Raw genomic sequence first — 72,089 nt, forward strand, 5'->3', positions numbered from 1 at the left:
GGTTCAAAATATAAAAACAAAAAATTTATGTTAAATAAAAATTCAATAGGAAAGAATGACAAAACCTGATTAATTGAACGTAGATTCTCACAGTGTATAATTCAGGGATATAAGTAAACATCTCAGTAACACCTACAAGGCCCCATGATTATCGGTTATGATGATTAGCACTACAACCTCAAAGCAAAAACTACACACTTGAATTTATATTACAATCTCCGTCTTTAGAATATTTGAATGATTTAGATGAGAACAGGCCATCCAGCCCATCAAAGCTTACCAGTCCTATCACTCAATTCTACCAAAGTAACATTAAGTCAAGTTTTGAAAGTCCCTTAAGTCTTACTGTCTACCACACTTCTTGGTAGCTTATTCCACGTGTCTATGGTTCTCTGTGTAAAGAAAAACTTCCTAATGTTTGTGAAAAATTTACCCTTAACAAGTTTCCAACTGTGTCCCGGTGTTCTTGTTATTAGAACGATGGAGTCTTTGTGGAGATTGGACAGCATTTTGTTGTGTTTGGTCTCCAGTGATGACTTGGCCCGTTATGAATGAGTATACACTTGGACTATCTGTCACACCTTCCAGAGTTGGTTCCTGCTTTGCACCTGATGCCGTTCTGCAAGACCATTACATGGAGTAAATTTATTTGACAATTGATGGATATCTCTTTTAAGTAGCATGAACATATTTTTTACACCATTTTACTGAAGACACTTTTAATAAAGTCATGCCCTCACCTGTTCCCAAGAGACTTTGCATTCCGTGCTTTTGGTTTATGTGCAGCGTGTGTACTTGTTTATTTTTTTTAATTGTTTGTTGCTTTGAATAAAATACAAAATACTGGAATTCACCAGTCTCTCAGCTCCAGTCATCTGACCGTGACTCCTACGCTCGGCTTTCTGTTGGCTATACCCTGTGAATTACCACATTTTCCAGAGGTTTCTGAAAATCCCTCTTTTACAAGTCTTTTTTGGAGTTTCCTCTTGTTATAAATGTTTTTTTCCCTGTTGCTTGTACTGATTTTCAGTCTTGTGGTCTTTGTTTGCTCATTAAATGCTAGTTATTTCAGACAGGCACTCACATCTGCCTATGAAGATCCAGCTGAATTTGTTTCCCATTTGGGTGCCACCGTCTTAGATTTCTGTTTCTGCCGCCACTTTGGAGATTTTTTTGTATAATTTCCCGGAGTGTGCTCATTTGTGATGTCATTTTCGTGATGATACAAAGGTCACCCCAGGCATTTTTGGGATATCTGAGCTTGACGTTGTGAAGAACAGCCGGTGTCCTTACCTGCCCAGGACGCCTTCATAATGAAAGGACTGGGAGAGAGAGAGTGTGCACAGATCCCTAGATGACAGCCCTCATGGGTTCCAGAGGTGCCTCATATTCCCACAGGGCTCACTGGGGGTTGGAGTTTGCACACTGTTGGGTTCCATGGGTGCCGCCAGGGGGTGCTGCAGGGACTGCAGAGCCCTACTTTATTTTTGTGCTTCTGGACCACACTAATGGGTCACTGGAAGTACTCCTGGGTGCAACATAAAAGAAGCCTGCTGCCTTCATTCAGGGAGCCAGAGTCGGGAGGAAGGTGAAAAAGCTTGTGAGGAGGAGTGGAGGGGGCAGTGACCAGTGGCAGAGAGAGGAAGATGACAAAGAGTTGCTGAGTGCTTTAGTATTGTGTGCTTTGGAAATGTGTTTTTAGTGTGAGAAACAGTTGCCAGTAGGAGATTCCCATGAGTAAAATCCTCTTGTTTAGTAGACTGATGTCCTAACCTGTGTGTGTCAGGTGTTTGGGGAGCTGGAGCGCCCCCTGTCATCCACAACATATAAAGCTTGCATTAAAAGATCATCATTTAGTCCAGCGTTTCTCAACCTTTAAGTATTTGCGACCCGAGTTTTCATAACAGTTTTAATCGCGGCCCACCCTAAGGTTTTTTTGAAAGCAGCCCACTAATACCAATTTGTTCTATTTTAATTAATGATATATCATAGATGCATATTTTATTATACCTACTTAACTTTTATCGACATTTATCTAATTCTGTATTTATTTTTCTAGTATCAGAATGTAGTTTAAGTTAATTTGTTTTGGTTTCAATAGATGTATTTTTCATATTTTTGATTCTTGTTTTCTTTTTTTCACATCTTCACGCCTCCCTTTTTGTTACTTCGCGCCCACCCCTAGGGGGGCCTGCCCCACAGGATTGAGAACCACTGATTTAGTCCTTTCTGGTTTCTCAATCCTTGCAATTGTTTTTGACTATGAATGTTTTTTGATTCTGTTCTGACTTTGATGGAAGATCTCCTTGTCTATCAGTTTTGACCTGTGGCCCGTTCTTTGACGTTCGCTTCTTCTGCTCATTTTCATTTTCTTTGTACTGTTTCATGTGAGTTAGTATAGTGGTTAGGGTGGGATTTGATCTTGTGCCCCAGGAAGTGCTAGTGCAACTCCCTTCATTGTGCTATTAGATCTAGCATTTCTACTGAGAACAGGATTCGGTGTGATTAGGCAATCGGGGTTCGAGGTGGTGGGTATGGGGGTGGAAATATCAAGGTGCACTAATTAATTTTAAAAAAGTCATCATAAAACAAATTTCATAGAATGAAAAGCATAACAATATATTAAATTTTCATTGCAGTGGCAAGTCTTAAGAGATATGTGTTAAAAATTCTGATACAGCACAACATTGACATTATAAAATATAACCGGTACAATATAAAATCCAAATACAAATAGCTGAATTTGGTTTGCTTCATATGCAGCTGCCCTGTTGTATTCAGAACAACATTGTCATTTAGAATATTTATTTTTCCATTAGGAAAAGGGCCGTTTCCCACAATGCATAGTTCTTTTAAAATAAAGAGACTTCTTCATTGGATTTCTAGAAGTAAGCAAGTAGCAGGAAACATTTCAATTTATTCTAGCTTGCTTATAGACACCATCTTCAAAGAATTGGCTGGTGTCTCTGATATCTTCATCTTGACCTTTTAGGACCTTCATCACCATTTTCCCCCTCCCCACCTTCCCACCAAACCTTCATTGACAGCAACTCCCCTCCAGACAGTTCTTTGAACAGAATCTTACACCATAGAGGGCAAAATCTGAAGCACAGATTACTTTCTATTTCAGGTTCTTAATTTCCAATTTCATGATAATCCACGTAATGCTCCAAGTCTGAAAAAATGTCATTAGGGTTTTTACAAGTGAGGTTGCAGAAACAGGCATTGATCCACATGACTTGCCATGAAAAAACAGACCCATCTGGGCACTCGAAGAGAACGTTGATGGTCTTCGACTTGTAAGGTATGCAGCACCGGTTGTCTGTGCAGACTCCACAGAATTTGGGTCTGTATGGTTTATTGCTGATGCAGCCAGATATGGTGAAATTCCGGGGCTCGTCTTCTCGGTACACCGACAGGCACTTCTTCCCTGGCTGCAACACACAATAAAATAGATGTGCTTAACAGAAGAATAAGAAAACATGATAAGTGTAGTCTGTCGAGCCTGATTTGATAATAGCTAATATTTTATCGAGATGTCTAATATTTGTGCTTCAACTAGATTGTTCCAGATTCGCACGATTATTCGAGAGAAGAGCACCCCTCGGCCTCGGTGTTAAAAATGCTTCTCTTGATCTACTCCAATGCACCCCTAAAGCCGTATTCGGACAGGATTAGTTTTACACAAGAAGGTGGTGAGTAGAGTGATTATTACAGGAGGACCTCTGTAATTTTAGTTACTCATGTTAGCAACTTTTTACAAACTGCACATTCGCATCTCAGTAAAAAGATTGTGGAACCTTTCACCTTCTATAAAAAGTCAGTTAAAAATAACCCCAGATTACTAGTCCCATGTGAATCAACATGTCAATAAAGCCATCTGAGTGATTCAGATGGGACTACAATTACACAGATCCTCCAGTAATAATAAACTTTACCGAACTGCGTGAAGTGGAAAATAAGAACAGCACCGGAACTTTTTGTTGTGCATGCTGAAAAATGGAGGGTTTATCCCCTTGAAGGTACACTGATATGCACAATTGATATCAAAACGCTCAGGGATGGGGTCCTGTAATAAGTTTATATGTTTAATATGTCACTGTGCTCTGTACAAAAAATATTTTATAAATCTGCTTCTTCTCACATGTACAGCTAACACAAGGCCAGATTTAGCACACAGGGGCTCATCATTTAGATCTGCTAGGCAAGCATTAGAAGACAAGAAAGGGACAACTACGAAAATGGACATTGTACTATTTCTGTGTGACAGAGTCAGCATGACATTGGGTCTTCTTTTCCTTGTTTGGAATGGCATGATTTACTTAAGTGGGGGCCTGCACATGAAGAAAGGGTATGAAACCTTGGAACATTGCCCGGCACACCTTTGAAGCCGATGGACGGATGGGGGGTAACGTCATCCGATCCTGAAAATCCTTCCAGCGCAGCAACGAAAATGGCAGACTGTATACATCGAGATCCCACTTTGGTGAAAAGTCTTGTCATTGGCTTCCTCATCTGTATTGCCATGTAAGTCGTCATTAAAGAAAGCTAAGTTATTTCTCCTATGTGATTTCTTACTGCTATATCACTAAGGGAGGGGTATCGCCTTTTAATATTATATCTATACAGTTTTAGGTTACTTAAGCCACCGCAGTTAAAAAAGAACTTAGCGCCCCCTATCGGAAAACAGGTCCACCTTGGAAGTACGAGTGGACATATTGTTATAAGGTCTGCTAGTGTGGCCAGGACTAGGGAATCCATTCCTGGACGGGTTTGCCATTCCCGGGAATTCGGGAATCCCGCATTTCATTCCCAGGAATCCTGGGCGCCTGGGATGTCACAGTACACGTGCATCTCACATGTGAACGGTTTTAGAACGACCAACACTTATTTTTAATAAAACTACTGCTATATATTGACACAAATTAAAGACTAACCTTAACTACAAGCAGTTCATGCTGTCATATAAGTACATGTATCTTTAGTTGTGGTAATAAGAGCGTGAAAAGCACAACGTCCTCACAGGTGGCGCAATGGTAGTGCTGCTGCTTTGCATTAAGGAGACTGTGGAAGATTGCGGGTTCCTCCCTGTGTGGATAGTGCTTTGAGTACTGAGAAACGCACTATATAAATGTAATGAATTATTATTATTTTTATTATTAACGTGTCCAGCGTGTGGTCGTCCACGCTAGAGCGCACCTTCATGCAGAAGTACGCCAGCCGCTGAGAAGCACACTCTGTCTCCACTGAAGTAGGCGGCACAGTCATCACACACTGATACACTTATTCTAAACAACGCCTGCGCTTACAGTTGCTCTGAAACACCGCCATTTCAGCTTTTACTGATGCATCCAGTTTCTTGTCATCATTCTGTGATGGCAAGTTTCTTGGCACAGATAATGCGGATGCAACAGACTGACGCATTGCAATTTCAAATTGCTGTTCAAACTGTTGTCTGATGAAGTACAAACTGCAGCAATGGCGCCACCTTAATTATTTTCAACTATAACTCTGTTATTTCTTGATCGATTTTTACACGCTATATATGCCAGCTTGGCCGTGGCCGTTCCCGTTTTCCCGGGAATTACAGCAGTTTCATTCCCGGGAATGCGGGAATGAAAAATGTCTGGGAATCCCAGGCTCCTGGTAATCGGGAGCCCGGGAATGGATTCCCTAGCCGGAACTGATGGTACGCACCGATACACATACATTAACTACTGGTACTCATAAAGCAATAACAGGGAAATGCAGTAAAATGAAGTATCAGCACGTACTGGCCCACTTCAAGCACAGGTTTTACAGCACCTCCTGGTAAAAAAAACAAATCCTGTGTGAATAATGCTTAAAAATGATAGGGGTCCTCCTATAATTAATAATAATTACTTCACCCAGCTTCCTGTTGTAAAAGTAATTCTGTTCAAGTAGAACTGTTGACATATTCAAAACAGCTACTAAGGTGGATGGACAATGCGTGACAAGAAGATTACATTATCTAAGATGGAAAAAAAAATAAAATTAAAAGGTGTCTGCCTGCTTAGCAATACATTTCCTTCTTGGGTGATTTAACTGAGAAAGCCTAAGCTGTACAAATGAAAGTTAGAGTGCATGCCATCTGCGGGAGTGTTTTATATAATGCAATCAGGGCTTCTAAGAACGGCCATTTGATTACAATGACGTGAACTTCACATTCTTCGAATGAACACGATAGGCTCAGCCAGAGCTCAGAATTGGTATTGCAATGAGTTTTTACATGAAAAAGAAACATGACCAGGAAATGAATATATTTAAGAAGGGAAGGCAGAAACATGGCCAGTAAACTGGTTAAGGCCAGAACACTAATAGATCAATGGATCACCAATAGATGAGAGTGCAAGACGTCATGTCAGTGGGTGCTGCAGGCCAAAATAATAATAATAATAATGATGATAATAATAAATTTATATAGTGTTTTTCTTTCTTCTCAAAGCACTTTACATAGACAGGTTGGATCCACTTCAACCACTCCAGTGTGTAGCACCCACCTGGATGATGCAAAGACAGCCATTTTTGCGCCAGTGCGCTCACCACACATTAGCTATTTGGTGTGAAGTGGTGAGAGAGATAGCCAATTAGAGACAGCGAATGATTAGAGGGCCACAACAGACGAGACTATGATAGACAATTTAGCCTGGACATCAGGATACTCCCTACTCTTTATGAAGGATACCCAGGGATCTTTAATGACCACAGAGAGTCAGGACTTCAGTTTTACATCTCATCCAAAGGACAGCGCCATTTTTACAGCACAGTGTCCCTGTCACTGCACTGGGGCATTGGGATTCACATACAGACCACAGGGTAAGCGGCTCCTGCTGGTTTCACCAACACCTCTTTCAGTAGCAACCCAAGCTTTTCCTAGATGGTCTCCAGTCCAAGTACTAGCCGGGCCCAAACATGCTTATCTTCAGGTGGATGACCCCTTCTGAAGTGCAGTTAGTAGTGCTGACAATCCCAGCTAGCATAGGGCACAAGGCAGGAACAAACCCTGGATATGGCGCCAGTCCACCACAAGGCAAACACACACACAGGCCACTTTAGCATCGCCAATTCACCTGACCCTTGGACGGTGGAAGGAAATCCGAGCACCCGGAGGAAACCCATGCAGACATGGGGACAACATGCAAACTCCACACAGGGAGCACCTGGGACGCAAACCCTGGTTTCCTGATTACAGTGCAGCACCGCTAATACTGCGCCACCATGCGCACACCCTTCAAAGTACAAAATATGTTTAAAAAAAAAACTTTAATTAGATACGTTTCTTTAAGAATCTCTGGTCACAGAGACATTTTTGAAAAGTTTTTATCCGTAAACTTGGGCATTGGTAGTGCAGCACCGACATCTTACATAGGCAGGCAGCGCAGGTGTTATCAGGGGACAAAGCTCGTTGTCGGTGTTTCATTGCTTTGTGGCGCAGTGACACCCGTTGCCTCACAGAGGTCTCCAATCCCCCAAATCCCTTCATCATTGATTGTGTGTCATTTCCATGCTGTGCTTGATGCTTCGTGGGATACCCGAAGCCCCCGATTGTCAATCAAGTGTCTAAGCTTCACATTTACAAGATTACTGAGATTTATAAAGGTAAATTGCTCAATTTATATTGAAATTCTATGCACTGAGTTAAAAGCTTACTTTTTTGAGTTCAGTTTGTTCACTTCCAGTACTGTATGTGGTTCAAAAATTAGAAAGTTGACTTCTTCATCTTTGAAGGTGATAATACTTTTGCAGGGGGTTTTCTAGGGGTGTGGGGGCATAGAAAAGTTTGGGAGCCCCTGACATAAAGGGGAAGGATGTAGTCCACTCTTTTAATGGCCACACATAGGGCCCCATCCCAAACCACGTATCTCACTTCCCTCATTCACTAAACTGAGTGGAAGGAGCAGAAGTGTGGTGGCTGGGAATAATGTGTCTCCATTACAGTACATATTTCCTGTAAAATTCCTGATAATCGTTATCATTTGTTATATTAAACCATGAGGTGTTGACAAACTGTGACATATGTGAAGGCTGCCAGTGACACAGTATGAATGAAATATGAAAGAAGAAATGATGATGCAGATCCATCTATCCATCAACTGAATCCATGTAATTCAATCTGTTTGGTTTGTGAAGAACTAGAGCCTTTGCCTTTCCCATCAGCACTGGGCACAAGACAGGACCCAACCATAGAGAAGCTGCCAGTCCATCTGTTACAATTCAGACTCATCAATCAACATGAACTACACCTCAATGGAGATGCAGGATAGAGAGAGGTTGGAGCAGGCGCTGATATAGCACGTTGCTGCACCCACCATATGACAAATGACCTCACGATCTCAATTAGGACCTGAGTACAGCTGTGCCATGGGTGACACCTCAGCACCACACTGGACTTGTATGAGGTTTTTTATGGTGGCTGGAGTGCCAATCCTGCCTCCAAGCCCTGAATTTACCCTGCAGGTTGGAGGGCCTACATGCAGGGCTGGATGCAGATTAACGTCATACCCAGGACGGAGCAATTGCAGGTTAAAGGCTTTGCTCAATGGCCCAATGGAGTGGAATCACTCCTGGCATTTACGGCATTTACAGCATTTGAACTGGCAACCTTCTGATTGCCAGCTCAGAGAGATGCAAGGAGAACAAATAAACTCCACACAGACGGTGACTGCACAGGAGTAGTACAGACACGGTATGTACTTGTTTCAAATATAATGTCATTTACTCTAAATGTTCAGACTGTAAACCATCTGTAAAATGCACTTAATCAGCATAAGGAGTACACTTTTGAAATTGCAGATAAATGCAGTAATTTGCTTCAGCATTGCAAGGGCATTTATTTTAAATTTAACCGAGACAGAATCTCATTACTTCCGTCTGGTGACAAAGGTCTATGCACAATATGTAAATACAGGACATGGGAACTGTGGGATTTTTTTATGAATCTTACGCATAACAATGCAGATGTCTTCTAGCAAAGTTTTGTTATAAAAAACAAATTTCAGTGTAATGTCTTCAGTTCATGTGTATTTCTGTATACAAAAATGTCTGTTCTGAAATTTTTATTATATAAAGTCTGCTCAATTCGGAAAGTTGAATAGCTGTTACATAAATATTTTAAAATATAAACAAGAGTGAGCTGGTTTAACATATGTCTCATTTCAGAAAATACATCATTGAAGGTTTCCAAAATCACAGTGGCAGCCAGAATTATTAAATGGAAGAAGTTTGGGACAACCATGACTCTCCCTAGAGCTTTCCCTAGAACTGGCTGCCCGGCCAAACTGAACAATCAGGGAAGAAGGGCCTTGGTAAGAGAGGCGACCAACAACTCGATAGATACTCTGGCTCCAGTGAGAGGTTAGGAGCACACACTGATATAGCTCATTGCCGCACCCACCACATGACAAATCAACTCGGGATCCCAGATTAGGACCTGAGTGCAGCCATGCGATGGGTGACACCTCAACACCACACGAGTTCAGATGGAATGGAACAGTGTGAGGTTTTTATGGTGGCTGGAGTGCCAACTCTGCCACCAAGCCCCAGGTTTTTCCCTGCAGGTTGGAGGGCCTACCTACAGGGCTGGGTGCAGATTAACGTCATACCCAGGATGAAGCAATTGTAGGTTAAGGGCCTTGCTCAGGAGCCCAACGGAGTAGAGTCATTTCGGGATCCAGAGAACCTGTCTGGAAATGGGAGAAACTTCTAGAAGGATAACAACCACTGCAACACTCTTACTAATCTGGGCCTTATGTCAGAGTGGCTAGATGCCACATGGAAGCCTGCTTGGAGTTTGCAAAAATACACCTGATGGAATCTGATGCTGTAAGAATTATGTTTCTGGACTTCTCTAGCGCCTTCAACACCATCCAACCTCTGCTCCTTAGGAACAAGCTGACAGAGATGGGAGTAGATTCATACCTGGTGGCATGGATCATGGACTATCTTACAAACAGACCTCAGTATGTGCGTCTTGGGAACTGCAGGTCTGACATTGTGGTCAGCAACACAGGAGCGCCGCAGGGTACTGTACTTTCTCTGGTCCTATTCAGCCTATATACATCGGACTTCCAATACAACTCGGAGTCCTGCCACGTGCAAAAGTTCGCTGACGACACTGCTATCGTGGCCTGCATCAGGAGTGGGCAGGAGGAGGAGTATAGGAACCTCATCAAGGACTTTGTTAAATGGTGCGACTCAAACCACCCACACCTGAACACCAGCAAAACCAAGGAGCTGGTGGTGGATTTTAGGAGGCCCAGACCCCTCCTGGACCCCGTGATCATCAGAAGTGACTGTGTGCAGAGGGTGCAGACCTATAAATACCTGGGAGTGCAGCTGGATGATAAATTAGACTGGACTGCCAATACTGATGCTCTGTGTAAGAGAGGACAGAGCTGGTTATACTTCCTTAGAAGGCTGGCGTCCTTCAATATCTGCAATAAGATGCTGCAGATGTTCTATCAAACGGTTGTGGCGAGTGCCCTCTTCTACGCCGTGGTGTGCTGGGGAGGCAGCATTAAGAAGAAGGACGCCTCACGCCTGGACAAACTGGTGAGGAAAGCAGGCTCTATTGTTGGCATGGAGCTAGACAGTTTGACATCTGTGGCAGAGCGACGGGCGCTGAGGAGGCTCCTGTCAATCATGGAGAATCCACTGCATCCACTAAACAGTGTCATCTCCAGACAGAAGAGCAGCTTCAGTGACAGACTGCTGTCACTGTCCTGCTCCACTGACAGACTGAGAAGATCATTCCTCCCCCACACTATGTGACTCTTCAATTCCACCCGGGGGGGTAAACGTTAACATTATACAAAGTTATTGTCTGTTATACCTGCATTTTTATCAATCTTTAATTCAATATTGTCTTTATCAGTATGCTGCTGCTGGAGTATGTGAATTTCCCCTTGGGATTAATAAAGTATCTATCTATCTATCTATCTATCTATCTATCTATCTATCTATCTATCTATCTATCTATCTATCTATCTATCTATCTATCTATCTATCTATCTATCTTAGACTGTGAGACACAAGATTCACTGGTCTGATGAAACCAACATTGAACTATTTGGCTTCAATTCTAAGCATCATTTCTGAAGGAAATCAAACGTGAACACTGAAGATTTCTTGGAGAATGAATGGCAGACATTATTATATGAAAAATATAAAGATGTGTTCAAAGCCCAAGCAGAAAATTAACTTACTATGTGTACTGTATATCTTTGGGTAATGCCATTAATATTATTTGTTCCTTCTTGATTTCCTTTATTGCAACAAATGTTTGACTCAGGAATGTTTCCAGGTATTCAACCAAAATACAATAAAGGACACTAAGTGAACAAATAACATGTTTCATTTATGTCATTAATTGAGTGAGCAGCGCAATCCAACACCAACTGGCCTTGTGTGAAAGTAATTCATTTTCGCATCAATAGCTGGATTAATCATTGACGTAAATTGCTTACAAGAGTATTGTTTCCCTTTTTAAATTTCTTGGAGGAATATGAGAAGATCTGAGCTAAAGGAGATTTTTTTCAGACAAACAAAAAATAGAATGTGAGAACTAGAATATGTGATATGTAAAGAAGAGATTAGAGCACAAAATGGAAGAAATAGGCTCTGAATGGTGCTTAACGGTGAAACTAAATAAAGCACATAAAGAAACAGTTATGTTAATGAAGGTGTCTGTGCAAGCAGAGAGATGTGGCATATGTTCCAACTGGAAATGGCATTGAGAAAAGTAAGAAACATTCTTCAGGTCGATTTAAATACATATTATAGACTAAAAGGGAAAAAGAAAACCTGCACAAAATTATAGTATGTAAAGTGTCAGTGATGATAAGGAGAGGAATTGGAGTAGAAAAATAGTCAAAATGGATTTTATCAATGTATACATGCACATAGCATACCAAGCAAAGTGTGCCTTCTCATCCGATTGTTATATTGATAGTCCTGGAGATGCGTGTCGAGCAACCTCACCACTTGTTGATTTCATAATGCATTCTCGAGGCTCCTGGTCTCCAACGAGGACCCCCTGTCCTCTCTTTCGTTGGTTTCAGTTACGGATCTGATTGCATGGAACTTAAAGGGGAACAGCAGTCTTTTGGCTCTCTCTTTTTGAGTGCTTGCAACCAACACTGCCTAGGGGGACAATGTACCCTTGAGGGGGCCCTGGTGATAGTGTGGCACAGTGGTGAGCACATTCTGATAGGAATAAATGTTATAAAAATGTACTGGAAGTACTCTCAGAGCCAAGATAAAAGGAACTGCTCTGCCACATCCGGGCAAATTACAGTCAAGAGGAAGACAATGCTCACTTGGAGGGGTAAAGGAGAGGAGGGAGCAGAGATAACTGTGTGCTGTAGCAGTGCTACGAAGTAAAGGACTGCATATCCCAATTACCCCGAGGGTGTTGCTCTATTGGATGTCAGCAAAGGACACGGGGGCCGCTGGGAAGAAGGAAAGCTCTTTAAATGGAGGAAACTGCAAGACACTGGGAGGATTCCTGTTGTTTGTCTGAATATTCTGTGGCTGTTTCACCTGTTGGATTACCAGTGGTTTGCATTGGATTACTGCTCCTGGTTCCTGGATATATGGTCTGTCTCGTGCCCTCCTGTTTCATATGAGTGAATGGACTGGTTGCAACTTCATCTAAGAGAGTTCTCCCACTCACCGTATCCTGCACCACTTCAGGAAATGGTAGGACAAACTTAATATTCAACTCAGCAAACTGTTCACAGGATTTTCTACCCTCCAATATGCATCTGCTGCCGCTACATTTGGACTGTGCTCTGGACTTTGTCGTGAATGTTTGTCTTGCTTGTTGTCGTTTACGGGTTTTATTAAATGTGAGACCGTCAGCTGGGAATCGGGGGGAAGGAGGGATTGTTTAGCCGCTACAGTGTATTGGAGACCAATTGTTAAGGATTTTTTTTATTAATAAATCTTTTATTTTTACCGGGGAATGGTGCCTGTGTAGTTGTGTTTGAGGTTTGGAGAGGTTGCAGCGTCCCTTACTGGTCACAAGTCTGATCATCAAAATCCGTGTCTCAGCATTATTTGTGTAGCATAGAGCCCCAAAATGCTACAGTATTATTGAATTACATTTTTTTCCCCAGTATCCCATATAGCAAACATCTGCAAAACCAATAAACTGTTGTACATTTTCATACTGGTTACCTTGATGTGTTTGGTTATATCTGCCTCACATGGCCGGAGGTTGCAGAGCCGTCTCTCTTTGATAAGCTCACATTGATCGTTGGCGTTGGAAATCCTCATTGAAAGTCCAATTCCACACGTTTTTGAACATGGACTCCAGGGGGTGCTCTGTGTGATGCAATTTTTATGCCACGCTTCATTTTCGACCTCATTCACTGTTTCAAGAGAAAAGAACAGATAGACTCACTATTACTATCACACAGAGAAAAATAAAAAAGCAGAACTGGAACAGGCTAAGACGTCCTCGGTGAAGGCACAGTGACTAGATTTTCTTCCCTAACAAAAAATATCCACAAAATATTAAGCAAATCAAAATTTACAGGAAATCTTTGAAATGTATTATGTGGTTAATTTGAAATATATGGCTTATTTTGGATGTATAAATGTGTGTGCATGCTGGGTTCCATGAAGACTAACCATGATCACAAAACTGTGGGTGTCTTCAGATTTGCTCTCTCATTATGAACCTGAGGGGGAAAGCTTTGTGTCACTAGCGATGAAACATGAAACACTTTGTGACCAAAACACAGTTAACGGCGTGTGTAGTCATTTCTGTGCTCTGTGGACTTTGCCACCATTTTTATGACATTATTAGTCACATGGTTTGGATTTAATGCGGCATATGATGTCATTGTATTTCCACTATAAGAGGCAGTGGTATACTTAACAAGGTGTTTGAACTTTATTTATTAAAGGAAAGACACTTGTAAAAACTGCAATTATTTAAAGGATAAATGTGGCATTTTTAAGTTGAAGGTACTTCTTCACAAACATGGTATGTGTTCTAAAGTTAAGCTCTTTCTTTGTTCTTGTGGATTCCATGAGCGTTCGTAAAGGCAAATAACGTTTTTTAAGAGAGAGAAATTTGGACCTTTCAATGATTTGTTGAGAAGGACGAGGTCCAGTATTGTTTTCTGTGCAAGTGCAGTGATTGTGAAGTATCACTGATTTTGAGGTTTGTTTGACATTTTTGCCGTTGGGGTGGAGTGGGGTACAAGGGGGATTGACCCTCTGCTTACACTCATCCCATCTCTCCTGCTGGCAGTCCACGGCATTTTCCCCTGTGCGCCACATCTGTTTTTGGACTGCAGTGCAGGTGTTATTGGGGGACAAAGCTTGTCGATTGAGTTTCAGTGCTTAGTGGTGTGCCAGCACCTGTTCCTTTACAGGGGTCTCCAGTCCCCCAAACCCTTTGATTGTTGGTCGTGCCTTTTTCCCCTCATGGCTCTTGATTCTTCATAGGATAGCCCGAATTGCCAATCGAGTGTCGAAGCTTCATGGGGGCACACATTTACAAGATCATTGAGATTTATTAAGGTAAATTGCTCAATTTATATTAAAATTTTAGGCACCGAGTTAAAACCTTATTCTTCATCCATCCATTATCCGACCCGCTACATCCTAACTACAGGGTCACGGGGGTCTTGCTGGAGCCAATCCCAGACAACACAAGGCACAAGGCAGGAAACAAACCCCGGGCAGGGTGCCATCCCACTGCAGGGCACACACACACACACACACAACAAGCACACACTAGGGACAATTTAGGATTGCCAATGCACCTAACCTGCATGTCTTTGGACTGTGGGATGAAACCAGAGCACCCGGAGGAAACCCACGCAGACACGGGGACAACATGCAAACTCCATGCAGGGAGGACCCGGGAAACAAACCCGGGTCTCCTAACTGCGAGGCAGCAGAGCTACCCACTGCTCCACCGTGCCACCCAACCTTATTCTTCTGAGTTCTATTTGTTCACCCGTAGTACTAAATGTGGTTCAGTTTGTAGTTAAAAAATTAGACATTTGACTTCTTCATCTTCAAATAAATTTCTTTTGTTGGGGATGCGAGCATTAATCAAAGATTTTCTAGGGGTGCAGTGCATAGAAAAGGTTGGGAACTACAGATGTAAAGAAAGACTGAAAACACATTGTGTTAGACTTCTCTATTTCCAGCAACTCTACAACTATGCATAAACTGTAAGTAGAAGGTAATTATGAATTCTTACCACATACTTAATTGTGTAACATGAGCACAGACACAGAAGTGCACATATTTCACATTCCTACCTCATACCTGACAGCATACATACCTATTTTAACACACCTGCTACAAAATGATGTGGTAATAATGAGCTCACAATATACTGCGTATAATCGAATTTACAAGGTGTCGTGGACACCAGGCATGGGCTGGCATTTGGGCTGAGATCGATCAAGGTTTCTTAAGAAGAATAGGAGGAAACTAATCATATGAACTATTTGCTCCTCCAATACAATAGGTGGCAGTCTTCCTGGACTATGGAATTGCTATGCTATGGCCATCCCCACTTTAAAGAACTTCTGCCTGACCCAGAAGCACTTCCTGGATGTAATGTGGTTGCACCAGAAGTACTCCCTGATCCAGCATAAAAGAAGCTGAGTTTCTTCTATGGGTGGTCAGAGTCGGGAGGAGAGTGGATGAGACGATGTAGGAGGTGTGGAAGGAGACAATAAGGTTTATATTACTGGAAGAAGATATGAAGATTGTGTATTGTACTACTGTGGAAAAGATTTGGAGGTACCATAAAATTATGTTCTGTTTGAACCCTGGACTGTGTTGTGTAGTTGTGTTTGGGGTTTTGGGGTGCTGCTCTGCCCACTACTGACCACAATGGATGTAAGATGAAGTGATTCTGTGAAAAAATGTGATGCAGTGCTTATGATTGCTGCCTCAATCAACAAACCCAACTTGGATCTCCAGATTAGCCACTGGGTATGTGCAGTTGGCATATTCCTAAACCCCCACGACTCCCCACCCTTCATGTCTGCTAACTGGTTGTTCTACATCGTCTTAGTCTGATGATGATTGCCATCTGGAGTTAGTTTGTGCCTTAAACTTGCTAGTGCTATTGTTGGTTCTTTTTTACCCACAGCTCAGAGGTGGAAAGAGATTATTCAGAAAATTAAGAGATACAAAAACTGATGGACACCAGCTGAGGGATCAGTCAACTAAAGACAAGAATGATAAAAAAACAACAGACAATACACAGTTCAAGCTGAGAAAGATGATGGTGTTTCCTATTGTTCCAGATTGGTGATGCTGTACTGTATGTATGTTTAAATCCTTATACATTTATGACTTCATTAAGTAATCTTCTTCTTACCAAAAGACGTGTCCCGTGGGGCTGTTTTCCTGACCTTCTTGGTTTCATCACAGATCCACTCCTCACAGCACTTTCCTGGCACCTTCACCCGTTTAGGATTTTGACACCACACAAGCGGTGGCCTTGAATCTCTACATATGGGCACACAGCCAATGGCTCCATTGGTGCACATGCACTTGTATTTGCAGTTCGGCTGAAAGCTCTGTCCATTTTGGTAAATGACACCATCATGTTCGCACCCAACTCCAACCATATCTGTCAAAAAAAAACAAAAAACACCAAGTCATTACTTTGTAAGAAACAAAAAAAATACACTCCAACTTTTCATCTATCAGCTTTTAAAACGAGACATCACAGAAACATGGCTACACTGTAATATACTGTATATTAATTTACCTGCTTACTTGTAATATTCAATAAATAATAATAACTAATGTATTTATATGCATAATAAGGCCTAAGCCTTAGAAGTTCAGTACTCTCTGTACATGAGACAATAATTACTCTATAAACCTATGAAAACTTCACACCTGGTTGTCTAAATTTACTACAGTTTGAGACAAAATATTCCTGTTTAGATATATTGTTTTTTTCCAAGCACAATCTTCACTAAACTTCTGTTCCTTAATGTAATATGCCTCAAGCTCACAGAATCAAAAGGAATACACTAAAAGCATTGTGCTGAATTAGCGTTAACATTTTAGTGACTTACGTGCACACACTCCTTTTTCGTACCTAGGCTTGTCCGCACTATAATCACAATAGAGTCCCTTGTGGTAGTCGCACATGTCTGCCTCATTGCACATCTCCCCCACTTGCTTGGCACAGGTCTTACAGCAATCACAGCCATCCGTCACAAGACTGACCCCTGCGGGACAGCTCGGTGCCACCTTTGAACATTTGCATGGCCACTTGCAGTACTGGGTCCTTGTGTACTCCTCTGTCACTGCTGATGGGATCGCTGGGGTCATGGTTGTTAAATTCTGACAGTTTGCCTGAGAAAAGGGGAAACAAATCTATTACTTAACTGTGTACATAGCATTAATTTGATTTAAAATGTACATACAGGATTATGGGCAGAATAATATTGCAGTGGTTGGCACTGCTGCCTCACAGCTCCGCAATCCAGGGTTTGTATATTTTGTGCTCTGATCTGTTGGTCTTGGTGTCTACTCCTCTCTGTTATTATCTCTCTATTATATAAAAACTAGTCATTTAGCCCGTTACAATAACGGGCGCTAGAACAGTAGTGCATAAACATTAGTAGGAACAGTCTATATTAAATGGCAAGGGACTTTGACCTCATTCTTTTTGTTGGTCATATTTTTCTTTCTTTCAGCCTTTCTTTTGTTGATGTTTACTTGCTGAGCTGACCGTTCTTCGTGGGCTGCCGCCGTGTATTGTGTGTCTTTAATTTTCTGTCACAGTAATACTGTCTTGTACGGCTCTATTCAATAAGGGCGCGCACAAAAAGGCGAGCTTTAAAAGGGCGACCTCAATTAAGCGCGGCGAATAAAAGCGTTCGTAGATAATTTAGTTCAAATGGCTCTGGAATATGTGAAGAGGAACAGGTGCAGATCTTTATTTACGTGCGCCTTTATTCGCTGCACCCAATTGAGGTCGCCCTTTTGAGGCTCGCCTTTTTGTGCGCGCCCTTATTGAAGGATACCGTCTTGTATGTCCGCTGGCTTGTATGTCCATAATATACCTTTAATTTTCTCTGGCGGTAATACAGGCGTGCACGTCGGTAATATGCCTTTAATCTCCTCTGACAGTAATACTGGCTTGTATGTGGCTGTAATATGCGTCACTGTATTGTGTACCTTTAATTTCCTCTCGCAGTAATACTGGTTTGCATTTCCATAAAACGCCTCTAACTTTCTCTAACAGTAATATCACGCATCGCACTGTGCCCCGCGCATGCACACTTCACCAGAAGACACCCACACACGGACACCTGGACGCACATAGGGATTTTATTAAAGAGGATATCTTGAGACGAGACGTGACTTTCTCAGAGAGACACTTTCACATCCCGCGAGACAAACAGTAGATGAAAAAGTAGAACGTCGTAAAGAATTCAAAAACGTTGGTGTGATACACATGCAGAGCAGGTTAGAGATAATGGAAGTACGAAAATTCGAAAGTCTCCAAAAAATAATAGTAAAGATCGCATTAGCGCAAACAAACGGAAATTATTACTCGGTGAAATAATGGAGCGGCGGCACGGTGGCGCAGTGGGTAGCGCTGCTGCCTCGCAGTTGGGAGATCTGGGGACCTGGGTTCGATTCCCGGGTCCTCCCTGCGTGGAGTTTGCATGTTCTCCCTGTGTCTGCGTGGGTTTCCTCCCACATTCCAAAGACATGCAGGTTAGGTGGATTGGCGATTCTAAATTGGCCCTAGTGTGTGCTTGGTGTGTGGGTGTGTTTGTGTGTGTCCTGCGGTGGGTTGGCACCCTGCCCAGGATTGTTTCCTGCCTTGTGCCCTGTGTTGGCTGGGATTGGCTCCAGCAGACCCCCGTGACCCTGTGTTCGGATTCAGCGGGTTGGAAAATGGATGGATGAAATAATGGAACAGCAAAAAGAGATCGAATATATTGTTCGGATTTAAACTTTAAGTCAGAGTCTTGTAGATCGTCTAATTCGTGTTGCCATCAGGAAAAAGTAGTGTTTCTTCCCAATGAAGAGGCGTATCTACGAGAATTAAAAGATTTGTTGTTTTGTGAAAGTGAAATCTACATATTTGCTGTCACGCTTGGGTCACAGAATTGGCCAGATACACAGGAGACCGCGACTGCGTCTCCTTGGCGTGCGTTCAGCCCCCCTCTTTACAACGTGAGCGGCAGAGACGTGAATGGGGGGGTTGGCGAACGAAGCTATAATAAAATTAAAAGAGCCAACTGCCTATAAAAAGGTGAATTAATAGGACAACAATAAAAGGCAGTAAAGAATGTAAAGTTATGACAAAAAAATAATTATTTCTATTTTTTATAAATGCAAATCTTACACTCAATTGCACTTTTCTCAATGCAGAATAAGAGAAAAAAGACCAGCTAATTAAACAGTGAGCTCAATTTCAGGTAAAATGACTCACTGATTGTCAAAATGAACGGAACAAAAATCCAGAGCTACAGTGGAAGCCCCTGGGACTGAACTTGATGAGCACTCCTTTAGAAATAAGAGACAGTAAAAGTGACCAGTGTGTCACCCTCAACATTATCAGCAGCTCACAGATTATGCAGTTTTCTGCTTAAGGTTTTTAGTCAATAGATGGCAATAACTGCAGCCAGCCCAGCAAGGGATGCCAGCACATCTCAGGAGTAAGTTTAGACTCTCTAATCAACACTGCAGAAAGAAAATATGAAACTGCAGGAAAACTGAATTCTGTACTCAAGGTGCAGGTACAAACATAGCAGCCTACTACTACCTCAAGATATCTTCTAAAATATGTAGAATATAATAGCCAAGTATTAACATGAGAAAGAAAAATAAAGAGATGGAAAAAGCAGAAGGGTCTGCTTCAGTGACCCTGACCCTCCGTATGAGGAGCTGTCTGCATTTTCCTTGTCCTGATTTAAGTTCTTTGCTCTTTATGCAGTTGCACGCCTATGCTGGCTGGTGCTGCTGAACTGTGTCTATATTTATCTTCCTACTACTCAGGAACACCAAAGTAAAGTTAGTTTGTCGCGCGATAACTGTTTGACTATCAGTACTTGGGAATAGTCAATATAATAAATCATGAATATAATGCTACAAATTTCCAACTATTTTTTTTCAGACATGATTTATCATTACCAGGGGGCATTGCAGAACCCTAGACCCAAGATACACCTTCACAGACACAAGTCCCAGTATAATGAAAGGTTTATTTTTAGAAAATACCTTGCACAAAGGGTTTAAATAAGTCATCAACCAAAACACAATTCTTCTCTCTTCTTTCTCTTCCACATCTTCCAGGCAAGCTTTGTCCTCCTTCCACCCAACTCCAACTCACCTGGATGAGGTCAATTGGCCTCTTTTACGCCAGACCCTGGAACACCTCTGGTGCTGGGGCACAGCTCAATGGAAGCATTTCTGGGATAATCAGAAGTCCCAAAAAGTAAGGACTGTGAATACCTTCAGTGCCCCCTGGTGGCTCCCATGGAACCCAACAGGGCTGCGTTATGGAACTACACATTCCAGCATGTCCTGTGAGCATCTGAGTGAGGATCCTAACCCGAGGAGGGTACCACCTAGCGTAGTGTGCAAGAAAAGATTTATCAGTGCACACCCCCCCGGTTCATTTCATTGTACTGCCCTTCCCAGCTGGGTAAAGAATCTTGTATAATCCCAGTCTGGATGCCAGCTCATGTGTGCCATCCATTACAAATTATTTTTCTAAGATTCACTAAAAATATATGTAGAAAACAATAGAATCAATACAGAATATAAGTAAACTGCATACCTCTTAAAGAATATTTTTTTCTGAATGTAGCTAATTATTGACTATAATATGTGATTTGCACCTGAAATAATAAATGCAATACGGTGTTGTTGAAATTAAAACAAAGAGGACAATCCAAAAATGATTGCGTTGTTTAAGGCAAATACCTAACACCTATTTCATAAAAGTGCTTATTGCAAAAGTGAGACACACTGATTTTGAAAACACGTCCCTCTTATATTCTGCTTTTTTATTGAATTTATTTAAAATCAAAAAAACATTCCATGCAAGCAAGTCAAGTTTTACAAAACTAGGTTCTAATCAAATCAACCTCCACCCATGAGAAAGAGAGCTAGGCCAACAGAGTAAAACTTTAATAGTAGGAAAAATAAATACATAAATAAATATAAATAGAATAAAAAAGGGAAGAGAATCTGCTTCCTCAATTTAAATGCTTATTTTAAGATATTATTGATTAGATCCTGCCAGATTTTATAAAAGTTTTGCACAGATCCTTTAAGTGAGAATTTGATTTTTTCCTATTTCAACATAGCATACAACATCAGCTACCCACTGACTTAAAAAAGGAGAGCTAGGATTCTTACAGTTGAGCAGATAAGTCTACGTGCCAATAGTGTAGTAAAGGCAATCACAGTTTGTCTGTCCTTCTCCACTTTAAGTTCATCTGGGAGTCCACCAAACACAGCTGTTAGTGGATTAGGAGGGATTGTGATGCCAAGGCTGTCTGATAGGCATTTAAAAATTTTGGTCCAAAATTATCTTAATTTGGTGCAGGCCCAAAATATATGGCTCACTGAGGCCGGAGCTCGATTGCAACATTCGCAGGTTGGATCTTGCCTTGGAAACAATTTGGTCAATTTTAAGAGTAAGAGATCCTTTTCCCACCGCATTTTTGATGCTCCAGGATTAAACAGATTGCATTATTGGCAATTGCAGGCGCTGAATAAATAAAATACATTCTGACTCTGGGTCAGACTTCAGACAGATGCTACTCAGGTGTCCTCAGACTATCAGATGTGGTGGTGTTGACTATAAATCTGGCCTTAGTGAAATGAAGGTATCAAAACACACAACTCGCTGTACCTTAAGACAGCCAATGGCCCAAACAAGTTTCCCTCCTGTAAGCCAGAAACATGAAAATGCAGGAGGACTAAAGAACACAAATATAGGACAATGAAGGCTTTGGAAAAGCATTCTTCATTCAAGTTAGGAGAATCAGAATATGAAGAAACCCCCACAAGCCCATGGATGCAGTCACTGAATGCAGACCATGTGGGCTGACTTCTTCTTCTTTCGGCTGCTCCTGTTAGTGGTTGTCACAGCGGATCATCTTTTTCCATATCTTCCTGTCCTCTGCATCTTGTTCTGTTACACCCATCACCTACATGTTCTCTCTCACCACATCCATAAATCTCCTCTTAGGCCAGCGTTTCTCAACCTTTAAGTATTTGCGACCCAACTTTTCATAACAGTTTTAATCGCACCCCCCTAAGGTTTTTTTGAAAGGAGCCCACTAATACCAATTTGTTCTTTTTTAATCTATATATATAATTCACTAAGTCCTTGGCAAGCAAGATGCACGCAAGACCGAGCCCCGCCCACCAACAATTCACTAAGCAGCCGACCATGGCACACACACTACAGGGCCAACAATTCGCACGAGAATGAAAGCATTTGCCATGAATGTTTTCATTAATCAAGAACGAAAGTCGGAGGTTCGAAGAAGATCACATACCGTCGTAGTTCCGACCATAAACGATGCCGACTGGCGATCCGGCGGCGTTATTCCCATGACCCGCCAGGCAGCCATTACTCCCACTGAAGTCAAACTTAAAATTGGTTCAGTTGTCATGCTTCTCAGAAACCTCATGCCAGCAAGAAGTCTCTGTAAAGGCACTAGACTGACTGTTCTCAGCATTCACCGCGATGTACTAGAGTGTAAAAGAATCGCAGCTGCTACCTCACAAACTGTCCATATTCCTCAGATTTCCCTGACCCCATCAGATTTAAATTTGCCTTTTACTTTTACACGCAGACAATTTCCTGTTAGATTGGCCTTTGCAATGACAATTAATAAGGCACAGGGACAAACTTTCAAAAAGATATGCCTGTATCTGCCAAAACCAGTTTTCAGTCACGGACAATTATATGTTGCTCTCTCCAGAGTTCCATCTTTTCGTTCAATTACAGTCGTATCCTCAAACCCACCCCATTTGGACAACTGTGTCGTTCAGGAAGTGTTCACCCATCAATAAATAATTATGCGGCGTAAGCTACGCCACAGGTTGGCTAGTTAATGATATATCATGGATGCATATTTTATTATATCTACTTAACTTTTATCGACATTTATCTAACTCTGTATTTATTTTTCTAGTATCAGAATGTAGTTTAAGTTAATTTGTTTTGGTTTCAATAAAAGTATTTTCATATTTTCTATTCTTGTTTTCTTTTTTTCACATCTTCGCGCCCCCCTTTTTGTTACTTCGTGCCCCCCCTAGGGAGGCCTGCCCCACAGATTGAGAACCACTGTCTTAGGCCTTCCTCTTTTCCTCTTCCCTGGCAGCTCTATCCTTAGCATCCTACTCCCAATATACCCAGCATCTCTCCTCTGCAAATGTCCAAACCAATGCAATCTCGCCTCTCTGACTTTGTCTCCTAACTGTCCAACTTGAGCTGACCCTCTAATGTCCTTATTTCTAATCCTGTCCATCCTCGTCACACCCAATGCAAATCTTAGCATCTTTAGCTCTGCCACCTCCAGCTCTGTCTCCTGTTTTCTGGTCAGTGCCACCGTCTGCAACCCATATAACATAGCTGGTCTCACTACCGTCCTGTAGAAACCATGTGGGCTGACTGTGGCAGTGAAATAGTATGAAGTGTGTGTTTGTGATACACATCATACCCCACGGTGTAAGTAGAGCCATATTGGAATGCTGCCGGATATCCGAATGCTGTTGTGAATCAGTTGCACCCTTTTATGGTACAAGTGCACCAATCTTGGTATTTCTAATAGAATAATGCTGCCTGTCACAAGACTAGCATAATCAAGAGTATGAAACTGGGAACTGGACAATATCTGGCACCTGACTTCAATCCAATTATCATCTGTGGATTGAAATTAAATTAATTCTTTGGAGCAGAGATCAGCTATCATATAATGCCAAATAACTGCTGTTCCCTTTGGAGTTGGCATGTGACAGCAGCAGTGCCAGACTGTTTCTGGTCAGGAATGATGCCCCCTTTCAGCTACTCGTCCTCAGTGGGGCAGCAGCAGTGATGGGACTCAAACTCAGATTACAGAGCAGTCTTGTAGGCCCTCTCTATGAAAAAGATCACAAGAGTTGATTAAGCATGTCTGCCAGGCCATCTCTATAGGATCCCATGACTTTACATGCCCGTTCTCATTATGTGCTAGCATGACATTGTTGCCATCCTGGATCCTAGGAATCAATGGGAGATTATTAGTCTAGGGCACTATCCACAATACTACGTTTTTGTATGAAAACACAGACATTAATATTAGATATTTAATCTGTTGTCCACACTACGCAGGTGTTTTCAACCCCCAAAAACTGAGACTTTTGAAAATGCTCTGCAAAGACTTATAATTCCAAACACGTAGTGTGAATGTGTGAAAATGCAGTTTTTCAAAAATGTAGACTCTTAATTGTGCTCCAATTTGTTTGTGCTTATTAAGTGACCTTTCCCTGACTGGATGCTGCTCATTACAAAATATCATTCCTTGGTTTGCCACCCTTCATGGAAGACAAACATATTCCAACATAGCAGGCATAGAAGAGTTGCTTTCCATGATGCTTGTTGTGTTGCTTACCTGTACGAATCTACATTTTGTTTTGTATAGTTTAAATGCTGTGTACATGCACAAAAGAACGTACCGGTAATTTATGGATTGCTACAGTTCTTGGCTGGCTGTGCTACCAACCCTTTCCAAGACAGCTATAGTTTTGGCATACATGTATTGTAGCCAGATGACTATGCCATATGTGTTTTTGGTCATTTTAGTGTGAACAGAAATACTTTTGTAAATGATTTAATAATGCTAGAGTGGACTCAGATTGTTTTAATTTAAAAACAGATTTTCAATCAAAATGTGGTAGTGTGGACATAGCCTAGGAAAACAACATGTAAAATAAACAGAGAAATGCTAAAATAAACCAAAAATTACACACATCACAGGCTACTACAGCTTCCATTCACCAAGAAGGGAAAGGCAAAGCCAAAGGACAAACCACCTTTGAAAGAAGTGGTCAGTGTCCAGAGCCCAGGCTCAGTCCTGACCGAAACAAGCAAGGAACATGAGGGGTAAGAAAGGTTAGTAGATAAACAGTCAAAATGGTACCAAAAACAGGCAGAGGAAAGTGAACACAACAAACCGGACAATTAAAAAAACAGGTTAGTAAACTAACAAAGGCCAAGAAGGCTCTTCTGTTACCCAAAGGTCTCAGGTTCAAGCCCTGCAACTGCTGGTGCCCGGCAGAGAATGAAGAAGTGAGCAGTTTGAGCCACCCTGAATGAATACCCGACCAGAAACACGCAACTTGTCGAGTCTAACGTCTGATATGTGTGTGCTGATCTGAGTATAAATGAGGGTCCAACTCATTATTATACAGATGTACAGCACTTGACACACACCTGCCATGCTGCATAATGCTGTAAGAAAATCATTAAACAGTCGGCAGAGAGAAGGTTAACTACTAACTCATGGCAGGGGACACAGCCCATGACACCATACTTTCTTCACTCGTCCTCAGGCTATATTTTACCGCCATTTAACCTTTAGCTTGCATTCCTCTGATGAGAGAGTTTTTTCTTGAACATTCTTACCTAGACTTTAAATAGTTTTACAGTATTTCACAAAGTACAAGCTGTCCTTTTTTACATGCTATAAACTTTGATTACTTTGGCAAAGTTCCAGTTTGGGCTTCTAGCACCGTAAAGCAGACTGGCAAGACCTGCAGAGCAAAGAGGAGCATTTGAACGCTTACCCAACATTAATACATTATACACGCGTGTATGTTTAATCAGCTGACAATGTCAGGACATTGGCTACAAATTTCAAAAGTTTCAAAATGGCTTTTTAAATTAAAGTCAGGAGGATTCTTGACCAATGAATGAGGTGGAGAAGCAGGCCTACAAGTGAAAAAGTGACTCCTATAAGGCTTTAGATAGATAGATAGATAGATAGATAGATAGATAGATAGATAGATAGATAGATAGATAGATAGATAGATAGATAGATAGATAGATAGATAGCTTACTGTTTATGATGTGTGTTAATTCTACCGAACCTAACTAACAATATTTTAGTAAAAAAAGTTGTGTTTTGCACATTTTATGCATACGACTGAATGACTGACATATGGATTATGCAACACAAGCAATGTGAGATTTTTTTTCTCATATTGTTTGCCTTTGCACATCATTGGCCACCATCGGCTTGTGTTATCAAACTCTTTTTCTCTCCATTCTGCATGAAAACATGAGACTGGCCACCCCCACAAAGTACATGGGGCAAGTAACATATTAAAAAAAGTAATTTTTGGGTGGAGTATTCCTTTAAGTCCTTTTGACCAGTGAAAGTGCAATGGAGGATATGCACAATATGAAGTGCCCTAATTTAGCACATAGATTAAGGCCAAACAAATTATGTTAAATGTTTTTGACAATTGTGTCATGCCATTTTGTAAAATATTACACCAAATGACCTTTTACTATTAGTCAGAATGCTTCAGTCTTACGTCGGAATAAATCTTTATTTCATTAGGTATCTATGACTGGTCATCATGACCATACAGAACCATGTTCAGAACTAATAGTCTTTAAATTGTATTCCTTGGTTGATATGTGATCGATATTTTTATGTTTTTTAATATTTTTTCATAACTTCATATTTTTACTTGACCGGTAATGCGTTAGAAAAAAAGAATCTAAGTTGGTCTGTGATCTTACCTGGTGACCTTTGGGCAGGGTGAATGGATTTTCCTCTGTGGAGAGACTGCAATGTCATCACAGATGTTTCCATAATTCTGTTACAGTTCAATTCAAGTGACAAATTAGTGTGTAATAACACAGAAAATAAACGTGTCTCGCTTGTGGCTTAGTAGAACAGCAGAAAACAATGACCCCAGTGTGAAGAGTGTGTGTGTGATGCTGTACTAGTGGTTGAGGTCATTCACTCTGTTTTATTTTGTAACATTACAGTAAGGTGGGATGCCAGACAAACAAATTAACAGAAACAAGTACACCTGGCCAGGTTTGAGGACACTATAGAAAAAAAATCGAACAACACAAAGTACAACATCAGTAAAAACAGAAACTGTCCAGTAGCAGCAAACTACTTTTACTTTTTAAGGGACGTTGTTTATGTGGCAACCCGTAGAACTTCCAAACAATTTTGCTCACGTTGCTTATGTTAAAATATATAATACCAAAGAGAGCCACAAGAGGGCGGTGATGCGCTGCATATGAAGCTGAGTCAGGCATTAATATGGACACCGCCGCGCATTTGTATTGGCCGGGAGGAAAACGAGGTCTACAAAGCCAAGAACAAATGTATCTTTTGTGGGTTTCAGTTGCACTCACAGATCATCTGAGACTACATATTCCTGTTAATAAGCATAAAATGTTATTCACCGTATCAAAATACCCTGCAAAAACGGTATTGGGTTAAGCAGGTTTTGTTTTGTGTGTTAATAGCGCCCAGTCCGGCGGTTGGTTTTTGCAGTGCAGCCGGTGCTGCTGAGATTGGCGCCAGCTCCCTGCGTCCCTGAAGCGGATAGGCGTTTATGAAGATTGACGGATGGATGATTAAATAAATAGTTAACAATCACCAATGGTGCAAAACTGAAACCATGTACCTGTCAGAGAACGCACACCATCTTAAGATACATTAGGTCAGAAATGATGATCAAGATAAGCAATGAGAGAAAAAAACTGAACGCATTAAAATTATAGATATACACAAAACCTACCAAATAATACAATGAGTATCCGACACTTGTTTCGCCCTAGTTGGGGCTCATCAGGTGTTGGCTCCTTTGCTTCCCCTTGCGGGGATCGAACTACGGACACATATCTAATTTTATACTGCATAACTATGGTGTTGCACAACTTCTGTACCTCTATGCCTCCGCCATCTCTTGCCATCCATCCATTAGTTTTCCAAAACTTTTATTTTAATTTAGCGGGTGCGACTGGAGCCTAACCCAACAGCAGCGTTTGGGGCAGCGAGTTTGTTGGATTTAAATGAAAGAAAAGCAAAGCGGTGAGACGTGGGTGAGATAGCGAAGCACACAAGGCAGGATGTGAACCCGACGACTGGCTGCCGTCCTCATCCCCTCAAGGCGATCCCGCCTCTAACCGCGCTACCCATGCAGTTAAAAGGTTCCATACGTTTTATTTATGGTCTTATTTTAGAATGTGCCTCCGTTCATAAAAGTTAACCGCGCGTTTTAAACTGCTCGGTTTTACTGTTTTCCAGAACTATTAAGAGGACGTTAGAGTGAAGTGCCCGAACTTATAAATAAACGGAGCGGCCATCGCGTGTCGCACGTAAAGGCGGAGGGAGGAGCGGGCACACGTCACGTGATGGTCCAGCAACCTACACGTCACGTGGTGGCCCGTTCGCGCTTTTACCCTGGGGGATCCTTTGGGTTTTACGAGATCTTTTATTCCCAGCAGTTTCATTTTTTTTAACCCAAATGATATGGCATGGCAATCTCTAGGAGGCCTGCTAATGGACACTTTAAAGCACAGCGCATGTCGGACTGCGGCTTACTGATGAAGACGGTTGAGTTTTTGTAAAGCAGTCAGCTCTCAGCTTAGGGGTTGTGGATTTAGTTCTGCCCTCATCCCTGGTCTGTATATGACTGTTGCGGGATCCCTGTCTGTTATGTTAGGTATTTTGTGGCTGATGACGGCAGATATTCAATGATAGACACTGAGGCCAGAAGTTATGTTAACTGCACAGTAGTCTTTTTTACTAAGAACATTTTCTGTAACCACTTGTCCAAGATATCTCTTAACCCCACTGTGGCGCCCCCTGCTGCCTGGGAATACTACCAATCATTATTACAATACATAACACTGTCGTTTTGTACAATCTCAGGTCGTTGTCAACCCCTGCCTGGTACCACATGAGTAAGTGCTCATGCCAGGGGCCTGACTGGCACGCCCGCCCGCCGTCTATAGTTTGTTCTCGCCTTGCCCCTGATCGGCCTATGAGAGGCTCAGTTTGACCAACCGGGTTAAGAAAAAGACAGATGACCCGATGGAAGAAGAAAGGGAAATTTTGAAGTTACACGCCCCCGGTTGTATCTTCAGAACGCTTCTTTTAAACAAAAAGAATAAAAAGCACACATCAGGTGTTGTATTGCATAAATCGAGTTCAACTCTTACTACAGTTTAAAGGTCAAAAATGGCGACTCTGCTACACTTACTGTTTTTTGACTCTCTGTGTCTGTTAAATTGGATTAAATGGATTGATGTAATCCATCCATCCATCCATTTTCCAACCCGCTGAATCCGAACACAGGGTCACGGGGGTCTGCTGGAGCCAATCCCAGCCAACACAGGGCACAAGGCAGGAACCAATCCCGGGCAGGGTGCCAACCCACCGCAGGACACACACAAACATACCGACCCACACACCAAGCATACACTAGGGCCAATTTAGAATCGCCAATCCACCTTACCAGCGTGTCTTTGGACTGTGGGAGGAAACCACACAGACACGGGGAGAACATGCAAACTTCACGCAGGGAGGACCCGGGAAGCGAACCCAGGTCCCCAAGTCTCCCAACTGCAAGGCAGCAGCGCTATTGATGTAATGGAAGGGTGAATATTACAGTTTATGAGTTTGCCACTTTGCATTGTGCTAGGCAGTACAGTTAATAGTGAATCCACCATTGTGTAGAAGACAGGTTAGGTTGGGTAGCATGCACTGGTACAATGTGTTGCCGTGCCCACCACACAATGAAACAACTCGGGATCCCGAGTTGGCAACCCCCAGGCAGACATGCAGTCCAGTCCACCCATTTCCCGGAAATGACCCTCTATCTGCTGCAGCGAGGTCTTACATGGGAGTCCCCTTGAGCTGGTCAAGCCACTCAGGTCCTCAACAATGAGGATCCTGCAAGCCAGATCACCCTTGGTGAATCGCACCACATGGCTGTAGTGCCGTAACTGACACTCCCTCACAATACAGGTAATGTGCCTCATTCGGGACTCCATGAGCAACCGCTCATTCAACACAAAGTCAAACCAACGGTACCCAAGGATTCTCCGAAGAGGCACAGTACTGAAGGAGTCCAGTCATCATCTCAGGTCACTGGATAGCATCCATGTCTCGCAATCATATAGCAAAAAAGGGAGCACCAGGACTCTAAAAGACTTGGACCTTCGTCCTTTTGCAAAGATATTGGGAGCGCCACACACCCCTTTCCAGCGACCTCATGACCCCCCATGCTCTCCCAATCTGTCTACTGACTTCATAGGAAGAGTCACCAGAGACATGAATGTCACTGCCGAGGTAAGTAAACCTCTCGACAAGGTCAACACTCTCTCTACAGGCAGACGCACTGTGCCTATGAGGTCTTTAAAGGCCTGGATCTTGGTTTTTATTCAGGACACTCGCAAGCCCAGACATTCAGACTCCTCACTCCGTCTCTCAAGCTCCCCGATCAGAGCCTCCATTGTCTCAGCAAAGATCACAGTATCTTCAGCAAAGTCAAGATCTGTGAATCTTTCTTTACCAACAGATGCCCCACAGCTGCTGGACCCCACGACCCTGCCCACCATTCAATCCACACAAGCATTGAACAGAGTAGGAGCAAAAACACACTTGTGACGAGCCGTAGGATCAACTGGGAAGAACGTAGAGGGTCTGCGTCCACTCTGCACAGCACCAGTATTCAGGGAGATCCTGTGAAGTCTCAAGATGTCCCACCAGGCAGAGGTTCAAAGGGGTCATAAAAAACAATTATTATACACAAGTATATATATATACATATATATATATATATATATATATATATACAGGTAAATTTTCATTACAACGAAGTATTTTTATGGTCCCATCAGCTTCCCCATACGACACGAGTCTACAGAAATCTCGTTACTATGAAGTACATTCAGCAGATACTTTAATTACCACAAAAGACCTTGAAATGCCTGAATGAATCATCCACAGAGCAGTTAGTTCTGTGGCCGCAGCTCAGTTGTGCACAATGATCCCCAAACAGAAACCTTCTAATTTTTGTTTCTTTCTTTGGACTTTCCCCATACTGTTTTTTTTTTTTGTTTTTTTGTTTTTGCCTTTTTTGTTTCCTGCGGTTTTCAGTGATTCCTTTTGCTTATTAAGCTCATCAACATTTGAAAAACATCCATTGGAATTTAACTCATTGTCACCCTCTTATAGAAATGGCAGACACGAAAAAACGATAACAGTTCATATTAGAAAAAAAAACTTTACATTTTTGCAGCTCTCGATTCCGGCAAAAAGAAAAAAGATGTTGCCAGTGAATTTGGAATTTCGCCATCGACACTGTCAACTTTCTTGAAAGACTGAGGAAAAAAAGTATAAAAATCTTGGGTTGCAGACGTATGTGAACTGCTGCATTTGAAAATGTCGAAAAAGCTGTTTTTCTATGGTTCAGTGATGCTCGTTCAAGAAACATTCCTATTAATGCGACACTCATTCAAGAAAATGTGAGATTTGTAAACTCTCTTGGGACCCACCCAACTGGACAGCAAGCCGAAGAGCGTCCCGAAGTGCGATCTCCACGTCTGTACGGGGCAATAGCAGATATGCTGCGTCTCTCCGCCAAAGTAAACAGTGTCACGCTTGGGTCACAGATTTGCACAGAAACACAGAAGATTGTAGGGACAGGAACTTTATTCAAACACTGCAAACAAACATGTCTCTTTTTCAAAGGTTTAAACGTGCTCCTTGACAAGACGGTGATGACAAATTTGTCTCACAATTAACAGAATGCAAACATATCTTCCTCTTCAAAAGAGTGCGCGTCAGGAGCAGGGAAGGACAGAGATAGAGAAAGGCAAACAAACAATCAGCAACTGATGGGTGCTTTTGGACTTTTAAGTCTGCGAAGTACTGCGTGGATCACGTGATAGATCAGCCGCAAGTAAGCCCAGCAGCAAGGGAACAATGTGAAGGTAGTCTTTCAGCGTCTTTTTTTTTTTTTAACCTGTAGGGTGCGATCAGCCCCCCAGCTCACAACAGAAAAGATCTCGAGGGGTGATGCAAGGTTAGGAGCACATAAATTGTAAATGAAGATACTGCAACAGGATTACTTGATCACTGACCTGGCCATGACCTTGCCTGACTGCTGTGTCTGTGTATAGCAGAGTGGCAGATCACGCTACAATAAATAACTGTGCCGTTCCTGTTTCAAGCTGAATAAAGCTGGTTTTGCTAAAGTACTGAGACTAAGCCTCGTGTTTTGGGGTGCAAGACAGGGACTTATAGCGCGACCCCGATCTTTTATGATTTGCTTCTGTGGCGCTTCATTGCAGCGCTGTGAGCCTCCTATTGCGCTGCCCCAGCAACGGACAAACAATCTTCCACAGACGCTGCAATCGCGCTTCAGGATGCACGTCAGCGTGTCGTTCCTATTGGGTGGTGGAGGGGGGTCTCAAAAGAGTTCAGAAACCTCACAATATGAAGAAGAAATAATGATTCGGCTCCTGACTGATAACTGTGCTGCCCACAACATGCTTCCACAGTTAGATAATGTTCACGTTGAATTCCTCCCACCCAATTGCGCGGCAGCGCTTCAGTCATTGGTTTTGGGCATCATTCGCACCCTGGAAGTGTATTATGGCAAGGAAATGCTGAGAAAAATTCTCGTCAGCAAAACTTGTAGGCAGGAGGAGATTAAAATTAACGCGAAAGAAGCTATTGAAATGATTGCAAACGCCTGGATACAAGTTAAAGAAAGCACTATAGTGACAAATACAGAATCTCATTACAACAAAATTTTCGTTACAACGAAATATTTTTTGGGTCCCTGTTACTTCGTTGTAACGGAATTTTACCTGTATATATATATATATATATAAATATATATATATATATATATATATATATATATATATATATATATATATATATATATATATAACTTTACTGGAATTTTTTTCCTCAGGGTTTTTCCAAATGATTTCAGGAACTGAGAGCAGAAATAATTAAGTGATGTGGAAACAGGTGTTTCAATGTCACTTGCTATGCCACTATGTCCCTTATTGCCTTAAAATGTTTTTGATGAACTTAATCGGAGATGCATACCTTAGTCAAGCTTATGTAAGTTTCAGTTTATCAATATTTACTGACTGTGGGGACCATCAGAAAACTATATGTGAACTCATATCTATATTCTCTTAATCCATGGTGGCTGTCATCACTAAAGATGATTTAAATTGACCTCACAACTTGGGCTAGAGTAACAACCAGAAAAGGAAACAAAAATGGCATGTATTTCAGATGGCCACTATGTGCATTAATAACCAAATCATGAATTGATGACAAAGACTATTGATTGGAAGAAACCACATCAAATATGATTTCTTCTGCATAATATGCTCCAAGGCTGGCTCGATCCAGACAATCTTTATTTTATACTAGCACAGAACCCAGCACTGCCTGGGTTGAGGTCAAAATCAAAATTTCATAAAGAAATGCAGCCTGTGGTATTTCCCTGTACAGGTGGGAAATGTGCGCAAACTTTGGTGGAGATAGGTACAACAATGTGGATCTGTATGCTAGGCAAACACAATCGGGGTACCTGGCATACTGGACAAGCACACATTCAGCTTTACATTTTAGGCTGCACTGTTAATAACTGAAAACATAAACATTCTTATACAGTACATTTGCAAACATGTTTTACTCTATATAATCAGCACTCAGTAAATTTACATTAAATTGTTATTGTTATGGGCAGCATGGTGGCACAGTGTTTAGCGCTGCTGCCTCACAGCTTTGGGAAGCTGGATTTGCACATTCATTGCAGCTTAAAATGTCTCCCAGTTACATTCTTCACATTCTATCCATTATGGCAATGCACTTGTTGAGTTCAGAAGCAGCAGTAATGAGCTGAAAGCAGCCACAAGAACAACACTGGAATGTGGAAAACAAGAAAAAGAGGGTTAAACCTCCTCCTGTTAACAAAGTACTTGATTTAAAATTGTGTTTACATAACAATGTCGACTGTGGCACCAGCAATCCCAGACTAAATCAAACAGGTTTGAACATGGACACCAGGATAGGTGACAGCTTCTAAATGAACTCATCAGCAAATGAACTCGACCTGCTGAATTTCTTATCATTAGTTCTGCAGTTCTGAGGTTTATGAGCACATGCCTGTCCTGTTTAGGGCTGATCACAGAATTATGGGGAAAAGATTCTTCCTTTCTAAATATGCAAAAGGCAGTTTTGTTTTTTTACATCAATAATCTACTATCAGTCTACTATACATATATCACTCTTCATATCTATTTTATGTAATGCCTTCCTTTCTATCAATTATATATAGTGCCTTTCACAGTTATCTATTTTATATAATGCCTTTCCTTTCAAAACTATAGTATCAATCAATCAATCTATTCTATTGCATAGTGCCATTGATATATGTTTTGTAAAGTGCTCTATTTTATATAGTGCCTTTTACAGCTATTTATCCATTTTACGTAGTTCCCTACATATTAACTTCATTAAAATAGTGCCTTTCAAATCTAAACTATCAATCTATCTATTATATAGTGTCTTTATGTTTTAGTTTCTTTCACATATACAGTATGTATATCTTGCTCTTCATATCTATTTTATATAATGCTCTTTATATACTATTATTATACTGACTTTCACAGCTATCTATTTTATGTAGGGCCCTACATAGGTGTCTAATTTATATAATGCCTTTCTAAACTAAAGTATCTATCAATCTACTATTATAGAGTGCCTTCCATATGTTTTGTATAGTGCTCTATTTCACATAGTTCCTTTCACATCTATCAATCTATGTTTATCATGTATATCATGTTTATTTTATATAATGCTTTTTATATCCATTTATATGGTTTAGTTTTTCCACCAACAGTATCTCATATAGTGCCTTTCATATCAACCTAATTTGTGCAGTGCCTTTCAAATCTAAGGTATCTATCGATATTTTTACTATGTTGTACTCTTCAGATGTTTTGTAAACTGTTATACTTTGGATAGTTCCTTTCACATCTATCTATCTATCTATCTATCTATCTATCTATCTATCTATCTATCTATCTATCTATCTATCTATCTATCTATCTATCTATCTATCTATCTATCTATCTATCTATCTATCTATACCCTGACCTTTATACAACAGCTATTTAATATTGTGCCTTTCATGATTGTCTGTCTGTCTTATATAGAGCCCTTCGTACCTATCAACCTAATTTATTTAGTGCCTTTCAAATCAACAGTATATTTCTATTAATCTACCGAGTAGTGCCTTTCATATTTATTTTATGTAGTGCTCTTTGTTATTATCTGTTTTATACTTTCTTTCACATCTATCTATATGGTGCTCTTTATACAGTTCAGTATTTTATATTGTGCCCTTAATGATTGCCTATCTTATATAGAGTATTTCATATCTGTTATCTAATTTATACAGTGCTTTCAAATCTACAGTATCTATTTTATAGTGCTTTTCGTGTTTATCTTTTTATATAGTTCCTTATCTATTTAAAATTATGAGATCCAAGTGTGAGAGTCACCTGTGATCCAGTGACGTCATGGCTCTCATAGTGACAGTGCTAGCAGCCTTGATGGCTGCTGGCATGTGGATTTGCCATTGATTAGAATCTGAACTGTACACGATGTCACTGTCACTACAGCCTGCCAGGACCGCATTTGCACATTTCTCTTTCGGATGCTTAATGACGTGACTCTTGGTTGCAGTGTCTGGTGCTTCTCACCGCCAGTCCCATAATGACAGACAAGTACGATGTAGCAAAATCATTGAAAACAATCAGCTAATAACAAGTCAAGATTCGACCAAAAACAACAAAAAAGAAACTTCTCTCTCTCTCTCTCTCTCTCTCTCTGTATATATATATATATATATATATATATATATATATATATATATATATATATATATATATATATATATGAATACACTATATCAAAGTGAATCTATAAAATTAATAGTGCAACTAGTGCAGTTATGTGACGACCTTGGGTGTCGTTTCGTGTGAGGTTCGCACATTCTCCACATGTTCTGTTTTTCTCCATTAATTCCAATAAGTTTATCGCTATTTTTTGTGCACACGCATGCGAATTCCTTTGAATCTGTCCCGTCCGAGATAGACTTGAGATCATGACTCCATTGTGACAATCTACTGCAGGAAAAAAAGAAAACAAACGACTAATAGCAACATTGTAAGTTCAGAGCACCGGCGAGCCCAAGACACAAAAGGCCAGAAGCACTTCAAATGTGTTCAGTCAGCATCATAAGTGCCACGTAGCGCTCTCGGATGAAGCGGACACCTCCAATGCAGGGCGATCTGATATTAACGACTAGGATAAACCGATTAGCCAGAGTCTAAAATGGTGTTTCATTCGGATTTAACGGTGCACGAGTACACTGAACGAGGTTGCTTCTGGATCCAAAGAATGGCAACATCTAATGTTTACCGATTCCCTAATTCCCAGCTTTAGCTCACTTCACTTTTGGCAGACAAGCTCTATCATTACCAGAAGATCTTCGGCCCTTTATAGCTTCTGACAAGGCTCAACAGTAAACAGCTCAAGATCGAAACTCCGCTGGCCAGACAAACAGAACCAACAATGAGAGGGTGCAAACGGCACAAGTGCTTCCTGTAACGCAGGTGTTTATAGATCTGCCGTGGTATATAGCGCCTTTCACGGTGCGCTGCGTCTCTGCACGTGCATATCCGAATTATTATCTTAACTGAGTATTTATTCACTCTTCTACTCTTACAATGCAGACTCCGCCGCACAGACTTATGAAATGGCATTTCATTGTAGATGGAGTCTGCTTGTTCTGTTAACATAAGTGGCATACCTGTGAATAGTGGAAGGTGCCTGCATGAATGTTCACTGCACAGATGAGCGGACAGTCTAGGGTTGTCTCCCTGCCTAGAGCCGTTCATCTTCCATGTCCACTTATGCAGAGCGGGGCCGCAGGGAAGCTGCTGCTTATCCCAGTTAGCATTATGCGCAAGGCAGGAATAATAAGAACACACACGCACGCACAACAGGGTAAAGTTAGCATCATCAATCCTCCTAACCTGCATGCCTTTGGACGTGAACAAAGGGAGAAGATGCATACTGAACGCGGGTCTTCTTGCTGCAAAGCAGCAGGGCTACCACTGCGCCACCATGCCGCCCGTGAATTTTCCCTTGGGATTAATAAAGTATCTATCTATCTGTCATCTGAGACTGAGACTCCGAACAACTGGAAAACTCCGCCATCGGGGTCAACATTGTAATAGTTTAAAACATAACGTTTACTTGAAAAGGCAGATATTCAAAATTTTGGGGGAATAAAGAAAGACACTATCACATTGAGAAACGAATAGTTGAAAAACTACATTGCTGTCCCAGGTGAAAAGAAGACAGTACGTAAAACAAAAAGGATGCAGATAAATTGAAATACTTAATAAATAAATAAATAAATAGAATTGGTTGATCCCCCAAAGTCACATTTAGTTTAATCCATATATTGTTTAATGACTTTTTCACTTTTTACTCATATTCTTTGATGGAAATAAATATGTTAACATAAGTCTTTATCAGTGATTAATATTGCTAAACTTGACTTCAGGCGCACAAAAGACGGACCGATTAGGCATTCACAAGTTTATCTAATAATCCGCGTGACCAATGAGCGTTTTTGAGTATATTAATTTTTGTCCTGTCCCCTTAATGACAGTCGGTGTTTCGGGGGATTGCTGTCAGCATGAACCGACCAATCTCTCTCTCCATTCATCCATCCATTTTCCGAGTTGTAGTGAACCGGACCATTTGGAGCAAATCGGAAATCACACGTGATGGAGCGCCGTCCAATCAACTGTCACGCCTCCGTCAATTTGCCAATACCCGCCCCACGCAGTAATAGAGAGCCTTCAATTCACCTGACACGACCCCTTTTTAATGTCAGAGAATAACATCTGGACAAAAGTGAAAGCAGAGCCAAGGAGAACGTGCAGTCTCCAATCTGATAAGTTACCTGGTCAAATGGTCTTATTTTCTTTTCGAAATAAATACGTCTGTCTGGAAGTTAATAAACTATCCATAACCTTTTCTATATGCATTAATAAATGGGGTGGCATTGCAGTCGATCGAGCGCCGTACCTACAATAAAGATCTATCTATCTATCTAAAAAATAAAAAGTGCAAACACTACGGCGCGGTGACGTTTCTTTACAACTGGTAACAACATCTGGGGCAGCAGCAGGTGACGTGTTGAATCTATAAATCTTTGTATTATTGGACACACTCGTTTAGAGAGCGCATCAGAATACAATTAATGACCTGATAACAAACTAATATAGAAGTCTATTTAGGGTCTCAAAGTGAGTGAATATTTAAGACTGAATCTCTAAATTTAACTCCAGAGTGGTGAAGCATCGAAGGAATAGCTGAAACGTGCAGTGGTGAGGATGCCAGTTTATCGTACCCTGCATCCCTGTCTGTACAGAACAGGCGGGTTAATTAAGCATGGGTGGCTTGGCTCCCTGTCCTGGATGGCTTTGGGTCTTGAGCCGATGCGTCTGGGACAGGCACATGAACGTCTTGCGCAGCATCTTGATGGATATTTCTCATTTTTAATGTATAAAACGCCACAGCGAGTAAGTAAAGCACAACATGCCTTAAAGGAAAAGACAGGCAGTGGTGTGACTGATTAGGAAAATCAAACTTGACTTATAAACTAATGTGGACCGTTCTTTCTAATATTTTAATGTCACTAGCACAGTACTTCAAAGGCTAATCTGTTTAGCGGGTCTGAAGTCCAGGGGGCTCTGGGCTGGCGAGGCTGAGACGCACGTGGCTACTTGTTTTGCGTGAGGGTCTGCCTGCTGTTGTAGCTGCGGGTCGCGGCAGTCCTGCAGTTTCAGGTTGCACTCTCTGTCTCCTGACGTGGAAACAAAAATGTACTCGGCGTTTACAGACCAAGCTGTGATTAAAGCAGTCCGATTTACGGTTGTCCTGAGATCCAAAATGTACAGCAATCTAGCTTCGTGTCAGAATCACTTGTTTAAGACACGCTGCTGTATTCTTCGGATATTCAGATTCATTCACATTTACAGTCATTGATTTTTGTTTTGGAAAATGGATTTCATGTTTGAAATTGTTTTTCTTAACTCGATCTTTCCGATTTTGATGTATACAGAGAGATAGTGTGCAAATAATTAAAAAAAAAACAGCTGGTTATTGAGTTTTTGTATTCAAAACGTTTGCTTTGTAAAGTAACAGAAGTGATAAGGCTGACATCCACTCACCTGTAGAATTCCGGCAATGATTAAAATCCAGGGCATGTAAAGCCTCATAACTGGAGCGTAATATGAAATGCATTGAACCCCGAAATAAGAGTCCCACTCAGATGAAACGTGCCGCGGGGCGCGAGGCTCGGCGCACCTCAGACGGACTGTCAGCCTGCGAGCGGCTCTGCGGGGCTCTTTATTAAACTTGCTCCTGACGTCAGGCTGGCCAGACAAGCCGCGAATTTTCCCATTCCACCGTCCTGTCGCCTCCTCCTCCTCCTCCTCCTCCTCCTGCTCTGTTCCCCGCAAAGACTGCAGCAGCGAGTGGTGCTGAAACTTTAAAGGGCCAGAAGTGTTCAACGCGAGGTGAGGGTGGCACACGAAAACGATCGGATTTACCGACGTGGACTGCAAGGCTGTGTTGGCAGCATGGAGGTGATGAAGACGCCGGTGGAAAGTGTGTTGGCTTAACACATCCCGAAAACGCGGACGTTGAACTGGCGCGATTTGCGACGCGACTGTCTTTTAATTGGCGTAAAGACGCGCGCATTTTCTGGCTTTCAGAACTTTAGGTAACCTCAGTCGTGTGGAGTAGAAAGGACACAATTTGAAGAGGCACACAAATTCCGATTACCGTAAAACGGAGCTGCTTTCTGTAAGGCTGAGTCCATCTTTGCATTCCTTTTCTTTTCCATCTCCTTCTTTACCCAAGTGGCATGATAGGCTCACTGAGTACATTATTAGGAACACTGTACTAATACTGGTTAGGATCTCGTTTTGCACTCAAAACAACCTTATTGCTTTGTGGCATGGATTTGACAAGATGATTATTCCTTTGAGATTCCTGTCCATGTTGACATGATTGCCTCATAATTTCTGCAGATTTGATTTGTCAGGCACACGTTCAAACGGAGTTTCTCCCGTTTTACAACTCAAAGGTGTTCTAATGGACTCCGATCCAGTGACTAGAATGGCCACCAAAGAACACCAAACTCATTGTTATGTTCACAAAACCAGTCTGAAATGACTTTTGCTTTAGGACCTGGTGTATTATCACGCTGAAAAACTGGAAATTACGGCCATGAAGGGATGCACATGGTCAGCAATAATACTCATATAGGCCATAACAATTTAACATGTCCAAAGTGTGCCAAGAAAACATTTCCCACACCATTACACCACCACCACCAGGATGTACTGTTGAGACACAGCATGGATTCATGCTGTTGGTGCCAAAATCTGTCCCTAACACCATCTGTGTGCCTCATCATCAATCCAGATTCATCAGACCAGGTCTACATTTTCTCCAGTCTTCAACTGTCCAGTTTTGGAGAGCTTGTGACCACTGCAGCCTCAGCTTTCTGTTCGTGATTGGAGTGGTCTTTCTGCTGTTGTAGCCCATCTGCCTTAAGGTGAGACATGTTGTGCATTCTGAGATGTTTTTCTGCTCACCAGCCTCCACAGAGTCAGTTGCTTTAACATGGCACAATGGTTTGCACGATAATGATCCCATCAGGAACCAAGTTCACCTGGTACAGCACCTGACTGAGAAGTGACTAAGAATGACTCAACTAGTAGTTCCACCAAAATGGTGCAACTTCCTGCCAGGCCTCGTCATCCTGCACACGGTTTGCAACGTGGATTCCCAATTGGAAGTGAAGCGGTGTGATTGAGGCCTGAACGCCCTCACTACCACTAATATCAACAACTCCTTTGTGTGGGTGTGGGGTAGTGGGCCACAGCTCACGTCAAAAAGGCCACTTTTTAAATAAATAATCGCCGCACTCGCGGCTTAGCAAGGGGGTGTGGTATGTGTGGCTGGAGCGGTTCCTGGGTGATGTGTGAGGCGGCCGGTCCTCACTAAAGTGCACAGGTGAGGAGTCGTCCGCATCCGTAATTGGTGCCGGGAGCTGCTAATTGCCACATCTGATCCACATCCCTGTAATAAATAGAAGTGCGAGGCAGCTAGGAAAAAAAAAAAGAAGAAAAGACGTACGGAGGTTAGAAGTAGAAGAAGGCAGGAAGCAGCGAGGAGAAAGCCGGTGCAGGAGAGCGAGTGAGCAAGCGTAGGCTCGCGGGCAGCTGAGCAGTGAGCCTGGGCGTTAGGCCGGCACCCCGGGAGCAATTGGTAGTGGTCGCTCCTGCTGAGCATTTTGAGGAGCAGGAGTGACCGGAAAGAGGATGGCTCGCCGCGTAAGGCCGAGAAGACAGCGGGAGTCGGGACTTGGGATGTGAAAGCGCCAGCATGAGCGCCCTGGTCGCTGCGGAGCCCAAGTCACAGTTTGGTGAAGCCTACTGGAGCCAGGGATCGTTGAGGTGAACGGACCAGCAGGAGAAGGCAGAGAGAAGGTCAGCTGCAGGTAGGGTGGCTCCCCTGGTGCATAGCCTGGACAGGAGAAGCAGGGGAGTCACCAGTAGAAGAAAGGCTCCGGGCTGATTTGTTTAAAAGGACGGCTTCCAGCCATTGTTTTAACCTCATTGTTTTTTAAAGGATTTTTTTTCTAATGGATTTTAACCTTCACGATTTCACCTTTGTTTTATTGGATTATTTATTTAAAGATTTTTGAGATGCACTGCCCTATTTATTTGAACACTTGCTTTGTTTTGTTGGTTTTAAATAAAAGCACTTTGCACTTTTTGCACCATCCCCTTGCTTTGTTGTGCCTCACTGCCTAACTGATTGGTGACATTACTGACGGTGTCGGGTTCAAGAGCTCCCAGAAGTCAGATGGGAGCATGGAGCGAACCCGCATCGTCACAGTGGCCTCCTCCTTCCATCCATCAGCCTCATCCTTCTTCTCACCACAGTCATTCAGAGTGGTTATCTGAGTTACCCTAGCCTTTCTGTCAGCTCAAACCAGTGACGCCATTCTCCTCTCATCTTTCTCATTAACAAGACATTTCTGTCTGCAGAACTGTCGCTCACTGGATATTTTTTGTTTTTTGCCCCATTCTAAGTAAACTCTAAAGCAGGGGTCTCCAGCTCCAGTCCTGGGGAGCTACTGTGGCTGCAGGTTTTCATTCTAACTCTTTTCTTAATTATTGACCAGATTTTGCTGCTAATTAACTCTTTGCCTTCATTTTAATTGATGCACAACTTAAGACTCAGGCCCATTAACTATTTGTTTTTTCCTTAATTAGCAACTAAACAATATTAAGACACAAAATGTGCAAACACATAAACAACCACCTGCGTCGATCACACAATAACTGAAAATAAAGAAAGGATTCTAAATTGGCCCCAGTGTGTGCTTGGTGTGTGGGTGTGTTTGTGTGTGTCCTGCGGTGGGTTGGCTCCCTGCCCAGGATTGGTTCCTGCCTTGTGCCCTGTGTTGGCTGGGATTGGCTCCAGCAGACCCCCGTGACCCTGTGTTCGGATTCAACGGGTTGGAAAATGGATGGATGGATGAAGGCCTCAGTTATGTTGATCTGCTCAGATCCACAAAACATTTTGACAGCGCTCTTAAAAAAATAAAATTAACAGTTTTAGAAATGTCTGCCATGGCAGAATGAGCACCATGGAATTAAATAACAGGTTTAATTAGCAATGTGAATTAAGAAACTGAATGAAGGCTGGAGTTTGAGGCCCCAACTTAGTTGGTCATCTGTTGGCTCACTTCACATCAACTTTATGTTTATGTGCCGCTTAAGGAAAAAAGAATCAATTAAGAGGTCAGAGTCTCAAGAAAAGTCAATTAAAATAAAGGGAAATAGTTAATTGCTGCTAGTTAACTTCTTTTGCCTTAGTCCTAATTAACTTGACTCGGGCCTCTTCGTTGTTTCTTTATCCTTAATTAGTAGCCAAATAATAATGAGACACAAACCGAGCCGCCACATGACCAGCTCACCTGTGCCCACCACACAATATCTGAAAATAACAAAAAGGTGAAGGTCTCAGTAAGGTTGATCTCTCAGGTCACCAAAACATTTTTTTTGTTCTTTATTTCGCCTTATACAATTTCTTGTATTAGGAATTTGTTAGTTTTCGTATACCCCTTGGGGTCAGAGCGCAGGGTCAGCCATTGTACAGCGCTCCTGGAGTAATTACAGGTTAAGGGTCTTGCTCAAGGGCCCAGCAGAGTAGGACCTCTTTTTGGCAGTGACGGGGATTGAAACCAGCAACCTTCTGGATACCAGCGCAGATCCTTAGCCTCAGAGCCACCACTCCGCCCCAATAATGACAATGTTCTTAGAAAAAACAGAAAATCAACAGTTTGGAAATGTCTGCTGTGTCAGAATGAGAGCAGCAACAAGCCATGGAATTAAATAACGGGTTTAATTAACAGCAAGAATCAGCTTCTCTTTAAGAGATTGGTTGGAGTGAAATTGGATGGAATTTGAAATCCCAGTTTAGCTGGTCATCTGTTGGCTCGTTTCATTTCACATTTCTTTTTGGCTGTCATTTAATGAAGAAAAGAATCAATTTAGAGGACTCAATCCTTAAAAACAGGGCTTTTAAAATGAAGGGAAAAGGAGTTAATTAGCAGTGAAAACTGGTCACTGATTAGGAAAAGGGTCAGAATGAAAACCTGCCCTACAGCACCCCTCTGAAGATCCACTTTGGGACACTTCTTTTTAAGAGTGTCCTTTGTGACAGTAGATGGCGCTATACCAGCGCTTAACCTGGCACAGACAGACACAAGAGGCCCACTTACACAAGTTAATGTTTTTATTTTGTTCTTCGGCACAATACACAATGCTCAAACTCACAAGGCTCACTCCTTCCTTTCTCTTTTCCCAACTCTTTTGCCTGCCTCTACTCCTCCACTCGCAAGTTCCGTCCTCTTCCTCCCGACTCCGGCTCCCTGAATGGAGCGAGGCGGCCCCTTTTATAATGCACCCGGATGTGCTCCAGGTGCTCCCTGATGACCTTTCTGCAACACTTCCTGGTGTGGCGGAAGTGCTGCACACCATGGCTTCTGATCCATCCAGGCGTCCCCTGGCAGTGGCCACGGGTCCCCACAAGGTTGAGCTTCCAAGCTCTGTTCCCGTGGCCCCAACACCCAAAAGGGTGGCTGCCTTCTCGTGTTCCAGGGGAGGTACTGCTCCTCTTCCGGTCCTTCCATCCTCCAGGCGTCCTGACTGCGCATGAGCCTCAGCTGTCCGCCACACCTTGTATGTGCCCGCTGGAGGTGTGGAGGTTAAATGAGGAAGGGCCTTTTGAGCTTTCAAACCTTGTGACCTGTGAGGGCCTTAATCTGATCTTTGCTGTATGGCTTAGAGGTAAACAACTGGAACCAGTGACATTTTATCCATCATGGCTATGCCACACTTGCTTTTATCAGCAAAAAATAAGTTTTTAAATAAATACTATGCATTTTGATTGTTTTAGAATATGTTTAATTATGTGCTGGGCAAAAGTTAGGTTGTTTTTCAAAAAAAGAATTCAAATGTAAACATCACCTGCATAGTGAGAATCTGCACCTGGTTATCTACCTCTGCTGCTAGGGCGTCCGTTAACAGCACCCTGTGATTATTGGTTCCACATCTCCTGATTGGACTTAATGTATTTTTGATTAGCCAATCAGCAGACCGAAAAAGTATTATTTTAGGATGTGAAAAGGACATCTTCGTCCAGTCGAGTGGGTACACAAAACAGACACGTGCCATAAAAAGTTAATTGTTCAACAATTAAACCAGATAAAGCTGATCGTCTCATAAAGAATGTGGCAAAGTTTACTGGAGGAAGTTCTATCTATACAAGGACAAGCGTGTTATTTTGATGAATTCATGGCAGAGCTACCAAGAGGACGTCAATTCCCATCAGTCAGTAAGAGTGTGCAGGGGTTTGACGTGAGGAAGCAGAGTGTTTACAAAGAGCGGGAGATAAGGATTAGAGTGGAGCTGCAGTGGTCTTTCATACACAATATCTTGGTATGCATATGTTACAAGAAGCGGATGCTCCACTTCATGTTTATACAATACGAGGTAGCTTGGCTTTTTTCTGCTTAGTGTACATCTGTGTATAATTTGATTTGTTTATTTAAGATAAGCATATCCTAAGTAATAACATTCTCCATTGCTGAATTATTGCATTTTCCATAGTAGCAGAGTAAGATTTCAGTCTACACTGAACAGTAATTTGTCCCTTAATTACTGTGGAGTTTTTCACACACTGGTTGAAATGCCATAATCTTGAGGTATAATAAGAAAAATCATTAGCTACATGTTGTATTTGTATGATTTACACCATGCAACAGCTCAGGTTGAACAGAGGTGGCTTCAGGAACAACAGAAACTTGAAGATATCAGCTCAGCCTTTGCTAAAGAGGGGCTGTTACCCTCAAACCAAGCTTGGACGAGACACCAGAACATCACAGGGTGGATTCACACACAAAAACCCAGAGAGCTGCTAATTAAACTGTCACTTACTATGCTAAGTATGTGGGAGGAAGTTTACCAGCCCAGTCTTTGTGAGACAATCAACCATCATGCCACTCCAATTCATTCATTCATTCAAAGAAACCAGTTATCACAGTATTACCAGTTATTGCAGGGGTTACAGTATTAGGGTTGCTTTTGTGGATTTGGGGGAGGTGTGGGGGTTGTTGTCCTATCTACATCATGTTGGGCCCAAGGTAGGAACTTACTGTGAAGAATGTGTCAGTCCGTTACAGAGCATACTTACTCATATATCCATACGTATTCACCAGTTTAATTCTGCCAGTCAATGTAATTTTAATGGATGAAGGAAACTAGGGAGCCTTAAGGATACACATGTAGACATAGTGAGAACATGCTAACTTCACGTAGACAGTGACTGTGACATGATTCCAACTCAAGAACTCAAGAATTATTATACCTACAGTAACACTCATTTATCCATTTATCTCTCTGTTATAAAAGGAAATCCTGGAAAGCAAAGCAAATGCAAGGCTACGATACGTGATCCTCTCGGAAGACAATTTTAAAGGCCAAGGAGACTTACCACGGTGCAAGACAGGCCCTACTTACAAGATAAGACCACGGGCAGAAAAACAAATCAGCAGTGTAAAGGCAGCCACGCAGCACACACAGCTCCATGGCTCTCAGTGCATATAAAGTGTATAAGGTCAATACGGTAGAAATGAAATGAATAGGGTAGAAATGAAATGTCGACGACTAAACGAAGACGAAAGAAAAGCGTGGAGAAAAGAGAAAAAAATGCTAAAAAGAAAAACAATAATTTAGGTGCAAATTTAGAAAATAAGGAAAGTGATAATCAGCCCAGAACAAGTGGAATTGAAAACAAAGCACGTCCAATAGGGCTCAGAATTAAAAGATTAGAGCTTCATAAACGGGAGCAGCGTTATACGTCTGGCAAGAAAGAGATTTAACCACACCTGGGCTGGAAATAACGGACAATTATTGTTTTTACAACGTCACAAGTCCACAGACCTCGAACTAAGCAGTTGTTGGATTGCTTTTGGCAGACACACACAATGTGCTCCCGGCTCTTAAAACAACGACATGCGACAAGCAGAACAGGCAGCTCGCCAGCAGGTTGAAGCCTTTTTTGTTTTAAGTGACTGATAGGTCCGATTGAGGGGGCGGAGTACAGCACTGAAAACTGATAGCGGGGTACTGATTGATGCGGTAAGGGGGAGGCGAGGGTGCTAGACAGTTGTGTTTGGGGTTACGAAGTCGGCGATTGTTCAAGTAAAACGCAAACAAAAGGTGATTAATCATCAGAGCCAGGTGTAATTGAAAAAATAGCAGGACAAAGCAAGGTCGTCCCACAACAGTTAAAGCAACGACAAGTTTAATTTCAAAGAATACACAATTCAGTCAGGTGTATTTTTATGATGACGGAGTGGCGATGCAAATTTTAACAGGCATCAAGAAAGGTGATGTATATATTCCGCGAATAACATTAGACACCAAAGGAGATCGTGATATGCCATTCGTATTAAAATGTTTACAGTTTACCGTGAGAATAGCTTTTGCTATGACAATTAACAAATCAAAGAGAGAACCATTAGAAAATGTCGGATTATTTATTAGAGAAACAAAAACAATATTCACTCACGGGCGATTATACGTTGCATTGTCACAATGTGTCTCCAAAAACGGATTCAAAATTCAATGCGATCTTGAAGAAAAGGTAATTCCATATATTGTTTTTAATAAACCTTTAAAGTAAAAAGTGCAACTAATGAAACTGAAACAATTCCAAAGAAAAAAAAAGCTTTTAAAATTGTATATCTGATTAACCAAACAGCGGCATGGTGGTGCAGTGGGTAGCGCTGCTGCCTCGTAGTTAGGAGACCTGGGTTCTCTTCCCTGGTCCTCCCTGCGTGGAGTATGCATGTTCTCCCCGTGTCTGCGTGGCTTTCCTCCGGGTGCTTCTTCCCACAGTCCAAAATCATGCAGGTTGGGTGGATTGACGATTGTCCCTAGTGTGTGCTTGGTGTGTGTGTGTGTGTGTGTGTGCCCTGCCCGTGGGTTTGTTTCCTGCCTTGCGCCCTATGTTGGCTGGGATTGGCTCCAGTAGACCCCAGTGACCCTGTAGTTAGGGTATAGCAGGTTGGATGATGGATGGATGGATTAACCAAACACAGGGGTTGGCGAGTGAAGCGAGCAGGGGGCAGAGCTCCCTAGTTATTAAAACCATTTAATTTGGCTCCAGGTTGCAGGGGAGCAGAGCCCATTCCAGTAGCATCAAGGAGAAGGCAGGAACTAAACCCAGATATAACTGACTAGAGAACCTCATATCAATTATTAATTATAGAAGTGGGACTGATGGTTTGCCAACACACACACACACACACACACATTCTTACTCATATCTGGTCCATTCAAAGTCACAGATGCGTGTCTTCTATCTGCGAAAAGGAAAATTAATACAGAGAGAGAGAGAATGTGAAAAATTCACACAGACCGTGACCAGGCTTGTCTTTGAACCAAGTCTCCTTTATCAAGTTGTTATTAATGTACTACAGCGGCTAAATAGTTAAATTAAATAAGGACGGATAGATATCTGTTATCAGAAACAACCTGGTGCAGCTTATCAGTGAATTGTGATGAAATGAGAGTTTGGAAAGTATGTGGGCAGTGACACTATCTCTAAAAAAGTGAAACAAAATAAAAGGGAACACATGAAAGTACACAGCATCACGGGGGAAGACTTAAAAATGACCTTTAGTGCTATCATCTGACCTGATGGCGTAGTCGGCGAGATCCTGCATTTTACTAATGCACTATAAGGAGCCACATGTCAGTCAAGTTGTTTCTAATGAGAGTTTTCATTCTTTTTTCTGTTCCATCTGACCTTCAACTGATGGGTAACTACGACTGTTGGTGTTTTTGATCTGCGAGTGGGATGCCATTATCAAGTCTTACTACCTAGGTGGTCGACATGCAGTAGTTGCCAATATGTTTAGATAGCCTGCTTACTCTCAATCCCACATAAATATTATTCTGTGATGCTGAGAATTTCCCGATCCAACCATTTACAAGCTTCTAGTTACTAGAGTAAAAGCTATGTGCAGATTGATTTCTCCTAACTTGTCAAACAAGACGTGTTGGGTAACAGTTTCGCTTGTATTCTCATGTCAAGTCATTTGCTGATCAAGCGAAGGAGTACTTCCAAAGGAGAGCTTGTGTTACACTGTAATGGTGACTATGGCCTGCTTCCCTTTCCAGTGCCAGTCAATGACCTCCTGAGTTACAGCACTGGACAAAAAAAATCAATATTATGTAAAAATATCTCCCTGTAAATATTAATGAATATGCTATGCATTTTTAAGTGCATACCAATAACGGGGAAGTAACTAACATGATTCAGTTGAGCTGTATTAGGAGTTTGTGGTTCTCAGATCTCATCTGTGAGGTTTCTAAGCTCTCTAGTAGTAAACTCATGTAGGTAATTGGGACCATTTGTGACTTTTGCTGTCACAGAATGTATCGTGTCACAGCCTGACTTGTTAGCTTCTTTAAATGATTAACTCTCAATGATAAGTTATGACTGGGCAAGCCGCCATGAGCCAAACGTAGGCTTTGCCATGAGGCTCCTGTTTGCCTGGTGGGTTTTCACTCTTTTCCTATTTGAACTCATTCTCTGGTTTGGCATGCAATTTATTTTGGCACTTTCCTCTTAGCAGGAGTATTGAAGCCTTGATTGAATTGCGCTTGTGTGTTGGTCAGCCGACCCCAATGTGTCTAACTCAAAGGAAAGATGTGTTCTCGCTGAGTTGTACCAAGGAGACCCCTGGACTCCAGTGTGAGTGCTATATACAGGAGAAATCACACCTTCTCAAAACATTGAAGCTGAGGCATAGAGTCATCATTTAAATGGTCCTCAAGTTTAGGCCTGGTGGGCTGCAGTGGCTGGAGATTTTTATGCCCACCTAACTGCTTAGCACTGGAAGCATCACGGCCAACTCCAATTGGTGTTCTGTTTTAAACAACAACAACAACATTTATTTATGTAGCACATTTTCATACAAATAATGCAGCTCAAAGTGCTTTACATGATGAAGAAAGAGAAAAAAGACAAAGTAAGAATTAAAATAAAGGAACACTAATTAACATAGAAAAAAAGTAAGGTCTGATGGCCAGGGAGGACAGAAAAAACAAAAAAACTCCACACGGCTGGAGAATTAAAATAAAATCTGCAGGGGTTCCAGGCCACGAGACCACCCAGCCCCCTCTAGGCATTCTACCTAACATAAATGATCAATGTTTAATTGTCTCATCAGCGTGTGTGCCACCCTCCTGTCCCTCCTTGAATTTTCCTAAACAGCTAAACTGCAAAAGTCTGTGCATTTGTTGCTCTGAAATTCTATTCAGAAACCATCGTTGATTTTTTTTTTTTAACATGAAAGACCTCATTATTTCCACCAAAAGCAATGGCGCTGAACATCGGTACACCAAGTGCAAATTGCTACTTACCTTCTTTGGCTCAGTGGTGGCTATATTTGCAAATCCTTTGTACCTCAACAAATCATCTCCTGCTGCTGCTATCAACATTACGGGGCATTTCTGCCCAAATGTGAACTGCTGTCTCACTTCAGCAGAAAAAAATGTCACACGTAAAATTATGCAGAGTGTTTCATTATGTGTGATGAAGAAAATAGGCAAATCTTTAAAATGGTGGCACTCCAGTTATTCCCATTACATTAAAAAAAACATATAACTCACCTGAAAACAAAATGTTTTCACACAAGCTGGAATATGAAGTACACAGCCAGCTCCAATGTGACATTGGAAAAGGAGAACATGCGAAATGGCACATCGTGAAAGGAGCAAACCACGAGTGAAGAGCACAGCTCTGGAAGGCAGGCTGTTCACATTTTCACTAACACAGTGGACTGAATAATGTACTGTATATACTCACAGGCAAGTTCTCCCGCGGATAAGTCGGGACTTGATTTTACAGTATAATTTATGGTATTTTATAATGTCGCTTGCGAAAACTCGAATGTGGAAAACTCACGCTATTGGTACAAGGCATTATGATATGCTAACGCCCACCTGAGAGAGTAACCACGGAGCACACAGCCTTTTTTTTCTATGTGGGTGCAGCAATGCGCTGTATCAGCGGGTGCTCTTAACCTCTCTCTCTCTCTGCCTACGTGACCACACGGTAATACCCAAACTATTCTGAAGTGACGTTTGCACTAATTTGTGTTTTGTTGTATCTCACACCCTCATACACCTTTATCGTAAGAGCATCCTTTATACAATACAATACAATTTATTTTTTTGTATAACCCAAAACCACACAAGAAGTGCTGCAATGGGCTTTAACAGGCCCTGCCTCTTGACAGCCCCCCAGCCTTGACACTCTATGAAACGCTTATCTACGATGGAGCGTTCAATAAGAAGAAAATATGAAGCTGGTTTCAAATCAAACGTCAATGAAGTAGCGAAAGAAATTGGTAACTGCGCTGCTGCAACAAAATTCAATGCGTCTGAGAAACTGATGCGAGATTGGAGGAGGCAGCAGGAGGGGTACAAAAAAAAAATGTAAGTGTTGCATCTTTGAATGGGCATATAAGTCGGGGTCTGATTTTATGATCAATTTTTCGGGTTTCAAGACCCAACTTATACGTGAGTATATACGGTAAGTAAATGCAGGAATAAACATTCGGCTTTCTTTGTGAAGACAGAAGGAGCGATTCGATATGTTACTTGTTTGAGTACAGATCTACTGAAATGCAGTTGCATATACTGAATCACATACACACGCAATCACATACATAAATACTGGCCTGAAGTCGGATGCAATGTGGATTGTTTGCTGAATGAGGACGGTCAAATTATACCACAATGCCCCACTGGTCCACAACTGGCATATGTTTGGTCTCTTTGCCTCTCTGTCTCTCACTCCATTTGGAGAAGACCCCTCTCTTGGTGACCACATTCAGACAGGCTGCTTGGCTCTATGCAGATGGTGATCTGAAGACAACTGACTAGAAATGAGCTGACCAGAAGGAATCAAATGTATACAAGTTTACAAGCCACCCGAAACTTTCAGGTTGTATGGTCAGTAATACCACATTTTCTTTGCTTTTATATGGCACCATTTCTATTAAATCTCATTATCTATAATACATGAATACATGTGTTGCTTAACTCTGTCTAATTGCCTGAGATTATGGATGTAACAGGAAGGGGACAGTGCTGGACTACAGTATTTGAAAGAGTGGTAAGAGTATGGGATTTGAGTCATTTTGTTAAGGTCTACGTAATAAAGAGAATAAAGGGGAGAAATCGGGTCAGCATATGACACTAGTATGACAAAACAAGCTGTGTCATGCATTTCTCATAAGGAAAAAGTTAAAAGTTATATCCATGATGAAGAGAAAGAAGGTAAAAGAGACAATATCTCACTGATGAAGGCTGTACTGACAAAACAATAGAGTTTCTTACCTTCTTTCCGGTTGTGTGTGAAAATGACCTTTCACGTTTTTCGTTTGCAGATCCTGAAAGAAAAAGAAATGCAACAGGCATAGCCAAGTGAGTGCTTATCATAATATATTCTCTACTGTTCATTGTATTTATTTTAAGAGATCCATTTAAAGACTTAGCTCTGTAGGTTGTATCCCCTGGCAAACTTTAGCCATTTAGGAAAATTATTCTTAAAAATGTAACTACATGGCCCAGCCCACTCATGCAAATGAAGTACCAATTTGCCAATCAGCAAGTCAGTTATCTGATCTGTAGTGCAGTTGTAAAGATCGCATGAGGCACTCGGCTCTGTGCATCAAATAAACTGAAAAAATACAAGCGGAATACATGAAAACACATAATATATTACAGCTTTTGGTTAAACGTTTCTCCTGTACATTCAGAAAAATACTGGAAATTTACAAAACTGGAGTGCATACAAGTAATCCTTTATTAACGTTACAGCGCTGGAGTGTGAGATCCAGCAGTGAAGTGGATGCCCCAGGGTGCAATCACCCATACGGGATCAGTTAAGAGTTCTCCTTTCGTTTGGCTCTCTTTTTTATATTTAAGTGCCTTTTCTCTTTTTGATCTTTGGATTATAAATTTTGATTTTGCTTAAAAGATTAAGATTAGCAAAACATGGACTGGCTTTGTTTGCTTTTAGTTTTGCCTTTTAGGCATACAATTATTGATTTGTTTTTATTACCTTCATGTTTTTGTCCTTGCTTTTTGAACTTTTGTTGAGAACTCCTTAAACATGAAGAATCGTTTTCTTGTTAATGTGAGGCAGGGGTTTCTACAGTTCCCCTCTCCCTCTTGAGGTTTACCAACTTGCCTCCTTCTTTGGTGTGTAGGCTGGAAATCCTGCTGCTTGAGTTTGGAGTCTAGATACGTTTGTTTTTAGGCCCCATAAAAGCCTTTGGGCCTAGTGTTCAATAGGAGATTTGGGTGAGTTGGGCAGATCATAACAAGGAAAGATTCACCACTTGACCAGTGCTTCAGAAGAACGTGGATTTCAGATTATGACACCTGACTAGCACGCTGCTGGGGTGATCATCAGCTCTTTATGAAGCCTTGTCTCTGTGAATGACAACAACAGATGAGTTGCTGTTTTCAATCTGGGAAATGAAAAAAGACAGAGAGAGACACAACAGGAGAAGGCAACAACAGAGAAAGCCATATTAGTGTATGCTATAGTTGTTGAGCACCGAAGGACTGTTAGTGCAGCCATCACTGCAGCTCTGATGGCACCTCTCCAGTCAGCAAAGTTTTATTCATAAAATGTGTAACATAAGTAGCCACATCTGAGTATTATGAATAATTGAAAGGAGCCTGTGCCAGCAAACAGCTGGGGCTTTTTATTTTGGCAGTTCTAACAAATAACATGGACTGGGTGAGCTCAGAGAATCAGAGGAAAATGTTTATTAGAAGTACAGGACTTTTTATTTGATGGTGAATTGGTGCTGTCGGCTCATAAGTGTATGCTGATGTTATTAAAATGTATGTCTTCTTGTTATGTTCTACCAAGGGGACTGAAGCAGTGCCTACAGGCAGAGTGGGACATTATTAGACTGGGGGACGGAATCACGTCTTAGAAAAGAACAGAATCAAAGTCAGATGATGAGCAACTAGTTAAGATAGCAGGAAGATGTATGGAAGATAACAACAGATCTTTAAAACCAAATGTGCAAAATCAAATTCACAGTAAGGAGAAAGAGCTAAGAGTCTTAATGTCTTTGTGGAGAACTTTCAGCTTCCTCTGCTGTAAGAGAGATGGGAAACAAGGGAAGTGGTCCACAGCTTGGACGTCACATGATGCAAGTAATCGTTTTAAAGGATAACTTCAGGATTTTTCTGAGTCAAAGTGTTTCGTCACAGTTATGGTATATATTAGTTTCCCACATAAAAGTTTGTTCTAAAGTGAAGCGTTTTTTAATACATTTTAAAACATAATTATCTTTAACTTTGTTCTTTCTTAACATGATGTGAATATAATGTTTTGCAATATCTGTATAATCTGACGATGCAGATAACATTTTTGACCCATTGGTTAAGTTTTAAGGCTTGTCGTCACATGGGCACTCATGTAACCAATCAGCTCCGAGATAAAGCACACGAGCCAGCTACTTAGTTTGTGAATTTATAAAATGTCTTTCACTTTAGTTCATGTGGCAAACTAATATATTGTATACCGATTGTGAAGATATAACTTTGACTTGAACAATTTTGAACTTCTCCTTTAAATAATGTAACCATAATGACCAGACACACAACACATGGCTGGTAATAAGTGGCATGGCCATCAAATATATGGGCTCAACCATGAGGAAAACAGAAAGGCCAATGAGACATCTAAACAGATAATAAGAACAATTGATCATAAGAGTTCCAAAATAAAGCCACTGTTTTATTTGAACATGAATAGAAAGATTATGATATTTGTAACTCTTGAGCTATAGTACGGCAGGGTCAAAAAAAGCACAATTTATTTAAGAGTTTATGCAGCAGCTCTCTTTTGGAGTGATGTTATAATGTACATAACAGAGAAGCATCCAGATGTTTGTGCTGTTTTGTTTTTTTGTTTCTTTTTTGCTCTCAGGGCTGATTTCAGAGGACCACCCTCAGAAGAAATCCCACCTTGGAGATTGGTCATTCAGCCAGAATGCAACTGTGACTGCCAGACTGGACCACCAGCTTATGGATATTTGTTTTTAAAATTGTTCAGGTATGTTCTGAGGTAGACCTGTGGGTTCGCTTCCCAGGTTCTCCCTGCGTGGAGTTTGCATGTTCTCCCCTGTTTGCGTGGGTTTCCTCCCACAGTCCAAAGACATGCAGGTTAGGTGCATTGGCGATTGTAAATTGTCCCAGTGTGTGCTTGGTGTGTGTGTGTGTGTGTGCACCCTGCGGTGGGCTGGCACCCTGCCTGGGGTTTGTTTCCTGCCTTGCGCCCTGTATTGGCTGGGATTGGCTCCAGCAGACCCCCCGTGACCCTGTAGTTAGGATATAGCAGGTTGGATAATGGATGGATGGATGGATCTACTGGTGAATTCTGCTCCATACTTGTAATATTTTTATTTTTACTGTATTGAGGATTACTTCTGTTCTGTGTATTGTATTGACCCCTTTCTTTTGATACCCACTGCATGCCCAACCTACCTGGAAAGGGGTCTCTTTTTGAACTGCCTTTCCCGAGATCTCTTCCATTTTTTCCCTACAAGGGTTTCTTTGGGAGTTTTTTCTTGTCTTCGTAGAGAGTCAAGGCTGGGGGGCTGCCAAGAGGCAGGGCCTGTTAAAGCCCATTGCGGCACTTCTTGTGTGATTTTGGGCTATACAAAAATAAATTGTATTGCATTGTATCTACCAAACTGGGTGTTCTGGGTGCACACCTAGGGGCCTTTTCACCATTTACAAACCCCCCAGCTCTACCAACTCAGGTCAGTGAAATAATGGAGTATCTGTGTAAGGGAAATGGTCAAGGGGGAAACCCCCTTCTGCGCTTGATGAAACAATGGAGTATCAATGAGTCGAAATGACCAAGGAGGGACCCTACTCCCACCCCGAGGGACGAGTCTCATCCCAAAATAAAGATTGCGAAATGTTGTGGTGCATTAAATGACTTGGTGTCTGCGCATTGCCGTGTGAAAAGTATAATCAACTCGCCGTTAGGGGCAAAGGGGCCTGTGGGGGTCTTGCTTTCCTTAGGTATATTTCATTCATCTTGGCGTCATTTAAAGCTGCTTTTGTTGAATTTGTAGGGCTTTTATTGTACTGCTCACTATACATTGTGTGGTGCTGCATTTGTATTGTTATCTTATTTGGTGTCTTATTCTTATGTTGTAAAAGGTATTAAATAAATGCCTTGAGCACTGAAGGTGCTATATAAATAAATGTATTATTATTAAATAAAATCACAACTGAGTGATTGCTTTATCATGAAGACTGCTATCCACGTCCTTTTCTCAGTGCTCTAAGAGCTTTAGTAGTTTTCTAGGCATGTAAAACAAAGAGCGCTGGAGGAGGACTTCGCTGAGGCTCTGAATGCCCGGTAGGCCTTTGTGCTGCTAATGCACAGCAGCTGGGAGCGGCAGCCCTGGAGAAGTCGTTAACTTCGGCACATGAAAGCGAACGCTGCGGATGCCAGTGTGATTTTATTGGTGTCTGCCGTGGCAGTGAGGCCGTGTGATGTGCATAGACTGAGCACTAAGGGCACAAGCGACTGATTCTCAGAGTATATGGTCTCCTGTGCCCCCTGGGAGATGGTGTGGCCTTGCCTGGGAATACATAATGGAGACCATTCAGTTATGTAATTAAAGGATGTCCAGTTTATGAGATCTCCTCTTCCTTTTTGGATCTCATGCCTCACCCGGACGGGTTCACTTTACAGGGGGCTTTTATTCAGATGTTCTGAGCTCACCTTTGAAAATGAAGCTGAATGATAAAGAACACTCAGGCATGTCACGTATGGTAAAGCTGGCCAATTTAGCTCAGTTAGGGAGGCGAGTGACACATGGAAACCAAAGCAGCTCAAAGAGTGGGGCAGAGGAGGTCTTTCAGCATTGAGTGCCACAGTTGTTAGAGCTGCTGGCCCATAGCTTCAGGAGATGACTCAAATTCTTCTGGAGTTGCTGTCTGCATGGGGTTTGTATGTTCACTACATGTCTGCATGGTGTTGCTCCAGGTGTGTCATTCATGGTTTAAATGAAAGGAACATCAGGTATTAATACAAGCTGGTAGACAAGTGACCTACAGGAAGAGACCTCTGGAGAGGATTTAGGGGTTCATGTTGACACAACGTTTTCTTCATCTAAGCAACGTGCAGAAGACATCAAAAAGGCAAATCAAAGGTGATATCGTAAAAAGAGTTCCATATAAATCAAGAGACGTTATGCTCAGACTACATAATGCACTAGTGCAGTTGTGGTGACCACACAACAAGACAGAGCAATATTTGAAACTGTGCAGAAGAGACCAGCCAAGTGCACCCCAGGATTTAAGGACGCGTCCTACTCTGACACACTCGGAGAATTAAACCTGTTTAGTCTCGGACAGAAGAGATCCCATGGGGACCTAATCCAGGTCTTCAAAATCCTCAAAGGCATTGGCAAAGTAGATCCAGCAGAATTCAATCATTTTCTAACCCACTTAGTCCTGAACAGGGTCACTGGGGGGTGGGGTGGGGTGTTGAAGCCTATCGCAGCTAGCATAGGACACAAGGCAGAAACAAGACCAATCCTGGGCAAGGCACCAGATCATCACAGGATGAACACACACACACCGGCAAAATTAGTAACGCCAGTCCACATAACCTGTGTGTCTTTGAACTGTGGGAGAAAACTGGAACACCAGGAGGAAGCCCATGAAGACGCAGAGAGAACATACAAACTCCACACAGGGAGGACATTGGACTTGAACCCTGGTCTCCTACCACCGCACCACCCTCCAGCAGAAATCTTTCAACTAAATGGTGCATCACATACTGGAGGACACCGGTGGAAATTAAGAGAAGTACATTTAGGACCGAAGCCAGGAAGCACCACTTCACACACTGTGGGAATCTGGAGAAAGTCATGGAGTTCCAGCAGGAACCTCGGCAACCTATGTGAAGGACCTGGATGAGAAATTGATTGGGACTGCTTAGTTATTACCTACATAACGACAACATTTATTTCTGTGGCACATTCTCGTACAAACAAGTGCTTTACAAAACATCAAAGAAATAGTTACAAGAAATGAAAAACAAATTAAATTAGGAATGAATAATAATGGTAAGTGTAAAAAAATGTAGATTAATATGGGCTTACATAACATAAATATATTGTCGGTAGAAAAGTAGTGTCTGTATATATTGTGATATCATAACTGAAGTCTCAAAAGAGAAGTCAATTGATAAGGTCTGTGGAAGAATAATTTTAGGGTAACATAGCATTCATCTTTAAGAAATGGCATAAAGGGTTAATAAATGTCAGAAACCTGTTCAGGCACACCAGGAAACTAGATGAAGGTCAAGTGAACAACAAAATGTACACTGAAATATAAGAACTGGTTTAGGAAAAACACTGAGATGGTCAAGAAAAAGAATGTGCCAGAAGAAAGGTTGATGTAATATACAAAATGGACTGAAGGATGACTAAGATGATTAAGAAATCAGCAGATGTCCTATAAACAAGAATGGACAGATGTTATATGCACAGAAATTTCAAGGATGGTGTCTCATCTCAAAGGTATAAGAAGAACCATCCATCCATCCATCCATTGTCTCCCGCTTATCCGAGGTCGGGTTGCGGGGGCAGCAGCTTGAGCAGAGATACCCAGACTTCCCTCTCCCCGGCCACTTCTTCTAGCTCTTCTGGGAGAATCCCAAGGCGTTCTCAGGCCAGCCGGGAGACATAGTCCCTCCAGCGTGTCCTGGGTCTTCCCCGGGGCCTCCTCCCGGTTAGACGTGCCCGGAACACCTCACCAGGGAGGCGTCCAGGAGGCATCCTGATCAGATGCCCGAGCCACCTCATCTGACTCCTCTCAATGCGGAGGAGCAGCGGCTCTACTCTGAGCCCCTCCCGTATGACTGAGCTTCTCACCCTATCTTTAAGGGAAAGCCCAGACACCCTGAGGAGGAAACTCATTTCAGCCGCTTGTATTTGCGATCTCGTTCTTTCGGTCACTACCCATAGCTCATGACCATAAGTGAGGGTAGGAACATAGATCGACTGGTAAATTGAGAGCTTCGCCTTGCGGCTCAGCTCCTTTTTCACCACGACAGACCGATGCAGAGCCCGCATTACTGCGGATGCCGCACTGATCAGCCTGTCGATCTCACACTCCATTCTTCCCTCACTCGTGAACAAGACCCTGAGATACTTGAACTCCTCCACTTGGGGCAGGATCTCGCTACCAACCCTGAGAGGGCACTCCACCCTTTTCCGGCTGAGGACCATGGTCTCAGATTTGGAGGTGCTGATTCCCATCCCAGCCGCTTCACACTCGGCTGCGAACCGATCCAGAGAGAGCTGAAGATCACGGCCTGATGAAGCAAACAGGACAACATCATCTGCAAAAAGCAGTGACCCAATCCTGAGTCCACCAAACCGGACCCCCTCAACGCCCTGGCTGCGCCTAGAAATTCTGTCCATAAAAGTTATGAACAGAATCGGTGACAAAGGGCAGCCCTGGCGGAGTCCAACTCTCACTGGAAACGGGTTCGACTTACTGCCGGCAATGCGGACCAAGCTCTGACAACGATCGTACAGGGACTGAACAGCCCTTATCAGGGGGTCCGGTACCCCATACTCTCGGAGTACCCCCCACAGGATTCCCTGAGGGACACGGTCGAATGCCTTTTCCAAGTCCACAAAACACATGTAGACTGGTTGGGCGATCTCCCATGCACCCTCCAGGACCCTGCTAAGGGTATAGAGCTGGTCCACTGTTCCGCGACCAGGACGAAAACCACACTGTTCCTCCTGAATCCGAGGCTCGACTATCCGACGGACCCTCCTCTCCAGGACCCCCGAATAGACTTTTCCAGGGAGGCTGAGGAGTGTGATCCCTCTGTAGTTGGAACACACCCTCCGGTCCTCTTTCTTAAACAGGGGGACCACCACCCCGGTCTGCCAATCCAGTGGCACTGTCCCTGATGTCCATGCGATGTTGCAGAGATGTGTCAACCAAGACAGTCCTACAACATCCATAGCCTTGAGGAACTCCGGGCGTATCTCATCCACCCCCGGGGCCCTGCCACCAAGGAGTTTTTTGACCACCTCGGTGACCTCAGTCCCAGAGATGGGGGAGCCCACCTCCGAGTCCCCAGGCTCTGCTTCCTCATTGGAAGGCATGGTAGTGGGATTGAGGAGGTCTTCGAAGTACTCCCCCCACCGACCCACAACGTCCCGAGTCGAGGTCAGCAGTGCACCATCCCCACCATATACAGTGTTGACACTGCACTGCTTCCCCCTCCTGAGACGCCGGACGGTGGACCAGAATTTCCTCGAAGCCGTCCGAAAGTCGTTCTCCATGGCCTCCACAAACTCCTCCCACACCAGAGTTTTTGCCTCAGCAAACACCAAAGCTGCATTCTGCTTGGCCTGCCGGTACCTATCAGCTGCCTCCAGAGTCCCACAGGACAAAAAGGTCCTGTAGGACTCCTTCTTCAGCTTGACGGCATCCGTCACTGCCGGTGTCCACCAACGGGTTCGGGGATTGCCACCACGACAGGCACCGACCACCTTACGGCCACAGCTCCGGTCAGCTGCCTCAACAATAGAGGCACGGAACATGGCCCATTCGGACTCAATGTCCCCCACCTCCCTCGGGATGTGGTCGAAGTTCTGCTGGAGGTGGGAGTTGAAGCTACTTCTGACAGAGGGCTCTGCCAGATGTTCCCAGCAGACCCTCACAACACGTTTGAGCCTACCAGGCCTGACCGGCATCCTCCCGCACCATCAGAGCCAACTCACCACCAGGTGGTGATCAGTTGACAGCTCCGCCCCTCTCTTCACCCGAGTGTCCAAGACATGTGGCCGCAAGTCTGATGACACGACCACAAAGTCGATCATCGAACTGAGGCCTAGGGTGTCCTGGTGTCAAGTGCACATATGAACACCCCTATGCTTGAACATGGTGTTCGTTATGGACAATCCGTGACGAGCACAGAAGTCCAATAACAAAACACCACTCGGGTTCAGATTGGGAGGGCCATTCCTCCCAATCACGTCCTTCCAGGTCTCACTGTCATTGCCCACGTGAGCATTGAAGTCTCCCAATAGAACGAGGGAGTCCCCAGAAGGTATGTCCTCTAGCACACCCTCCAAGGACTCCAATAAGAAGAACCAGAATATAATATAATAGACTTTTATATAAATCATTTGGGTGTAAACCAATGAACCAACCAGAGTAAAATGTGTGCATTGATTGACACTGTATGTAAATTCAACAGTTTTTAAAATGAACCTCTATCCTTTGTTTCTCTGACTATTCTGATCATGCTGTAACAGACTGCTTTTGAAGAATGCTCCCTCCAAGGCATCTTTCATTAAAAGATACCATGAACAGCTTTTCTCCAGCCTGATTACTGAATTGTCCTGTTAGAGAAGGTTTCTCTCTTTAATAAGAAGATGTTACATTTCGACCACAGTTTATATACCCATGGGGGCAAATCTGCAGGGGTTCCAAGGCCAAAATCCCCCACTGGGGATTCTACCTAACATAAATGATTTTAAGTTGTTCCTCGTTGTTTTCAGGTCTCGTCCCTGAGATTTCGATGCAGTGGTCCACGTGGACAGCCGGTGCCCCTGCCTTTAGTTAAGCATCACTGGTGGTGGCACAGGGCCTTGGTCAGGGGGTGTTGGTTGTTGTTCTCAGCTGTAACGGACGTCTCCTCCTCTGATATGGTAGACCCTCAGGTGCTTCCCAGGAATGGTAAGTGAATCTGGGCCAAGGGGGGGTTTCGTGCTGTAATATGGGGGTGTGGTGAGCTCTAATTTGCCATCACTCAGATGGCACTGGGTGGGCATGTCATGCTGCTAATCTCAATTTGGATTAAAACCTTAAGACAATTTTTCAACTCATTAAAAACATCTTATGTCTTATAGTTTTCAATTTCCATCTTGAATAATGTCTATTTGAGAACAGACAAAAACAAATATGTCAGTGATTCATGAAGTAAATGATTGAGCAGAAATCCTTTTGGAAAATGGAAATTTAGCAGCAGGAGGATATTGGAAGAGCAAAAACAGGTGCTTGTGAGTCATCTGTTGACGTTGTCGGCTCTTTTGGAGATTGACGGAGTGACGGAACGGAGATGAAGTGTACAATTTTTTACAGGATATCTCAAAAAGAGGCAAAGCCATTTGGACATTTAACAAGTGCACCTACACGACCACAAACAGCCGCTCAGCCTCGGGACGGCAGCATTTTGTGGAGGTGTCCGCGCCTGTACAGAACACTCTGTTCATTAACAGACGCCATAAAGGACAAGAGAACTTAAGGCACGGGTGGCAAAAGGTTTTCTTGAGCTCTGTGAGATTTCTATAAACGTTGGTTTCCATGCACACACTCTAAACACACCAAAACAGGCCACTGCTATAAATATATTTGATAGGAAATTGCTTGCTGCCGTCACGCCCCCCGGTTACTGTCCAGTCCTGCATCTGGCTGAAAGCACAGGCCATCTTATCCACCTCACCAGACCTTCAGCCCACAGCTGCTGCCTTTTGGGCTGATGGAGGTTTTCAAGTCCGTTACTGACAGGAAAACCACTGAGAGGCCACTGGGTGAGGAAAAACACGGAAGTAGGTTCGTCAAAGACCACGTGCACAGTTTAGGCTCCAGATCATTCAAACGGCTCATGTCTGGGTCATAAGAGGAGCACCAGGAGAGAAATCCATGATGCAGATTTGGGGGGAGCGTGGACAGTGACTGGACTGAGACTAGAGCAGGGAGGAAGGTGGTCTAACCACTGTGGTGGATGCTGGAAAATGTCCTCTGGCAATGTCCTGACTGCTGTAGTGCCACGTCAAAGCTACAATGACAAAAAAAAAAAAATAACCAACACCAAAAAAAAAAAAAAAAAAAACCAACTGGGGCACAAATAAAAGTTTTATATTTAGCTTGTATTAGAGAAACACTCATAGCAATGCACAATCAGGCATTGCTGTGGGACCCCCAAAAAAAATCAACAGAGATGAGCGCAGCAGTCGGCCGAGGAGCTCCAGTGCCAACGTGTGGAGGGCTACAGGTCAAAAACCCCAGGATGGAGCAGATTAGCAGCTGTCTATCTGGGGCTCTGCCATTGGGGGGCCTCAAATGCCAACTTTTACATAACATTGTTTTGACATAATTAACGAACCAGCATTTAACTAGAAGCTTCAACACACGCCTTACCTTTGTTAAAAATCCTCTGGAAACAAAGAACTTTCTTGGGGTTTCTCCTGGCAGAGCACAAAAAAAAGCTTTTTAGCAGTGAAAATAAGAAGCAATAATCTACAACAAAAAGACGTAATGTAACATCCACCTTATTAAAAGGTTAAGTGTCTGTGCGGCTGTGAATCTGTGTGTCTGGCCAGTAGCTACATCTCTGTCATTCCAACAGATGGTGCATCACAAACTTTTGCAGTAATGCATTTTATTACTACAAAATGTTTGTGATGTGCCATCTGTTGGAATGAAAATTGCTATGCATTTTATTACTACAAAATGCATTCCAATAGATGGTGCACTAGAAATGATAATGCGGTGCTCTACATTGATTATTTGGATTTCAAACCATTTTAGTTGGGTAGGACAACTGGTAATAATAAGAAGTGGAAGAAGAAGAAGAAAAAATAAAATATGAGCTGTAATGATTTAATGTTCAAGTCTTTAGAGTCCTGGTGCTTCCCATCTTGCTATATGGTTGTGAGACATGGACGCTATCCAGTGACCTGGAGAGATGAAGACTGGACTCCTTCAGTGCTGTGTCTCTTCGGAGAATCCTTGGGTACTGCTGGTTTGACTTTGTGTTGCTTATGGAGTCCCGAATGAGACACACTACCTGCATTGTGAGGGAGTGTCAGTTATGACACTACGGCCATGTGGCGCGATTCCCTGAGGGTGATCCGACTCGCAGGATCTTAATTGTTGAGGACTCGAGCGGCTGGACCAGGCCAAGGGGATGCCCACATAACACCTGGCTGTGGCAGATTGAGGGTCATTTCTGGAGGGCAGGACTGGACCGTGTGTCTGCCAACCAGGATCGTGAGCTATTTTATTATGTGGTGGGTGCGGCAATGTGCTGTGCAAATGAATGCTCCCCAACCTGACCTGACCAGTAAATGATAGAGTATTATATAAAATTATTATGTATTATGATTAATGTTATATAATAATACATAAATAGCCTCCTTAATAAAAGGAGAAGTGTATGTGTGTGTGTCTGTTTATCTTTGTGTCTGTCTGGTTGCTATGTGTCTGGTAAGGGAATCATAAAAACAGTGCTAATGTTTGTGATGCACCATTTGTTGGAATGAAAAACGTAATGCATCTTATTACTAAATACATTGTAAAATACATTCCAGTAGATGGTGCACTGCAAACGTTAATATGATGAGGTCTACGTTTATTACTTAGGCGGGTAGCACAGCTAGTCTTCCTATATAATACGCTGCCGTGGCTGTTTGTTTGTCTGTCCAGGATTTTAAATCACCTGAAGCTTGCAAACCATTTGACCTATTGACCTGAAATTTGGTACACATATACTACGTGACGTCTACTATCCACCTTCGGGTGATGATTGACCTCCAAGGTTATTCCTCATTTTATTTTATTGTAGAATCAACCCTCGGCAGCAGCCAGCAGGGCCGCCGTGCAGCACATGTGGACAGGCGCCGTTCTCATCCCTACCACCTTCGCTGTCACTTCCCCTACCTCTTCATATCTTAAATCATTCTTGAGGCAGATGGAAGACTTACAGTAAGTGCCAGCTTAAGTGAAAAATTAAAGAAAACGTATTAAGTAATTGCAGCACAAACACTGACTTAATCAGTTTTAACGCGAAAAGATGCCGACGAAAGAAGAGAAGCAGCCGGCCGCTAGGGTGGAGAAAAGAGGAGCTGCTCACGAAACAGCAAGAGCATCAACCTCTGAGCAAACGAATGTGAAACGTACAGAGAAAGAGGATGAAAACTAGGAATACGCAAGTCAAGTGGATTCACTGCACATTCTCGTGTAGTGCGCCATTACCGGTACAATTATAATACGAATTGCCACACATGCACGCCTGGCGAGTGTGCCATGAGTGTTGGCTTGAGGAAACATGCGAGTTGGGGTGGACAAGGGGTCAAGCGCCAGTGCTAAAGAAGAAGTTTGCTGTTTCTTCACAGTCATGTCATATATTGATTTGCCTTATGAAATTGCATTCTTAAGAATATTTTCATACATTAAAAAAAAAACAACTAGCTTGCTCTTTTATTTTGTAATGGAGCTAATTGGAATCAGGGTCCAAAAAGGGAAAAAAGTAAAACGTTTATCATAAACATCCATTTTTCAAGACAAAAATGTTATTGAGTATTGATCCACATCTTAAGATTACACACATATTGCAAAAAAAAAAAAAAACACATGTTGTTTAAAGAAGGACAAAAAGCAAAAAACAAACCATTTTTGTGAGATTCTGCCCTTGTAAAGGAGTCGCTTCACTGCTCGTCTTCCTCTGCAGTGCCATTTCAGCTGCAGCTCTGTGGACTCACCTTGGAAAGTCATCACCAAGTGTCGTTCTTGACATTAGTGAATGTTGATGCTCAGATGTAAATTGCTGTCTCTGTTCTGTAAGCAACTAGACAATAAGAACTGAAAAAGTCACACTTACAATAGTTTACATTCTTTCACTTTGCTGCCATATTGATGAAGCATGTGTCTGCTCTGGTGGTCTAGTGAGAGAAAGGCTGAGCATGTGTGTAGTACGCACAAACTGAACAGGCGTCACAGACAGACGTGTAGTTTTAACCAAATGGAGGTTCAGTACGCCCCGTCCAGATGTTTTAGCATCAGTAGAGTGGTAGTGCGCGGCTGTCATTTCTGCCTCACAGCTCCTGGTTCTCCCCGTGTATTAACAAACTGATTGGTATCACTGAGTGCCGGTGAGTTTCCACTCAAAAACTTTATCCTTTAGGTTTAGATCAGGGATGGATGAATGGCTGTAATTGCACTTATAGGTACTTTGGCACTGGAGCCCCCAGGACGCTACCTGTCCAGCATATGATGACTGGTATTCAAAATACCTGACATCATTTAGAAAACATTTGTTATAAGGCATAGCTGTAAAAAAAAAAAAAAGTGGTAAATAGACAGCACGGATGGCAGTTGCTACCCATTTTAGTATTAGGCTCCATGGGGGAGGTGCCCCGATTGCTTAATTTTTGGAGTTTAAATTATTAGACTGACCTACGCCAACCACAAATACTAACCTTAAAGTTAGTGGGGGTGATGCAAAGTTGCCTATAGGTCCCTAATGTTAATGTCCCCTTTGGGTGCCTAATGTTAAAAACGAAAATCCAATTTGCGTCACGATAATAGAAAAGGGTAGAACACAAGTACTAGATAGATAGATACTTTATTAATCCCCAAGGAGAAATTCACATACTCCAGCAGCAGCAAAACAATATTAATTAAAGAGTGATAAAAACAGTGCAAGTTAAAAAGTGCAAGGTGGAGAGTGCGAGGCAGGTATAACAGTCAATAACTTTATATAATGTTAACGTTTACCCCCCTGGGTGGAATTGAAGATCGCATAGTGTGGGGGAGGAACGATCTCCTCAGTCTGTCAGTGGAGCAGGACAGTGACAGCAGTCTGTCGCTGAAGCTGCTCCTCTGTCTGGAGATGATCCTGTTTAGTGGATGCAGTGGATTCTCCATCATTGACAGGAGCCTCCTCAGCGCCCGTCGCTCTGCCACAGGTGTCAAACTGTCCAGCTCCGTGCCTACAATAGAGCCTGCCTTCCTCACCAGTTTGTCCAGGCGTGAGGCGTCTTTCTTCTTAATGCTGCCTCCCCAGCACACCACAGCGTAGAAGAGGGCGCTCGCCACAACCGTCTGATAGAACATCTGCAGAATCTTATTGCAGATGTTGAAGGACGCCAGCCTTCTAAGGAGGTATAGTCAGCTCTGTCCTCTCATGTTACTAAAAATTTTGTACGTTTTTCAAGAAAGAGTTAAGTGTGATGGACAAGACTGAACTCTCTAAGAAGCTTGGCTTCTGACTAGCATGTTAACTCAGGTGTTCCCTTAAAACCTGTCAGCAGCCTTCAGACACATTAGCAGAAAAAAAAATCTGCACTTTTAAAAGTGTGTGTAAAATGAGGGAAGTGTGGCTGAGTACCTCTTTGAATTCAAGTTCAGGCTTTAATGGCTGCATGTGATGACTCCGATTTGTTCTCTCAACATACCAATGTGACTTTGATAAGACAAGTTCAGTGGCTGTAGAAAATGCAAATAAAGAGGCAACTGATCGGTTTATCACGGACATTTGGGAGAAAAAAAAAATGTGAAAGAAATAAAAGTTTTCATTCACCTGTTTTAGCGCCCCTACGTAGATTAACCTGGCTGCGGTACAAAGTATTAAAGTTTGAATCCCGGATGTTCTAGGGGCTGCCTGGAGGCCTACAGGAGAGCAAGCCGTGGGGCTCAAACTCGCCGACGCCGAGGCACGCGACTGAGGCCGGATCTTCGAGCGCGCTCACGGTTTCTGACAGCCAAGTGCGGAGGCGCGCTTCCGTAACCGCTGGAGGAGAGAGGGTTAAAGTGGTACTGTATACTGTATTTATCATCAGAGGAACAGGTCTGAAGGACAGAAAGCTCAGTTTTAAAGTAGCCGACAAAAAAAAAGAGAATTCACACGTGTGGGAAAGTATAGGAGATAACGCAAGAGAAAGTAAAGTAGTACAGTACTTACTTAACAGAGGCTGATCGAGGAGATCGCAAGTCTCCAAGACAGAGACTCCAAGGTACGCATGCGCACGAGAGAGAGCGCAGGAACATTTAAATCGGGTGGCCTGTACCTGAGCAGGTGTTGGTGAATGGCGCTCGTCCCGACGTGTCTTATTATTGGAAGTTCACGGTAAACGTAAAGGCGGATTGGATGGTCAAAAGGGCACGGGATATAAAACCAGGGTCCGAACGCCAGAGGTCGTTTTTTGACCAGGTCATCAGGCTTTAATGTAGATTTGTGCTACTGATGCGGCACGGTGGCGCAGTGGTAGAGCTGCTGCCTCGCAGTTAGGAAACCCGGGTTTGCTTGCATGTTCTCCCCGTGTCTGCGTGGGTTTCCTGCCAAAGTCCAAAGACTAACAGGTTAGGTGCATTGGCATTCTAAATTGTCCGTTGTGTGTGTGCCCTGGGGTGGGCTGGTGCCCTGCCCGGGGTTCGTGATCCTGTAGTTAGGATATAATGGATGGATGGATGTGCTACTGATTTATTTAATGGAGTAGTAGAGAGACGTACTGTTCTTTGTGTATATAGTAGGTTCTTAGTTTATTCATTTTGTTTTCATTATTTTTTTTTAGCCTGTCCTTCGTGATCAGTTTTGTAGTTGGAAGAAGGAGGTGGAAGAGTTTTTTTTCTGTTTTGTTCTTTTCTTCACTTTTGATTTAGAAGCCACTGTAAATAATAAAACACCTGCACTGATTTTTCTTTTGGGAAGTGTCTTAGCATTGGACTTTATAAATATTTTTTGCAAGACATTTCTTTGTAAAATAGTATGGACAAAGCTGGAATAAAACAGATTCCACATTTTGAATATTTTTTTTTAGTCGGAGTCTCTTACTCCATCCCTTGGTTGCTCGGTCTCATCTACTGACACCCCCAAGTTAGGAATTGTACAACAGGGTCCTTACCAGGGGTGTCACAGTGACCTGGGTGTAAAATAAGGTCACCATCACTCTTATGTGTCTGTGGGAGATGGCCGGCAGTTCATCCTGGCCAATACCCCCAGGCCACTAGATGGAGCCCTCTCTGTAGCATGGGAGTGCCCCGAAGACCAGCAGGGAATTATGGACAAAGGAGTTTTCATTCCCAACCCTGCTTGTCACCGTGGGGCCCACCAGAGGACGCTACAGGGAGGCTCAAGGACTTATACGTGCCCTATAACCCGGAAGTACGTCATGATCACATGACCAGAAGGAACGACGTGCTTCCGGGTTGAAGAAAAGGACTTTTTAATCTGACCCGGAAGTGATAAGGAATCATGGACTGTAGGATTGGAACCACATTAGCCTGGAGACTTTGCTACAGAAGAAGTTTACAGAACTGCCTGCCACAAGTGAAGAGCTCCAAACCAAAGAGAACACAAGACTAGTTCCTCTTATCTTAGCGATTAGAAGCCTCGCATCAAAGCCATTATCAATTAGTAAGCTAATCACAGTCTCCAAATGCTTCTTAAACACACTGAAGGAGTCTGATGGAGGTGACAGCTCGTTCCAACACCTCAGACCTTCACCTGAAAAAGTCTCGATTGAGATTCGATGCCAGGCAGACATCACCAGATGCCATCATCAGCAGACCTGAGTGGGTGAGAAGGACCAGAGGACCTCACACGTGTCTTCACATATATAAATGCTGATCCACTGTCTACTCTGGAGGCAAGCAGTAGGTTTGAACTTAACATGTGCTGCTGCAGGGAGCCAACAAATGACCATAAACCAGAGTGGCATGTGCCCACCTCGCCTAGCTGAACACCAGACCTGCTTCTGCATTCTGGTAGCACAAGCAGGCACTCCAGACGTGACAAGAGCAAAGCCCGGACCACCATACTCTGTTAGATACGGTCGAATCCTGTGGGTGTTGTACGGACTGAATGAGAGACAGGTGAAGGTCAGGTGGTCATCAGTCACATCCCCGAGGTTACGTACTGAACAGAGGTGGGCTGTTGAACAGATGGGTGGGCTGACTGATGTAACAATGAGGTCCTTCTTTGCCAGGATTTCTCTACTAGATGAGGTTCAAGTCTTTGTTTTACTTCTTCTTTGTTCAAATTGAATTCTTTCGGTTATGTTAATATTGTGAATTTTCTTAGAAATTTGATATTACTTATGTATTTTATTAGTCTGAGGTAATGTTTGGTTTCTTTGTGTATAAGCTGCCTTTGTTATTATGCCTTGTGTTTTGTGGATAGTTCCCCAAGAGGCAGGACCACCTGCCCAGTACTGCCAGAAACTGCCCTCAAAAGCAAGAGGTCCCCACAGTTCCTGGTGGTTCATCTTGAACAAGCTTGGACTCCTTTGGTGCTGTGTGTCTTCAGAGAATCCTTGGGTACCGCTGGTTTGACTTTGTTCTGAATGAGTGGTTGGTCATGGAGTCCTGAATGCATTGTGGTGTCAGTTACGGCACTACGGCAATGTGGTGCCATTCCCAGAGGCTGATCTGGCTTGCAGCATCCTCATTGTTGAGGACCTGAGTGGCTGGACCAGGCCAAGGGGTCGCCCACATAACACCTGGCTGCGGCAGATAGAGGGTCATTTCTAGAGGGTGGGACTGGACCCCAAGTCTGCCTGGGGGGGTTGCCAACCAAGATTCCAAAGTGTTTTGTTGTGTGGTGGGTGTGGCAACGCTCTGTACCAGTGCATGTTCCCCAACCTGACTTGTAAATGATATAGAGTAAGATTATCCATTCATCCATTTTCCAACCTGCTGAATCCAAACACAGGGTCACGGGGGTCTGCTGGAGCCAATCCCAGCCGACACAGGGCACAAGGCAGGAACCAATCCCGGGCAGGGTGCCAACTCACCGCAGGACACACACAAACACCAAGCACACACTAGGGCCAATTTAGAATTGCCAATCCACCTAACCTGCATGTCTTTGGACTGTGGGAGGAAACCCACGCAGACATGGGGAGAACATGCAAACTCCACGGAGAGAGGACCCGGGAAGCGAACCCGGGTCTCCTTACTGCGAGGCAGCAGCGCTGCCACTGTGCCACCATGCTGCCCTGAGTAATATTATATTAAAATATTATGTATTATAATTAATGTTATATAATAATATTTTACTATCCTCCTTAATAAAAGGAGAAGTGTATGTGTCTGTCTGGTTGCTATGTCTCTGTTATATGCCATTTGGTAAGGGAATCATAAAAACAGTGCTAATGTTTGTGATGTGCCATTTGTTGGAATGAAAAATGTAATGCATCTTACTACTAACTACATTGTAAAATACATTCCAGTGGATGGCGCACTGCAAACGCTAATGCTTACATATGGGGAGGGCTACGTTGATTACTTGGGGGGGGTGGCACAGCTAGTCTAATTATAATACGGATTGTCACACACGCATGCCTGGCGAGTGTCTCATGAGGAAACATGCGAGTTGGGGTGTAGAAGGGGTCAAGCACCACTGCTAAAGAATACATTTGCTGTTACGTCACAGTTATGTTATACAGTAATCGCTCACTATATCGTGCTTCACCTTTTGCGGCTTCACTCCATCGCAGATTTTATATGTAAGGATATTTAAATATATATTGCTGATTTTTTGCTGGTTCGCGGATTTCTGCGGACAATGGGTCTTTTAATTTCTGGTACATGCTTCCTCAGTTGGTTTGCCCAGTTGATTTCATACAAGGGACGCTATTGGCAGATGGCTGGGAAGATACCCAACTTACTTTTCTCTCTCTCTTGCGCTGACTTTCTCTGATCCTGACGTAGGGGGATTGAGCAGGGGGGCTGTTCGCACACCTAGACGATACGGACGCTCGTCTAAAAATGCTGAAAGATTATCTTCACGTTGCTCCCTTCTGTGCAGCTGCTTCCTGAAACAACATGCTGCACGGTGCTTCGCATACTTCAAAGCACGAAGGGCACGTATTGATTTTTTTCTCTCTCTCTCTCTTTGTCTGCTCCTGACGGAGGGGGTGTGAGCTGCCGCCTTCAACAGCTTTGCGCCGGTGGTGCTTTGCATACTTTAAAGCCAAACAACACCATTGATTTGTTTGCTTTTCTCTATCTCTCTGACATGCTCTGCTCCTGACACACACTCCTTTGAAGAGGAAGATACGTTTGCATTCTTTTAATTGTGAGACGGAACTGTCATCTCTGTCTTGTCATGGAGCACAGTTTAAACTTTTGAAAAAGAGACAAATGTTTGTTTGCAGTGTTTGAATAACGTTCCTGTCTCTCTACAACCTCCTGTGTTTCTGCGCAAATCTGTGACCCAAGCATGACAATATAAAAATAACCATATAAACATATGGTTTCTACTTCGCAACCCCCGTGATGGAGGAGGGATTACTGTACAGTATATTGATTTGCCTTATGAAATTGTGTTCCAAAGTAAAGAATATTTGTATACATTAAAAAAAAACAACTAGCTTGCTCTTTTATTTTG

At 42.7% G+C, this 72,089-nt stretch overlaps 1 protein-coding gene across 1 annotated transcript; it reads right to left on the bottom strand.

Moving 5' to 3' along the window:
• Positions 1 to 2,602: 2,602 nt before the first annotated feature.
• Positions 2,603 to 39,886, bottom strand: LOC114664143 (CCN family member 4-like). The gene is made up of 5 exons (XM_028818123.2): positions 39,386 to 39,886; positions 17,097 to 17,379; positions 16,385 to 16,639; positions 13,201 to 13,394; positions 2,603 to 3,434 (listed from the first exon to the last, which is right to left on the bottom strand). Exons 1-5 carry the CDS (start codon positions 39,431 to 39,433, stop codon positions 3,135 to 3,137), a joined length of 1,080 nt encoding a protein of 359 aa, XP_028673956.2. The 5' UTR covers positions 39,434 to 39,886; the 3' UTR covers positions 2,603 to 3,134.
• Positions 39,887 to 72,089: the final 32,203 nt, after the last annotated feature.

This window comes from Erpetoichthys calabaricus, chromosome 13 (genome assembly GCF_900747795.2).
Source record: "Erpetoichthys calabaricus chromosome 13, fErpCal1.3, whole genome shotgun sequence".
In the NCBI taxonomy this organism is placed as follows: domain Eukaryota; kingdom Metazoa; phylum Chordata; class Cladistia; order Polypteriformes; family Polypteridae; genus Erpetoichthys; species Erpetoichthys calabaricus.

What these genes read in the sequence shown, in the direction of transcription:
- LOC114664143 (XM_028818123.2), bottom strand. Translation starts at nt 39,433, where the DNA reads ATGAGGCTTTACATGCCCTGGATTTTAATCATTGCCGGAATTCTACAG. An exon ending in CGAAAAAGGAGTGTGTGCAC is followed by an intron (nt 16,640 to 17,096) that starts GTAAGTCACTAA and finishes TTTTTTTGACAG; the next exon opens with ATATGGTTGGAGTTGGGTGC. An exon ending in ATATAACCAAACACATCAAG is followed by an intron (nt 3,435 to 13,200) that starts GTAACCAGTATG and finishes TGTGTGTTGCAG; the next exon opens with CCAGGGAAGAAGTGCCTGTC.